The sequence below is a fragment of the Cyprinus carpio genome, chromosome B9 (genome assembly GCF_018340385.1).
Source record: "Cyprinus carpio isolate SPL01 chromosome B9, ASM1834038v1, whole genome shotgun sequence".
NCBI lineage: Eukaryota > Metazoa > Chordata > Actinopteri > Cypriniformes > Cyprinidae > Cyprinus > Cyprinus carpio.
In genome coordinates this window covers 31,953,796-32,017,190 of record NC_056605.1, presented here as the reverse complement: position 1 = coordinate 32,017,190, position 63,395 = coordinate 31,953,796, and the positions used below count along the sequence as shown (strand labels likewise).

The following is a 63,395-nucleotide window of genomic DNA, read 5'->3' as shown; positions in this document are numbered from 1 at the left end:
AAAGGTCAGCAAGTTACCAAGAAGAGTCGTTTGTAAAACTGCAGTCCGTCGAGGCCCTCTTCAATCTGCAAGTTTTACCCTGCTCGCCTGAAGCCATGACTACGGAGATAGGAGAAGGTGCTGTTCCTCTGCAATCAAAGGGTTGAGAACCTCGAAAAAGAAAACACGTCTCTCTCAAGGAGAAATGCAAGAGTTGTTTGGATAGCTAAACAGAAACTTGGGATAAGCTAAATAGAAAGGAAATTCGGTTTCCTGGAAGAAATCTCACTCAGGAAGTAAAGGGAGGCGAGAAACAAACTCTGGGCCCGGACTCGTTGAAAAGTCAAGATGGAACGGAAAGACTAAGCCTGGGTTTAAATATTGGCCAGTTGCTTTCATTAACGGGAGAGAAAATTTCTGTGTAGATAATATAGTATACCTCTTACACTGTGTGATTTTTCAAAAACCAGCTTCTAAATTTATTTCTTTTTTTATATATCCTTATTTATTCTTTTTATTATTATTATTATTATTATTATTAGTAATCCTTTTTGACTTAGTTATTTATGTTTTACAATTTTTATTTTTTTTTCCTGGGTCCCGACCAGGGTGTGGTGGACCTTCCCAAGCTTTATTGGGAATTCAAGCTTTATGCTCTGCATATCTTCTAAGAAAGTCACTTCTTTTGTTGTATCTGTTTGTAAGAGTTTTCTATTTTACTCAGAGTGAGTTCCAGTACTATTTTTTAGTCATCCCATTTTCTCTTGTTTTTCTTTGAATGTTCGGGGGCTACTGTGACTTAAACAAACGAAAAGCTTTATATTTTTGTTTTGTAATCCCATAAAAAAGGATTGTTTCTTTTTTGCAAGAGACACACTCCTTGGGTGGGGGGGAATGATGAAAAGTTTCTGGTGTACCCAGTGGGGACTCTATGTCTTTCTGGTTCGTCAGGGGTGGGGTCGCTTTTCTTACTCGATAATGGATTTCAGGAGGAAAAACATTATAGAAACGCTTTTTCTTCAGGGATAGGAAGATGGATATTCTCATGTTGTTCTCTTGAATAACAATTTCTTTATAATGGCTAACTTAATATGGGTTTCAAACCAGGGGGCGATTTGTGAAAAAAAACAGAGGGGGGGGATGCTTTTTGAAATTGTAAATGATTTAAAATGTCCACGGTTATTCAAACAAAAAATTACATAGAGAAAGCGAGCAAAGAACACAACGGAGCTTTTTGAAACCTCCAAATCAGTTTAAACCATTGCGGTCGCCAAAATGATTCACTGTTTCGAAGCGCTCCAATCGGATAGTGTATCGCGAAAGCATTTTGATTCAGATCGAGACTTAAAAAGCGCGTATCGCGAATCATTTTATTCAGATCGGGACTTCAAAGCGCGTATCGCGAATCATTTTTATTCAGATCGAGGACCGTCAGAGGGTTTTGCATTATGTTTTTGTAATCCCCCACCGGGGTGGTAAAAGTTATTCAGCAGAGGCAGGGATGCATAGACCAGAGGGGGGAAATTCCCCCCCACTCCCTGGGTTCAACAATTCTTCAACCAATAAAACTCTTCTTGATGGTATAATTCTTTAATGTAAATAATTTTGAAACTTCCAATATTCCTCTAGCCTTTAATCTTAATTGGACGCGATTTCAAGAAGCACCAAGACTTTGGTGCTGATAGATTTCCATCTAGATCTGTGTCTACACAGTATTAAACCCTTAATAGTAATAGTAATGAAATAATTAGAGTCTCTAATCTGAATTCGATGCACATAGATATTTAAACCCAAATAGCCCCATGTAACACTTTGGTTTAAAATCTGATCTTTCTCAAAATCTCGTATAGACCTGTGGCTAATACCAGACTCTTTAATTTCATATTTTGACATCAGGCAAAATTTATCCACCCTCACCTCAACAGATCATGCAGCAATTAGTATTACTTTTTCTATGATGATGAATCTGAAGCTTACTATCTGACTCGTATTGTCAGCAGATTAAGTTAAATTGTTCTTTTTTACTATCTGACTCGTATTGTCAGCAGATTAGGGAAACTGCAGAGAGATGTGGAAGTCTCGGCTAATATCTCCGCCACCCATCTAAATGGCAGCTATTTAAATACGAATGTAGAAAAATTCTCTGTAAAAAATGGAAAAAATAGTAACATCTGTTAAAAATAAGGAAGTGTTACAGATTTAATTAGAAAAGATGAAGTGACATTTTAAAGACATCCCAACCTGGGAGAAAGATGACAAAGCAATCTCTTTATACTTTACAAAGCAGTTAACAGTTGTGTCTCCTAGCTTCCAGCACTTCTCCCTGGTTTTCGTGTGGGTCGAGGTATTCACCAGGGATGCTCCCATCTCTCCTTTTTCCTTTTTCTATTAGCCAACCGAGCTGTTAAGTTTGGCTTATAAAGCACCTCCAATATTGAAGGTAATAAATATTGAAGGGAATACATTGATAATTAGTCAGTTAGCTGACGACACTTGGCTTTTTCTAATAATGATTCACAAGTTTCTGTTTTGCCTTCAATTAATTTATTATTTTCTCCAAAGCTTCAGGATTAGTAGTAAATATCCCCAAAAAAGTGACATTTTATATCAGGGATCCTCAAATCTGGCCCACAAGATCCCCTTACCCTGCAGAGTTTAGCTCTAAACCCTAATCAGACACACATGAGCAAGCTAATCACCATCGTCAGGATCATTAAAAAAAATCACAGGTAGGTGAGTTTGATCAGGGCTGGAGCTAAACTCAGCGCATTGGCCCTCCAGGGTCAAGATTTGAGGAACCCTGTTTTATATTGTACACGATTCCAATAAAAATTCTGTTGATGGTATTATAGTAACGCATGTAAAAAATATCTAGGGGGTTGATATCTGCAGATCTGATTCAGACCGTCTCCAATCACAATTTTCAGCCAAGGTTAGATAACATTAAAAAGATTTTTATGTTGCTGGCTGCAGAGAGATTTGACAATTTATGGGAGAGTCCTGCTGACTAATGCTGAGGGCATTTCACGCCTAGTTTACTCCTGCTTTTTTTTCCCTTTATGTTGATCAAAAAATGGTTAAAATGATTAACTCTCTGCTATTCCGCTTCATTTGGAAAAATAAAGGCAGAATATGTTCAAAGGAAATCTATAATAAGAAACTATAAGGAGGGTGGTCTTAATGCTTTAGATTTTAATATCATTAACCAGACTTCAAAATTAACTGGATCAAGAATTGTTTATCTAAATAATGATTAAAAAAGCTTCCACCAACCCACCCCGCCTCAGTTCACCCTGGGGGGCCCCCCCCCCCCACCCCCCCAGCCCCCCGCCACCGTTTGGATCCCCCCGCCAATCTATTCTTCAAACGTTGTGGTGGTCTTAAATTTTTATTGTCCTGTAACTTTAAGTGTAGTAAATTACCTATTAAACCTGTCAAATTTTTCATAAACAAGCCCTAGAATCCTGGAAGATTGCTTTTAAACATAATTTCTCCCCGCATACGTGTATTCACCTTTGGAACAATGAAAATATATTGTCTGGTAAGAAGTCTTTTTTTTTTTTAAATTGAATGGGTGAATCAAAATATCTTTTTTTGTTTCTGATTGTTTGTTCAGTGCTGATGGGGACCTTCTTTCCTTTCCTGACTTTGTGTCTTTGAAAGGTGCAACACTCTCACTAAGAGATTTTAATAAGGTGACTAAAAGTATCACTGTCAGTTTAAAAACTTTGTTTAAAGCACATTCAATGTTATGGCTGTGTAAACAACTATTTTCCCTACACTTGTGTTTTTAATGGTGTTTTATGTAGTAGATAATAAATGCAATAACTTTTTTATTAGAAATGGCTCTTCTTTCTTCAACTCCAGGATGCCCCTCTAAAGCACAAGCTAAATGGAGGATCTGGTTATCCGTGTAGTGGACTGCCAATTTGGTAAGCAGATTATGAAGTCTGTATTGCATTTGACCCGTTTTTTTGTAACGAGCACCTAAAGGACCTTGTATTATGAAATTAACTGAATGCGCAAATCTGAACTGTAAAATAAAGAGCGACACATTTCCGCTGTTGTTGTGTGTGCGCTTTGTTTTTTTTTTAATTTTATTTATTTATTTATTGTATTTTTTTATTAGAATTCAAATAACAACCATACAAACATCACAATAATTCCGAATTTACAAACATACAGGCATCCCGTTCGTAAACAAATATTACACATAAAAAAAAAAAAAAAAACAGACGTTTTACAACCAATTTAAGAGACTCAAAATATAATCAGTTTCAATTTGGAAAAAAGTTAAAACATGGTCTTTTGATTTGGAAAATTTAGCTTTATGAATATGGAATTTACCTAGTAAAATAAAAGAGATTTACAATATTACATAAACTTCTATTACTACAATCAAAATAGGTAATAATCTGTTTCCCTTCAAGCGTTATTGTATGTTTCGTTTTAAATGCCACATAACTTTCAAAACATTTTTCCAAAATGTAATACAAAATGAACAACCATAAAAGAGATGAGATAAAGAGTTCTTGTTTAGTCTTACAAAAACTACAAAAATCATCAACAGGTTTGAATTTTGAAATAAACAAATTTGTGGGATATATATTGTGACGTATATTTTCAAAAATGTAAAGTTCCCTAACTTTATTGTGTGATACAAAATCTAAAAGGAACAAGCCACGCCTCTCATGCCAATTAATCTCAGAAAAATGAGAATTCCAGAAAAAATTTTCCAACGAGGTGTGATTTTCTTTAAACTTAAAAAGCATTTTTTGATATGCTTATTAGTACAATTGCTACTCAGAATATCCATACCGGTTATATAAAGAGAAGTATTTTAAACCAGAAACTTCGTTTTGTTTTTTATAACTTTTCATTAGTTCTAATATGCCATTAGGTATAGACTTGAAAACAGAGTTATATTCTTTGAATGTTATTGAAATGCCTTTCTCTCTGAGAAAAGATTGTGTGTGGCGTGCTTTTGTGAAGGATGCAGCCTGCAGTTTGTGGACGTCTTTCTCTTCCCTTTTATTGTACTTGTGCAGCTCACTGAAAAGGGAAATAAGATAAATGATTTTGTACATTGTATGATGCATAGTAATGTAATGTCAGGGTTTGTATTTGGCTTATGTACTGTTTGTTGTGTTTCCTGTTTTTGTTTGTGTGTTTGTAGTTCTTACGGTGTCTACTTGAATGTAAACTTATTAAACTATCAACAATCCGAACTCTGAATTAAAAAACTTATGGACCTTTTCTCACAGACTATTAATCCCAAGTAAAAATATAGCTGCAAGCAGCGATGGTCTCAACAAACTATTAAGTAAAATTAAAGAACTCCATTTCAAAATTGCTCATAGATACTACCCTTGTAGTTTATTTTTTGAGCAGATTTTCTGATCATTTTTGTAATTCTGATGAAGAATCTATTCTACATCTGTTTTATCATTGCCCATTCTCAGAGTCTTTTTGGGTCTGAAGTTACCATGTTAAATTTTTTTTCCCTTGCTGTAACAAAATGATAGAAATAAGAGAATCTATTATTTTTGTGTCAGATTTTGCAATCTGGAACATATTGTTTTAATTGCTTTGTCTTCTGGGTAAATTTCACCTTTCATAAAGCCAGATCCATTCATTTGCAAACCTAACTTTAGAATGTTTTCATCTGATATAAAGTCCCTTTTGACTTGCTTTAAGAATATGTCAAATCCTTTGAACTCAAAGGCTTCAAAAACTTTTAACATTAGAGTCTATTGTAAGCCATCTTTAAAAGATCTTTTCTTTCCTTTGATTTTTTTTGTATTGTTTTTTTTTTCCTTTGATATATCTTGTAAATATGTGTAGCTTATCTAACTTCATGTGATGATGTCCATTTGCCCCGTTACTTCAAATCTATTGTTATTCTTTCAACTGCAAAAAAAAAAAAAAAAAAAAAAAAGGTTTCACTTCCGGAAACTAGCAGACGTGCAGCGCTCAAGTTTATCCCAGCACAAAGCAGCGCACGTGACTCTGAAACGTGCAGCGCTCAAGTTTATTCAGTGAAATCATAGCCTAATCTAATATATTGCAATTCTTGTCTTTCTGTCCCCAAATTTAAGACCTCTTATAATTAAGACTTTCTGTATCAATGTAGAGTTTACATGGCCTTAAAGTTAAATGATGTAACTGAAGACTTTTTAAGGACCCACGGAAACCCTAAGAAATAGTTCAGTTCAGTGGCAAACATTTCTGTCATGCATTTGGCAAAAAGCTTTTGTTAACGATGCATTTAAACCTTTTGAAAGTTAGGGAAAGTGCCACTCTGCGTCCTTGTTGTTTTGTGTGTAGTGATTGTGATGACGATTTAAATAACAGATTTCCAAACACTACAAACAGTGTCCCCTTGAACTTGGTAAAAATATCATCTGTTTACCATCTTGACTGGAAAAAGCGCTGTTTTCCCCATGGTCAGTTTTTTTTATTTATTATTGCTAATGGTAGTGAATGTTTATATTAGAGTGCAGGTCCTACTACACTGAAATTAATATGAGGAGCGTCTGGAAAACATAGCGACCTCTCCTGGTTGAAGACAGTATTAACATCATAAACTGAAAGCAGTCTCTTTATGTGACTTACATTTCAAATATTTTAACATTGATCATCCGCGTCTAAAATGATCCAGCGGGCCGTACTAAAAAGACATCGCGGGTTGTATACGGCAGTTTTCAGTTTCTTATAAGCAAAGATAGAAATTGCATTAGTGCCCCCTTTTGTCGGCTGTCAGCGTCACTTTATCTGACACCTTTTCTTTGATGATGGATCAGCAAGCCGACGGTCGGTGGAATGGACTCCCTCTCCAGAACCTCCAGATGACCAGTCCACCCCTGCATGTAGCGCGTCACACTACAGATTATTATATCATTACAGCACAACCGTTGTGAATTTTTATGGACAGCACTACCAATCTCAGATTCGGATCTACACGAATCACACGGGTCGTCCTTCAGAGGTCGGAAAAATACGGAAATAACGTCCCTGCAAATAGTCTGTCTTATGTTTAATCACACTATTCATTACACAGCTGAGCTTTATAGTGCTATTTTGATCTGTATTAATATGTACAGAGTAGTGGTGTGTGTGTGTGTGTGTTTCTTCATCACTCAAGGATATAAAAACCTGAGATCACCTACACTGTGAGATATTATCATACTGTAGTGTAAATTGTGGCAGATAGTACTTACACCCTCAATGTATTGCAGTGCTTTACAAAACAGTAGGTTAATAACATATTCTTTATATGATTCTATTGATTATAAACAGATGCTGTCTTCTAGTGTGCTTCCTGTGTGTCTACTCCTAAAGCCCCCCTACACCGGCTCTCCTAATCACACTGAAGCTGCTGATCAGTAAAGCTGTTCTTGAAGCTGCAGGAAGAGACTCACGCTTCTGAGTTTTGGGAACAATATGAGCTGCATGTGATTGATTCTCCAGAACATCTGATCAACGTGAGGACAACCACATATAATTTCAATTATATACATGTTAGGACGTTTTATTTCCATGTTTTTAAATATTTTCTTATGTTTTTCTTTTATATAAACACCTCTCTGAGCTAATATACAATGGAATAAAGTGTGAGAAGAAATGCAGATTTGTACTCGGGTCGGGTCCCGCCTCAAAAGCCACTGTTCTTACTCTCACACTTATCTGACTGGTTTTCTTTAGTAATTTTGTCTGCTAACGTCAAGCCTTTGCTACAAGACGAGCGGCGATTAGCACTTAGTGTAACAGAATCCATTAAAAGGTGTTGCTAATACAGAAACAGCTTTAACATGAACACAGAAGTCCACACATGAACAAGAAACAAAGTCACACATATGTTTTTACTTTCTGTATCTCTGTATCTTGATACAGCTATTGTGTTTTTTCTGGCTTTTCTGGGTGATTTGTTTTTCACTTCACAAATATTTTACAGTGTGGTCATATATGTAGAAGATTTTTATTAATAAAGATTTTTTATCAATCAAGTATAATTAAGGTGAATTTAGCCACATATGTCAATAGTTATTATTCCATTATATCCCTATGGTTTTAGTATAGGAAGAAAGATGCCTACGTGGCCAGGATGTACCACCAGATTGAGAAACATCTGGGGGAGACCAACAAAGGGCCTTTCTCTTTATCAAAACAAGTAGGGGGCCCCATCTCTCTAGGGAAGAATCAAATTGTAAGCATAGGGATTGTCGTGAAATATTTGGAACGCCCTGTATACTTTATATAATGAGATGCCACCTAGCATCCGGGAGATCTTCTCGCAGAGAACATCTCGGCTTCGTTTCTCTCTGAAATAAAGTCCTATCTTCTGGAAACAAAACCCCAGACTGAGTGTGATCCCTCAGATCCATGGCAGCAGACAACACGACACTTCATTTGGCGGCCCCGAACAGGGACTGGAAAGGAGGTGGTGGCCACCATAGAATAAGGTAAGCATTTTTGCTTATATAATTAGTGTCACACAGTGGTGGCCACCATAGAATAAGGTAAGCATTTTTGCTTATATAATTAGTGTGTGCTGTTTGAACGGTCAGTTCTGAGTGGTAAGGTCACTTAAAAATCCTGCTCTTCCAAATTTAGAATTAAATAAATAAATTAAAATGGGGGGTTTTGTTTTCCAGAAGAAAACTGTATACACATATTTGGTATAATGTTAGGAAGGCTCTGATAGGTGACCTAAATTAAGACTAAATGGTGTAGGCAGAAATTCATTGCATTGTAAGGGTCTGTGTTTTTATTGAAGACTGGTCTAAAGAAGGACAGCAATAAACGGGACACAAGATGTAGAATCGCGCGGAAAAAGTCCCTTTGGATACCGCTCTGTAGAGGTCGTTAGGGAGATACAGAAGGCAGCACGGAAAGGCATAAATTCCTGCATGGTACTGTTTTTTAACTGTAAACAGGAAGTGTATCAGTGAAAGAGTGAGTAGAACTGACAGGTAACTCTAGGGAAGAGTGTTATGTTTTGTGTGTGTGTGAAACTGTGTCCGGACGAATGTCTGTGTGAGTGATGAGAATGTTTGAACAAATAAATTCCATATTGGGTGGGTAAGAGTTGCGCACCATTCCTGGACCATCACTTCAATGTGATCTGGCAGAATTGGACGCAACTGGTACCGCACTCGAGAGGAATGAATGTATGATGTGCCTTGAAAAATAAAAGGACAATTAATGACTGATTATCCCTTAGATAAAGGGAAACAGAATGCAAGAATAAACACTCTGGCTGAATAAAGAGCGTAGAAAGTGTGACTGAGTTTAGGAAAACAGTATCAATTAAACTAGTTTGAATCAAGATTTTTTTATAGGCTTTTTGCATTTGGGATGTCTGTGTGAAAGAGAAGGAGAAATTTTGTGAGACCAGAGCAGTAGAAGTGAGAGCAAGGCATTAAGTTAAATAAGTATATTAAAAAATAATATAAGTGCCGACAAAACAATAAAGAGAAGTAAAGATAAATAAATGAATTATTTTTAGAAATTTTATACATATTGAGTGATAGTAAAATAGAGTTGAGATTATCAATTTATACAAAAAGTGTAAATGCATCAGACAGAATTAATAACTAAATACAAAGAGGCATGAATAAACACTAAGGAATAAAAAAAAAAATGGAAAAACTGCTTAAAAATAGATAAGATAAGTTGATAGATTAATAAATATATAGATAAATATAGAGAATTAAATAAAAAAAATATATATACAGAATTAAAAAGTATATATTGGATTGTAATATTATAAGAAAAGATATGAAAGCCACTCAGATATGGCAGGAAATAATAGAATTAAAATATCTATTGTGTAAAGAGCTAATAAACAAGATCTCAAACAAATGGCAGAAGAAGAAAACAAACATGTGACAAAATGGCAAAAGGAAGGGACATTCTATGTAGCATTGTGTGAGGAGATGGAAACTCTGATGATTAAATAAATAAAAAAAAAACTATAAAGCTAAAAGCATAAGTAAGAAAAAAGAGAAAAAAGAAGTAGAAAGGGAAAAAAGAAGAAATAAGTAATAGCCATGTTTAAGAAGGAATATGAGAATGTTGAAAAGTTTAAAAAGGCCAGGAAAATACTAAACAGGCAGACAAAGAGACAGAGAAGAAGGGAAAAGTATAACGTTTTTTGAGCCTCCCTATTTGCCCTCAGAGAGAGAGTTCCCAATCCTCAAGGGAACAATGGAAGTAACAGGAGAACTGGAGATGGAGGGGCATATAGAGATGGATGGTTAAAGAGGAACCAGCTGTGAAAACACAGAGGCAAGATAGAAAGAAAAGGGAAGAAAATTTGCAGATTGATTGTAACAGACAGGAACGTACAGCGTTAGAAAAAATGAAAGCAAACCAGGAAGATAAAACCAGGTTTGAGGAAGGATTAGAAAAAAATAAGGAGAAAAGATCCAATAAATAGAAATAGAAGCAGAAGTAATGACTATGGAAGAAATAGAAGAGAAAATGAAAGAATTAGGAAAAATATGCAAGAGGTAAATAAATTAGAAAGAGGGATAAGTAAGTTGTTCTATAGTAATGAGGATATACATAAAGCAGATGAGTTATCTGATAACAGAAAATGGGAAAAGGTCAGAGAAAAGGGGGACATTCAGACCACTGGCTGCACAACTCCCAATTTTAATCAAGGGTGGGCAGGGACAGTAAGTCCCCTGGGCTTCACAGGACCACGAGGGGGTTGGTCAATCGCCTCCCAGATATTCATGAGGGGGCTGGAAAGTGGATCAGGGTGTTTGAGGAAGGAACTATTGGGCAAACTTTTGGCTGTGAGAGACATTAAAGCTTTGCTGGGCTAAAATTGTAGGAGGACAAAGATGGAGGAAAAAAAAATTCTTCAAACAACTACTCTAAACAGAGCAGTGAACTCTCGTAATATGGAATGGGATTGTTTTTGATGCATTCCGACCAGCAGTGTGGCAGGCACTGCGTACAGAGTATCCCGATCAGACTGAATCCTAAATCATTGAGAGAGACAAGAGCTGGGAAACACACAGAATCCAACCACATATGTTCAGAGAAACAGCTGACAAGGTGAAAGCAAGAAACTGAAGGGGATCCAGAAAGAGACTCAGTAATGGCAACATTGTTTTAGCCCCCACTACAGCAATCCCTCCAAATGCACACCCGATCCCTGTGCCCATAATTATTGTTTATACTCAACAGCCAGGACAATGGGAGAAAGAAAGAAACCCATACAGCAAGGCCAGAGAGGAAGAGGCAAGCCTTATACTGGTCCTCCAGGTGTGTGCTGGGCAGATGGAACAGCCCGGACATAATAAAAATGAATATCCCACCTATCCACCTTAAAAGTACCCTCAGTGTGGAAGGGAGAGAGCTGGCGACAGCCTAACCAAGGTCCAGTACAGGGCCCAGTAAAACCCATGGGGAGGTCCCAATTCAGGCTATTAGGGGTGAGAATCCTAAAGGGGAGAGTCAGCTTCCAATTTGAATAACTAAAGCTGATCAAGAGCCTATTATGCAAATTAAAATAGAAGGAAAAACACACCCATGATTTTAAACACAGGTGTTTTTATACCTGTTTAAATTTAAAATATGTCTCACATCTCCTCTTGTCTGGAAAAATTTGCAAAGACAATAGGATTCTTGGGAAAAATGCAATTAATTCCAATAACAGCTCCAGTGTGTCTACAAACCAAAGATCAAAGCATAACAATGCCCATTCTGGTATCAAATCAGTCTCCTATCAATTTGTTAGGAAGAGATGCATTACACAAATTAGGACTACAAATTAGGTGTTCTACAGAAGGAATATATATTGCTGCAATAGGAAAAGAAACACAAATGGTAATTGCAGAGCCAAAAGATGATGTCTACTGGATAGGACAGATAGAACAAGATGTGTGTCAATAAATGGGGAAAATTATTGAAGCACAGATTCCCTGAAGCACAGCTACTAAAATCAGAATTTCAATGCACAATGATAACTGATTAACAGAGAGATGAGAAAATAGAACAAAAAATGGCAGAAAGAAACAAAAGGACAGCAAATTGTGTCTCCAAGAGCATCATAACAGGTAAATGGAGCAGCTATAAATACCAGATGGTGAATTTGTTAAAATTAATATTTTAAATAACTAATTCTGTCTGACATATTGCAGTATATGTAGGAAAAAATTGGGAAACTAAAATGTAGGACGAATGATGAAAAAGACTTATAAATAATAAATGAAATAATAGAACATTTGCCAGCTGAAGTTCCAAACCCGCACACATTACTGATGAATGTCCCTACTGATGCCAAATATTTTACCGTAACTGATCTTTATTCAGTTTAGTACAGTGTGCCGCTTGCAGAAGAGAGTAGGTATTTGTTTACATATACAGGTAAACAGTGTCATTAAGGGAAACATTACAGTGGATTTTGAAGATAAAAAAGCTTCAGGGTGTCAGGTAACCATATTAGCAACTGTAGTACTTATTGAACCTCAACCTAAATTGGATTATATAATTCGAATTAAACAACAAGCAGGCCCCTATGAACAATAAATGTGTAACAGAAGGGAAGCTAAAAAAGACTGACAAGAGATCTGGCGTACACATGAAGGAAACATTGTTACACCTACTTAACTGATGAATATTCTTGTTGCAGATGCGCATGGTTTTGACCATTGCGCCAAGGGGGGAAGTGATAAGGAAAATTATAAGGAAAATTAAACATAATGAAACAGAAAGAAGTGATAAGAAAAATTAAACAGAACTATCAAGGCCAAAGTAAACAAAATATGTGAAATTACTAAATTTAATTGGATTAATGCTTTACCTCTTGCACTAATAAGCTATCGCATGCAAACTAACACCGCATGAAGCTTAACACCGCGCATGAAAGATGCTTACGGGTCGACCCATGCATGTGCCATATTGCAAAGGTCCTTGCAAAGGACTGCCTCTAGAGCAATTATAAATGAAACTTCGATATAATATGAAGAAATTAACTGCTATGCATAAAGCTATCTATTTACAGGAAAAAAAGAAAAGAGCCCAGAGAGGAATCAGAGTCCAGTTGTTCCAGGTGACCAAGTATATCTGAGGGTATTCCGGAGAGAGTGGAATGAGCCAAGGAGAGAAGGAACCTACAAAGATCATCTAAGCTACTCCAACAGCAGTCCAAGTGAAGAGAAGCACAACCTGGTATCATCTTAACCACTGTACTAGAGTTCCCACGGGAAAGGCAGAAAGAAAGAAAAACAGACAACCAGACGATGCAGGAGAAAGTAACGGGAACAAAAACCAGAAACACAGGATGAAGTGCAAACTGACGAGAGCACAAAAAAAGATTCACAAGGAGCTCCTTTCCTCCTGTCAGACAAACAGGAGAGGAAAGAGAATAAGTCTGACAACATATCTGAAGACCATCCTATGCCTAATGCATCTAATAATGCAAACCCAAACTCAACCAATGGAAAGCAACCTGACTTCCCTTCAATTGACTTTTCAACCTTTGAACAAAAGTGATAATGATATCAACACAACAGAACCAAAGATAATCAATCGAATCGTAGAAACACTGATTATGATGTTCAAGGTGATAAAGACATTAATCATATTGATGCATTATGGGATACATCCCAAAATAATAAATGGGTATAAATGGGCAGTCCTTTACTGCTAGAGAAACAGGAAAAGAAAATTGCTTGCTGTGCTCCAAATTTTTCCGTTAAACAAAGTAACAGCCATACCAAATCCATATGACCTACTGAGAATGTGCCAAATTTGGGAGAAACTTTTGTCATTTAACAGATTTTTACCAGACCATATTGTTTTGCTGAATGTCTAGGATTTTTAGGGAAATCCTTAATTAACAGATTAGTTTTTTAGACCACTCTGGGGATCTTGGTGTCAGTACTTGCAGATGTCAGCCAAAATATAAAAATTGAAAAACGGAAAGTAGAGATTCCAAATGGTATAGCATAGATTATAAACAGGAATATGAGTGTTTCCATAAACCAAAAGGAACACAAGATGTGGGCAAATTTAAAGGAAATGTGCTATTATTTGGTACATAGATAAGAAAAATCTTGGAAAATCAGGAATTCCTTCTAGAGCTCCAGAACTGTTAGCACTCAGAACAACTAACGGAAGTAAAATAACGCCCGAAGAATGTGAAAATCAAACTATTGCATTACCTTCAATAGAAATTTATTGAGACCAATCATTAATAATAGCAGATTTCTTTTGGATCTGTGGAGGTGAGATATTACTGCCTTCTTTACCAGTAGGATGGAAAGGTATATGTGTAGAGTACGATTACTTCAAGAAGTTAACATGGCACAATGGGGAACAGAACCAAGCACAAGTAAGGAAGACAACAGAATTAAAAGAGGTTACGAGCCAGACCCCAATGTATATTTAGACTCAATTGGACAACCGAGAGGAATTCCTAATGATTCAAGGCAAGAGATGAAATAAAAACAGGTTTTGAGTCAATATTTGTTTGGATCACACCAAACAAAAATGCAGAGTGGATTAATAACATTTATTATAATCAACAAAGATTCATTAAGTAATACTGATGATGAGTTAACCTTGTTAGGAGACCAAGTACACGCAACAAGTAGAATGACATGGCAAAACAGACAGGCTCTTAACTGGCTTTTGGCAGACAAGGGAGGAGTTTGTGTTATGTTCGGAGACCAATGTTGTACTTTTATACCAAATAATACTGCCCCTGGGGGAGCTTTTAGTGAAGTTATGACTAAAATTAAAAAATTAAGAGCTGAAGTTACAGCAAAATGCCGGAAGAGACAAACAAATTTGGGATTGGATTGATTTGAAATTTGGAGCATAGGGAGCATGGTTTGCTAAACTGGGAATGTTTTTTGGGAGTTGCTATACTAATAGGAGGATTATTATTTTGTTGTGTATTTACCTATATTAAGAACATTAATCGTCAACGCTACGGCTAGCAAATGGAAGTGATAAAAGTCCCAAATAATCAACAAATGATCACAGAAAGGAGCCTGAAGGAATATTATGAAGGATGGCTAAACAAACTAAACTTAAATTAACAAACTTTTGATGATAGTTCTAGTGACTCTAACGAGGACAACTGAAGAGGTCTAAAGATGAACCATACCCTGGGTGTAAGTGCTAGACTTACTTCTGCCCAGGGTGGCCCCTCTTCGATGCATAAGGTATCTGGGCTGAAGATCAATTATTATTATCTTGTGATATTCAATGTGTTATGTTTTTGTATGTATTTTTTAGGTCTTTTATACACAACTGTGACAACCACAGGCAAGTGCTGAACCAACTACACGCTCACGCTTATAACATTGTTTTCTATTAATGAAGGGTTTAGGGAGACTGGATCTTTTACTCCCTCCTAGTCAAGTGTCGAAGGAGATGTTTGGTCCTGTTGCTCCCCAGAGTGAAATTGCATAATCTAATCATTGGTGATAATACAGTGTGACTTATTTAGTCACTAGGTAGTGTTAACTAATAAGACTGGATTATGGAGTAGCACTCTGAATAAAAAATAATCAAATATGAGACTTACTAAGTCTCAAAGGGGGGAAATGTAGAAGATTTTTATTAATAAGATTTTTTTATCAATCAAGTATAATCAAGGTGAATTTAGCCACATATGTCAATAGTTATTATTCCATTATAATCCTATGGTTTTAGTATAGGAAGAAAGATGCCTACGTGGCCAGGATGTCCCCTAGGAATGAGAAACATCTGGGGAGACCAACAAAAGAGCCTTTCTCTTTATCTAAACAAGTAGGGGGCCCCATCTCTCTAGGGAAGAATCAAATTGTAAGCATAGGGAAAATTGTGAAATATTTGGAACGCCCTGTATACTGTATATAATGAGATGCCACCTAGCATTCGGGAGATCTTCTCGCAGAGAACATCTCGGCTTCGTTTCTCTCTGAAATAAAGTCTATCTTCTGGAAAACAAAACCCCAAGACTGAGTGTGATCCCTCAGATCCATGGCAGCAGACACGACACTACATATATAATCATACCCCAGTTCCTCCAGTTTACAGTGAGGATCCTCCAGTCCAGCACAGAGACTCCTTCACTCCCGAATCTCTTAGATTATTCACAGACAGATTCAGTTCTCTCAGATGTGAGGGGTTTGATCTCAGAGCTGAAGTCAGAGCAGAACAACCTTCATCTGTGACGTCACAATATCTCAACCTGTAGAGAACAATGACACACTCTTCACTCTTCACTTCACAATGTTTGATGCAAAGTTAACTGTGTAAAATATTAAAATATGTTGTGAAAATAATGATGAAACAAACTGATGTATGTGCACAATTGTGAAATTGATATTTATGAAGATAAATCGCAGCCCACATCTCACAAGGTAAATATTTCATTTAAAAAAATCAATGTAATACAAACATTTTTGAGAAAAAGAAATTTGTACATTTACATAATCGGTAAGTAAAAAAACATTATGTAGCTGTGTGTACACACCATGAGTTCAACCTTTCATTTGGTGAACAGTAGAGGACATTAGTGTATTTAATTCATTCACTGGACCCACCATACACAAGCTTCAAATACACTTAACATATATAACATATATAGTATAGTAATAATAGCAGTGTAGATGCAGGGTTTTTTCCTACATTGAAAATTTTTTGGCGGCCGCCAAAACGATTTTTCCTGTCCCGCCAAAGCCTTATTTGATGTGTAATTGGGTTTTGTGAGTGAAGCAGGCTACAGACGGAGTGACGGAGAGAACGAGCACAGCGCCCCTCCCCCGCGCGCGCACTCTCCGTCTTCAGTTCTGTCTTTACTCTCTCTCCCTCGCATCAAAAATCAACTGATCCTAAGGTCGGAAGACCGAATCCATGTTTCACGTGCTGCATTCGGAGAATATTTTTCCTGAATTACCGCTGAGTGTGAATTGCAGTCAAAAAAAAAAAGTTGCCTTATCTTCTCTCTTACAACTTGTGACAAGTATTCCGCACATGCAGCTGACATAACGTTAAATAAACGCAAAAACAAATCTATCCAGTTATGAAGTGTTTTGTGTGTGTGTGTGTGTGTGTGTTTGTGTGTGTGTGTGTGTTGACAAATCTTTCGCGATGTCCTAACAGCCAGCATTCCCACACAACACTTCCGCTAAAGTCCGATTCACGACCTAATGACTCCTTTGAGTCGATTCATTATAATAAATGGTTAAAGCAGTTGGTCTGCCCGTCAGTGTCTGAATCAGTGTATTACAAATCAATACTTCTTAGAAGAACATACACCTCTGAAATGAGAAAGTAAGTGTGCTTACCCCATTTAGCAAGAGTGTTTAGTAAAATTTAGCCTCAATAATCCACAGTATGTATAGGCCTATGACAATGTGTAGCAAATTACCTATAAAATCATTTAGTTTAAAGTTAGACTGGAGTGAGATAATCTAGATCAAAGCACTAGATTACGTTTTTAGCTAGCTGCTAATTGTATTAAATTTTATATTGTGAAAATTACACTATTACACCTTTTAATGCTACGTTTTTAATGCTACTTTTTAATTGATATGATTATACTAAAATAATTATCAGGTCTATCAAAAAAGGATTTTATCTTTCAAAACTATGAAAGCCAGTCGTGGAAAAATCACAGCTTTTTTTGCAAAGAGGGCAAGAAAGGATGACAGTGAGAGTGACAGGTAATATCTGTGTCTGATAATTGCATTTGTAAATCATTTGCATTTGTAAATAGATAAATTGTGATACCTTTGATATTTCAAATATACTTTGGTATCGATGATGTTTACATGTAAAATAAGTTGTAATCGCTTTCTTTTACTATTTAGCCTGACAGTGATCGTTTTTTTCATGAATAAATAGGACAAAAAAAAAAATCACAAAACTGTTTCTTTGTATTTATTTTAAATTTAAAATGTATTGTCAATATTGGGCTTGCGGATCATGTGGGTACTAGGGTACACTTTTGCTGTGTGTGGATGACCATTTCGGTCAGCCACCACCAAAGACCAATTTTGACCCAGGAAAAAACCCTGAGATGCTGTGTGATATTATAAATCCTGTACACCAGGTAATATTTGGATTTCTCCGGTTCTCTCTAATAGTTTAAATTTTATAATGCATTAGCTTTTTGTCGATCCACTGGTTCACATTTAAAAAATATGTAGCAAAAATAGCAGACAGGCTTATTGAAAAAGCAAATTCGTTCTCTGTAGCAGGTTTGACTTCCAGAACTAGCAGACAGTTGCCCTGTGACCACAGCTCAAAGCAGCGCACGTGACTTTGAAACGTGCAGCGCTCAAGTTTATTCAGTGAAATCATAGCCTAAGCTATATTGCAATTCTTGTCTTTTCTGTCCCCAAATTCAATACCTCTTATAATTAAGACTTTCTGTATCATTTTACATGGCCTTCAATTTAAATGATTTAACTGAAGACTTTTTAAGGACCAACGGAAACCCTTAGAACATAGTTCTTCATTTGCATTTGGCAAAAAAAATCTTTTGTTGACGATGTGTTGGGAGTGTTTGGAAATCTGTTATTTAAATCATGGCGTCCCTGTTGTTTGTGTGTAGTGATGTGATGATGATTTAAATAACAGATTTCCAAACACTACAAACAGTGTCCCCTTGAACTTGGTACAAAGATCATCTGTTTACCATCTTGACTGGAAAATGCTGTTTTCATGGTCAGTTTTTTATTTATTATTTGCTAATGGTAGTGAATGTTTATGTTAGAGTGCAGGTCCTACTACACTGAAATTAATATGAGGAGCGTCTGGAAACTAGCGACCTCTCCTGGTTGAAGACAGTATTAACATCATAAACTGAAAGCAGTCTTTATGTGACTTACATTTCAAATATTTTAAAACTGATCATCCGATCCAGCGGGCCGTACTAAAAGACATCGCGGGGTATTATACGGCAGTTTCAGTTTCTTATAAGCAAAGAAAGATTGCATTAATGCCCCCTTTTGTCGGCTGTCAACGTCACTTTATCTGACACTTTTTCTTTGATGATGAATCAGCAGCCGACGGTCGTTGGATGAACTTCTCCCAGAACCTCCAGATGACCAGTCCCACCCCTGCATGTAGCGCGTCACATTACAGCCTATTATTATATAATTACAGCACAACCGTTGTGAATTTTATGACAGCACTACCAATCTCAGATTTGGATCTACGCGAATTACATGATCATCCCTCAGAGGGCGGAAAACTACGGAAATACGTCCCTGCAAATAGTCTGTCTTATGTTTAATCACACTATTCATTACACAGCTGAGCTTTATAGTGCTATTTTGATCTGTATTAATATGTACAGAGTAGTGGTGTGTGTGTGTGTGTGTGTTCATCACTCAAGGATATAAAAACCTGAGATCACCTACACTGTGAGATATTATTCATACTTAGTGTAAATTGTGGCAGATAGTACTTACACCTCAATGTATTGCAGTGCTTTACAAAACATTAGGTAATAACATATTCTTTATATGATTCTATTGATTATAAACAGATGCTGTCTTCTAGTGTCCTTCCTTGTGTCTATTCCTAAAAGCCCCCTACACCTGCTCCTAATCACACTGAAGCTGCTGATCAGTAAAGCTGTTCTTGAAGCTGCAGGAAGAGACTCACGCTTCTGAGTTTGGGGAACAATATGAGCTGCATGTGATTGATTCACCAGAACATCTGATCAACGTGAGGACACCACATATAATTTTCAATTATATACATGTTAGACGTTTTATTTCCATGTTTTGAATATTTTCTTATGTTTTCTTTAATATAAACACCTCTCTGAGCTAATATACAATGGAATAAAATGAGAATAAATGCAGATTTGTACTCGGGTCGGTCGCCTCAAAAGCCACTGTTCTTACTCTCTCACTTATCTGACTGGTTTCTTTAGTAATTTTGTCTGCTAACAGTCAAGACTTTACTAACAAGACGAGCTATTAGCACTTAGTGTAACAGAATCCATTTAAAGGTGTTTGCTAATGCAGAAACAGCTTTAACATGACACACAGATGTCCACACATGAACAAGAAACAAAGACACACAATGTTTTTACTTTCTGTATCTCTGGATCTTGATACAGCTACTGTGTTTTTTGGCTTTTTGGGTGATTTGTTTTTCACTTCACAAATATTTTACAGTGTGTCATATATGATCTTACCACAGTTTCTCCAGTTTACAGTGAGGATCCTCCAGTACAGCACAGAGACGCTTCACTCCCGAGTCTCCTAGATTATTATTCCAAGACAGATCCAGATCTCTCAGGTGTGAGGGGTTTGATCTCAGAGCTGAAGTCAGAGCAGAACAACCTTCATCTGTGATGCCACAATCATACAACCTGTAGAGAACAATGACACACTCTTCACTCTCTCAGATCAGATCAGTTTAGCTGTGAATCCATTAGTAAAGAGAAAGTACAAATCTTTAAAATGACATTTTTAAACTGAGCTCTCGTGAGTGTTAGTACATGTTAGACATTTTATTTCCATGTTTTGAATACTTTATTTTTTGAACTACACATAACTGTGTGTGAAGAATCCCGTTGCTACTCGAACCTGTTCAATCCGTCGATAAAACAATATAAAGACAGCCAGATGTGTAATAACTCTGGGCAGTTGTTTGTTCACATGTTTGTTTACTGTTCAAGCCGATCTACTGCGCATGTATGGAACACGTTCGGTAGTATAAATACAAGTAGTCCGTGTCTGCGCTGTCTGTGTACGCGTCCGGATTGCTCACATGGAAAGTTTAACACAGGCTTACACTCCAACAGTCTTTTGGAAACAGGGTTTCTTTAACCACACACAAAACAGCACTTCAGCTTGACTGAACAAAGTGTTCATAGAATGCAGTTCTTACAGGAGTTTGAATAAATGAATCTGCTCCTGCCCTGATTGTAAAACAGAACCTGATTGGCTACAGTGAGAAACATGCTACGATTGGTCAGCGAAGTGTGGCTGTTATCTGATTGGCTTGAGCAGACGGTGGGTGGAGTCACAAATGAATGCAAAGAAAAGTTGTGTTTGTAGAATAAAAAAATATTTGTGAATATGGTTTTTATTTGCAAATCTTATTTTATTTTTTTGTGGATCTCATTCTTTTTATTTGTCAATATGTTTAATTTTTGTTAATCTCTTTATATTTTCTTTGTGGATCATAATTTTTTATTTGTAATTATGCAACAATTCTATCTCCATGCGCCTAGCCCTAATATCAGTTATTAAAATAATCAATATTCCTCCTTCGCTAATATTTATGTATACAGTAGGTGGACATCCAAAACGTTACTTCTACCGCCGCTCGTACCGCCGCCGCGGCATCTGCAAAGTGCATTTGCAGCTTTTGACCACTGAGTGGCGCTTTAATCACAAGTTTTCAAACAAGCGCATCAAAGCACATTTTCGCAAATAGAAGTCAGTTTTTGCCTCGCTGATGTGTTACAATTTGACGGCTGCAGTCAGGGAAAATGAAAGAAAAACACTAATAGTTAAAATATTTAATATTCAGATATGAAAGTTTGGTAATTATGAAGTTATGTGCATTTCTTAGAACGAATTCAAGCAGGATAAATGTCAAGCCTGTGCCTGAGCCTGTGCTTATATTTTCTCTAAGCTACACAGTATTACACCATATTTTAGATTTGACACATTTAATAGGTGTGCAGTATTATTTATATAATATGAATTATGTGTTATATTATTCAAAATAAATTGTGGTTTACTTTGCATCAGAGCATTAAAAGTGGTAGCCTATTTTAGTGAGCTAGGCTACATGGATTAATATGCAAAATGTAAATATTCTCATATATTAGGCCTATATTTTAATTTATATTTTAAAATTCCTTTAATAAAACAACATGCATTTTTGTTATTCGTTACCTGTCCTCTATTTTGACAGACAACTTATTGGGAAAATATATTTGTCTGTACACTGATTAAGAAATTGTTGCGCGTTTTATAAATGATTTTCTTTATTTTAGTAAAACGTGAGGGACTGTATAATTTCGTTCCCATTATTTAGGCCTAATTAAAACAAGAAACGAATAAATTAAACCTGCACGATTTAGCTAAATCATTGAAATTCTAAAGAATGGAGGGATTAATAAAACGTCCTCCACGATTAAACTCAAGTTCTCTCATTATAATCACCAAAGTGCAAATGATGTAAAAAAGAGCTTCATTAATAGACAACTTCAGTGATTTTAAAGGGAGCCGCCGTTACTTGCTTCCATAGAATTTAAGTAAAAAAAAAAAAAAAAAATTGCAGCCGCATTTAAATGCAGGTGTGTAAATTTGTCTGCGTGCAAGATTTGCGCGGCGCGAGTCATGCTGTTTTATCTTCATTACAAATCTTGTTTGGTTTTATTTTGGATAATTGCATGTAAAAAATAATTTACGTTGTAATGCATATGCAAAAATGTGAATAATTATTCATATTTAAGTGTTTGTGCGAAAATTATTAATGTGCATGCAGGACAGGGAGGCGCCCTCTAGATCACTTGAATTTTTTCCTGATAATGAATTAACTTAAAATTGCGGTGTGTCTCACATACATGAGAAATATATCTACAGAAAGCTTGAAATGTCTTTTAAATGAATCAGTTCAAAACGAAAGCATTATGTAATCTGTGAAGGTTTGTATTTCTCTTTAAAGGCGCGTCATGTGGAGAGAGTCAGCACTGTGAATTTCATCTTGCAGCCGACAAGAAAGAAACATTTGTTTATTAATAAATAATTAAAATGTCTCCTTTTTCACAATTATCAGGCTACTTCTGCCTGTGCTTTGGGGCAAACTTAATGCATGTGCTTGAGCGCGGAATATATTAAGCCTCATTATGGATTATAGTTGTAAATGTAATATAATTCTGCGATTAGTTGAATAATGACAAATGAACGACTAGTAACTAGAAAAATCTTACATGGGAGGCAGACCCTATTAAACAGCCTCTAGACACCTCTGTTAAAGTTTTTAAAGCATTTTATACGCGTTTGCATAAATTCTGCTTTCAGAACGGTCTGTGGATGGAGAGATGCCTTAACACTGATTTTTCCTCTGAAACACAAAAACGAAAATTGAAATAAAAATTTGATATATATATATTTTTTTTTTTTTTTTGAGACTGGCCAACCCTTCTCTGCAGATATCGTTGCTTCTGGTTTGTGCATTGTAAATAGGCTACAAAAAAAAAAAAAAAATAAATAAATAAATAAATAATAATAATGTCTCCAAAAACTCCAAAATGTTTTTTTGTCATGTGGAGCGGACTGGCCATCGGGAGCACCGGGACATTTCCCGGTGGCCTGATGGTCATTCTGGCCTTCCGGCAGCCGCTGTGCAGTCGATCAGGCTGACGTGCAATAGGCTGGTATGCAACTGCGAATTAATTGACGGATTTATGAATCTACGAATCAGGCGATTGCGGAGTGAAAATGACACCACCACATGACCCAACATCAGCGAAGCACTGCCTAATTGGCTATATCCAGAGGCAGGCTTCATCTTAGAAAACCGTGCAAAAAATGGAGCGTAAAAGCAAAGGAGGAGCAGAGCGGGAACGTATAAAAAAGAGAAAAGCCCTGGCCACAGACGCATTAAGTTGATGCAAAATCCCAGCCATGTTCACCAGTAAGGGAGCAGGTCGGTCAGCATTACATTTACATTATATTTACTAGGGGTGGGACGGTTCACTGAAAAAAAAATCGAACTGTTCGGTTCTCCACACACGGTTCGGCACGCGCTGGAAACGCTGTTCAAATTAAATCTGACAAAGCATCTGTAATATGGTTTACTATAAATAACACGTAAAACAAAGAGGGTTCAGTTAATATATGTTTCTGTTGGATGAACATTCTGGCTTCCCAGACATTACAACAACAGCGATGAAAAAAAAAAACCCCGTGGCCAAACCATTCACTCTTGTTCAATACGAATACGAACACTGGATCAGTGCATTTTTTTAAAATGACAGTCTTTATATTAATCGAACAGCAACAACAAAGAAATCACTCACTGCTCTTGATTCAAAAGCTTTTGTAACTTTAATAAAGATTTATCTTTAATTTGTAGTCCAAAATGCAATGCTGTTTTACATTTGATTACTTTATTCAATTTATGTACCTAAAAACTATGCTATACCTACCTAAAAAAAACCTGAAAGTCAGTTTATTTTATTTGTGGCTTTACTCTATTGTATTTATTTGTGCTGTTGGCTTGTAGTTAGAATATTCTTAATAATATGATAAAATATATATTTTTTGAAAGTATCGTTTTTTCCATAAACATAGCACATACAACGGTAGCGAAACAGTGACTCTAAAACTGTGAAACAAACCAAACGGTGAAAAAGTTGAACTGTTCCACCCCTTATATTTACGTAATCATTTGGCAGACGGACGCTTTCATCCAAAGAGACTTACAATAGATACAAACTATGTATTACAAAAATGACAAATATATATAATGATAGAAGTTTTAAAATAGCATCTTTATGACAAACTAGCACACTGTTTTACATATGGGGACACAGTATTTTTTTAGTGCCAAATTTGACCAGAAATTTTGATTTTCCATTTCTAGTCTACAATATGTAGCCTAGTCTACAATGTTTATTTATTTATTTTGAAGGTGACGAAGGAAGCAACAGTAGCACTAGTGCTCCAAGTGCTCCTGCTGTTAAACAAAAGAGGGTGGACAGTTCAGCTTTTGAGTCAGAGCAGGAACCTTCCGGTAAAATTTAAGCTATAAGCAAAACTAAACATGCCGGCTATACTCTTAGAACAATATGTGCTTTTATGATTTATAAGATCATCAGTAGTAGGACTGTGATCATGGGGACATACAATTGATGGCTGCACAATTAATATAGATTATTGAAAGTGCTTATTTCATATAGCAGATAAACTAGATGTGCAGAGTGAGAGAGAGAGGGATTCAGGGAAAGATGGTGGTGGATTCCTAGTGAGTTTTTGAGGGTTTATTTATCCATTCATATTATGTATGGTAGTCTACCTGTTACATCAACAAACAGGGTTAGCCTACAAGTTTAGCAGTCTGGTGGACACATGAATTGGGTGATGGTGACTGCACCAACAGAGGTGGCCTGAGGTGGAGTCAAATTCCCGGCCTGATTTACTGTCCCAGTCCGCCACTGGTCATGTCTGTAACGCATGTGTATTCCCAAATCTAAAAAAGCCTATAAAACATCATAGACTGATCATACTGATGTCTGGACTCTGTTTGGGATTTAGAAAAACATAAAGAGATGGTTCAATATATTGGTTATGAAAAGGCTAGATTCTGTGAGAATTTATATTTCATAGTCTAAAAAAAATATTGTTTAGACGAAACAAAATAAAATTCGGCAACAGAAAATGAAATTTTTTTTTTTTTTTTTTTTGAGTTAAGACAACTTCCTCTGAAGTTATAATAACTAATAAACTATATTGCGCTATACATTAGTCAACATTTGAAGTGGATCAAAACCTTTCTTCAAAGTTGCCCTAAAACCAAAATGACGAGTCCTATCTAAACCTGTTCTGCAAGTCTGATACCCTCATAAGACACTGTCCATATGAAAGACCAAGAGATTCACACATTTATATCAACCCCCACAAGCTATACAGAGCTACCCCCAGCCCCCTCCAGCTGAACTGAGCTCGGTCTGTTTTGGGGCTGTGAGGAACGGTGTGTTGTCATGTTACTGTGCTGAAACATGCCTGCACTCACAGCAGCCCTACTCTTTGTATTCATTATTTTCCCGCAGCCCATATTATTGTTTTCACAAGACCATAATAATAACAAATTATCAATTGATAATTAATCATTATTTTACGAAAATCATTGTTATTTGTGAACGTAGCATTTGCGGAAGGCTTTAAGACCAAGCGGAGTCCTCCATCAGCTGCTCCCGCTTCACAGCGCGCGAGACTCGCGCTAACTGCACCCAGCTTCAAAGTCCGCAAGTTTTGATTTAACTAAATCAGTTTGAGCGAATACAACTTACTGATCATAACCCCAACATTTAGCAAGACAGAAAAACATTCAGTCTACCTGGAGGAAGACGTATTTCAATGTAAGTTAATGCTGTTAAATAGAGAGTTAAATAGAGAGAGAGAGAGAGAGAGAGAGAGAGAGAGACAGAGAGAGAGAGAGAGAGAATGAAAAAAAAAAAAAAAAAAAACCTGTTGGCTATTCCTAAACTTGGACCTCATTATATTGAAGTACAAATCCAAACACCAGAAGCAAACTCTCAGTGTTCTTTCATTGAAAAAGTATGCATTTTGTTTATTCACAGGCTATATGGTTGAAATAATATTTTAGTTCAAAACTTTAAATGCCATTGTTTTAAAAAAAAATGCTTTATTTGCTAACGTTTCGTAGACCTTCAGTTGTTATGCTTTAAAATCCCATAACATTTGTAATTTCACAGTATTTTCACCTCCTAAATCACTAACCTTTAAAGTCACAATGCTATAGTGGTAAAATTTACTCAGGCCAATGGCACTTTTAATTACATTATGTTTTTTTGTTTTAATAATTTAGAATAATTGTAGCTTACATAAATAATAGAAACAAAACAAACATTAAAAATATTTGGATCGTCCCTTATTTTTTCCATTATTTTCTTAAAGAATAAACAATTATTTTCGAATAAACAAACATGATAACATATTACTAATTCATAGAAATAATTTAAGCAGTTAAAACCTTTTTTAAAAAAACTTGAACTTCAATACTATTAAACTGACGTGAAAATCTCAAGGAGTTTATAAGTTAAAAAGGGTAAAAACACACAATGCAAAATAAACAAAATAAACTAACTTTAACAAAAAAAATAAAAATAACAAAAAAAATAAATCTATTTTTTAATTAAAAAAACAATTACAAAATAAAACATAATGCAACCTTTAGATCAAACATTTTTAAATAGTCCACAGCTGAGCAACGCGCAAGACAGGTTGAGCGTGCAAAGTGAATGTGCTGCACAAAGTCATTTTCAAATAAAAAAAAAAAAAAAAAAAACCCTGGATAGCCTAGATTAGGCCCAGACTATGTTCCTAAGTATATAATAATTATAATTACCCCACAGTAACAAATTTTAACCGATTAATCGCCTCTTTTCGTTTGCTGCATGTTATTTTATTCATTTATTTATTTTTCAGGCAGTTTGTGAGAGGAAAAAAAATATATAAGTCATGTATAAGTTGCATTTTATTACATTCAGAAATAATAACGGCTGGCCTAATAATGTTATAATGTGCCAACAGGATATTTTTAGTTCTCTTCACTTTACAACAAATCCTTTAATTTTAACAAATTTATCAGAACAGAACAATAATTACAAATATATAATTCTAATGGATAAATAAAGTTGCAGTATATAATAATATAGGCTTAGCTATAAAACTAGGGCTGGGCGCGAAAAATCGATTTTATCGATTAACTCGAATGTGTAGTTTACATCGGTTTGTTTGAATGAAAATCGGTTTTCTTTTTAACATCCACCGACGCTCCACTCAGGGCCCCCGTAGTTCCGATTGGGCTCAAACCCTCCCCCAGCGCGTTTGTCATAGAGACATGCTGCCGAGCAGAGTATGTTTTCTCCGGAGCGCGGAGTAGAGCGATGTGATTTTGACTGGAGCGAGGAGCGGAGTTTTTAAAAGTCGGAGCGTCGTGGTTTTCACTCGCTCCAGCACCGCTCCATCACGAGTACAATTCATGCCAACAGCCCGTAATATAACTGCATATTTAGCAAAAATTCACGTTAAACATATTTAGCTATAGCTTGATACAGATGGATCTCTCAAATCAGAAGATTATAATGACGCCAATAACCGAGCGGGAAGTTATAGGCTAGTTCACAAGTAGTTTGTCTGTTCCTTTTACTGGATATTTTCAGCTTAAAGCATGATTTAAATAGATACAGCAAATTCACACACAATCGCTTTCGCAATAATGCATTCAAACAAATGTAATCTTACAGTACTTCATCTGTGTCTGATTTTGAATGATTTTGAAATCTGTAAGAAATGCATCGATCTGTAGATAAAATAACTGACGAAAATGAACTGCTATTTTCATCACAAACAAAATGTCCACAGCAGAAAGCAGCAATTATACCTTTTAATGCTGACAATGTTATTAGTTTGGCATGTGGTAGGAAAAAAAAGTTTGCACACAATAGCCTAATCCCCTTTGAAACTCTACTGTTATTTTACTTTTTATTTTAATATAGGCTACATTATGAACATAACATTTCAAAAACACCGGAGCGGTGTTTCTGGTATCAGTGACCCATAATTGGAGCAGGAGCGGGAATTATTAAATGCTCGGAGCACGGAGGGAAATAGTTGCCACTCCACTCCACTCACATACTCTGCTGCCGAGTGAGAGAGATGTTTTGCCCTACAAAATTAACAAGACCGCGGCAGCACAAGCACAGCATATCCGCCAAAAAGCAACCTGCAGCAATGCTCGTTGTGCGGCTCACCAACAACAACTCTCGCGTCCGGCGTAGTGTCTGCTCTATTTACAAATAATTTATATAAGAAAAAAAAATGACTCACTGTAGTTGCCAGTTTTAATCTTAACAGCTCTTAACGCCGAGTGGATGGTTAGATGCATGATGGGCTGGTATTAAATAAAAAAAAATAATAATAATAAAGGTCTTACCAGCATTAAGGTAATAACATTACTGCTTTTTTTTTTTTTAAATCATCTTCTTAGTTATAAATTTGACTGGTAAATAATAAATAAAGAATTATATTAAAACTTGTTTTGATCAATTTCTTTGTCATTTGAATATTGTAGGGGGGCAAAAAAATCGATTTAAATCGTAAATCGGATTTTTGGTGAAAAAATCTGGGATTTTTTTTTTTTAGGCCATATCGCCCAGCCCTTACTATAAACAAACAAACAAACAAAAAAAAAAAAGGAATAATAATATAAAGCGAACCATAAGGTAAGGTTGGGCTCTCATTCGGGAGAAATCCAAACGTTTCCATATTCGTGATGTTGCCTATTTCAAGCTTAACTATTATTCATTAGGAAAAATAGGCTTTGTAGTTCACGCGTTTCAGTATCGACGAAAAAAAAAAAAAAAAAAAATCATAATTAACAAAAATATGCCAAAGTGGACCACTGCTCGCGCCGAATGGCACGGTGAACGACTACTGTTTCCAATGAATGTGCGCAAGGCATCAGCGCGATCAAACAGCTGAAACAGAAAAATACAAAATTTTTGGTCACACAGTAAAGGCATAATTCAAAAATGCAAAGTGTTAGCAGTTTGAAAAATCAAGAATAATAACAGAATTAATAATAATTATTGCTAAATGCTGGGACCGTTCTCATTTCTATCTGCAAATGGAACCTGAAGGATTTTTTTTAAACCAAGAATGAACCGAAATGAAAACATTTAGCTTTTTATCTGTATATATAGGCCTTATATTTAATGACTGTTTAATAACAATAGCAAGCATAAGATCCTTGGTGTAAAGGTCTTCTTTTAATTTTTGATGAGTAGACTGTAGCCTAAGACTATCCTACATTTTGAAATTAACCTCACTGTACATTTTTTAATGGTTTTTAAAGATGGTAAAATGTTATATCATAATGTTATTGTTGTTTTACCTCCTTTTATCTCATTTTACAATTACATTCAGTTCGCAATCCGTCCCTTTGCGCCACCTGGCGGTAGTTTCGCGAATGAATTTAACACGCGACTGACTTGCACGCGCGGCGGGTAGTACCCATTTGGTTGTCTACCATCTGTATATGACATCAAAAATATTTTCATATCTCAGAAGTTGCTTGTGCAAGAAGAGTATTTGCTGAATCAAGCTGCAAAAGGAGTGTTTTCTGCTTCCTCCTGATCACTTCTGAAGCAGAACAGCAGCGGAGAGCAATGAGGAGACGAGGAGAGAGATGACATGACATCAGCCAATCAAAACAGTGCGCATTTATCATAAACCCAGCGTTTCTGACACAAATATTCATCTTTTCAACATCAGTCACTGTTTGTGCAAAAACACCTCAACATTCTGAAATCAAGATACATTTACTTCAGAAGCAAAATCACTTAAGATAGAAAGTCTTGTTTTCTGAAGAAAAAACTAAACATTCTGCCAATGGCAAGAAAAATAATAGTTTTCCCTTTGAATTATTAATATTATTTTTCTTACCTCATTGGCAGCTATTTTTTTCTTATTCTGAGTAAAAACTAACAAACTTTTGATACATTTTTCAGAAAACAACCTTTAAAATCTTTCATTTTGCTTCTCAAGTAAATTGATCTTGATTCAGGAATGTTTAGATATTTGTTCTAGAAAACAAGACAAAAATACTAATAAAATCATTGTTTGCAGTGAAGTAAACTGAGCACTTCTGAAGTTCTGTGTGTTTGTTATTCAGAACAAATTCAAGCAGCAGAGTAAATCTCAAGACTGTGTGCATGTGCTTATGTTTTACTGTACGCTACACAGCACTGCATCATATTTAGACCGTATTTCACTGTATTCTTGCCATAAAATCAAGAAAAAGCTGGTTTTCCTTCACATCAGAGCATTAAAAGTGTCACCTGTTCAGTGCATGGATTTATATACTGAATGAATCGAGGTGAAACATCAATCAAGGTGTTTCAGAACTGCAGAATTCACACAAATCTCTGCATTAATTCAAGAAATCAACAGATAAATGAGTAAATGAGAAGAAGCAGGTTTGTTGTGGATCTGAACCCGTGTCTCTGACATTGTTGAGCAGCGCTCGAGCACTAAACTACTGATGAACTTTTCCTGAAACACACAGAAGAATCTTTTCCAGCAGTGTGTTCACGAGAGAGCAGCTCTTCATTCCTCTCCTTCACAATCATAAAGATCATCAGTGGTGTCCTGCACATCATTGTTGTGAGCTGACTGTGAGATCTGATGCTCTAGAGCTGGATCTGTGTTTATTATAGTCTTCAGATCCTGATCTGATATTATAGACCTAGTTTTATTTCTGTGTTTGGACACTAATGTTGTGAATCAGAGCTTGTTCTGTAGTCATTCACAGAAATGCGTCACATCTGAGTTTGCAAAAGTCATTTTAATAAAAGGCTGACATGTAAATGGATATTTAACACAGATCTCATTAAATGACAAACTCTCAGCTTGTTTTGTGTGAATAATTCATGTACGTGTGTGACCTGCTGAAATGTAAGTTTTAATCTTTTTTTTGTGACATTAATGTGTTCACAATGCTGACAAAGTAAATATGTGTTAGAAAAACTAGACGTATATCACTCATAATATTCCCATTCACAGGAACACACCTTTTCTATGGTTTGATTTATTTCATGGCATAATGCAGATCTCTTTAAATGTATAATAATCTAAAATACTGGCTAGTGTTGTACAGTAAAGAGTAAGCACACTTCAAGCACAAGTGAAAGTGTCTGAACGTCAGCTTTACTGATCAATGTGTGGAGCGTCTCTTTGCTGCAGCTGCTGTTGATTTAATGAACGAGTTTCTCATGTGACGGGGTTGTTTTTACCCGCGGGGCGCTAACAGACGCTTTACTCTAATATCTACTGTATTAAAAACACCTGTCGTGACTCCTTTAAGATTCTGGCCTGTTATTCAGGAGAAAATCTCTCATTCAGGAACATTTATTTTAAAGGAGTCAGATTCATTATTAAATATGATAGTTTAGTTCATGATGAAACACTCACAGAGCTTTTCTGCAGTTGATCACAGCTGGTATCAGTCTTCTTCTCCCCAATGGGGTTCAGCTCATCCAATGGAGGTTCAGTTCATCCAGCGTCTCCTCTGACATCTGAATCATGTAGGAGATTGTTGAGCAGTGAGCAGGAGAGAGTTTCTCTGAGTGTTTGTCTGATTTCACAAACTCCTGAATCTCTCTGAACAGAGTCTGATCTTTCACTTCCAGCAGACAGAGGAACAGATTGATGGTAATGTAAGCTCAAAAATGAGGATGTTTAAAATAATCATCAACATCATCATTTTTGATCTTCATTTTAATGTACTGTGTGGTTCTGCTGATGCTCTCTTAGCTGTTCTCTGTGTGTGTCAGTAGATCCTGTAAGAGTCTCTGATTGGACTCCAGTGAGACGCCCAGCAGGAACCGCAGGAACAGATCCAGACGTCCATTCTCACTCTCAAGAGCTCTATCTACTGCTGATGTTAGTACATCATACAGAGAGTCTTCATCAGATCTGTATAATCTTAATTCACGCAGTGGCTCCATGTTCTTTGTTAAATAGCAGTAAAAGCAGATAGAAAGCAGCGAGAAACTCCTGAAAGCTCAGATGAATGAAGCTGTAGACTTCCTCTGATGAATCACAGATTCCTCCTTAAAGATCTCAGTGCAAATCCCAGAATACACTGAGGCGTCAGTGACGTCCATTCTGCTCTCAATCAGGTCCTCCTCATAGAACATCACATTGCCCTTCATCAGCTGTTTGAAAGCCACTTCAGCAAGTTTCACAATCACTTCTCTGTTGGACGGCAGGAGTTTCTCTGGCTCTCTCTCTTCATACTTCTGCTTCCTCATGTTGATCTGAATCAGCAGGAAGTGGATGTACATTTCAGTCAGAGTTTGAGGGACTTCTGCTCTCAGATCTTCTTCCAGGAGCTTCTGAACCACAGTGGCTGAAATCCAGCAGAATACGGGGATGTGACACATGATGTGGAGGCTTCTTGATCTTCTGATGTGTGAGATGATTCTGCTGGCTTGATGCTCATCACTGATTCTCTTCCTGAAATATTCCTCCTTCTGAGGCTCAGTGAATCCCTGAATTTCTGTCAGACGGTGGATGTACTTGGAGGGGATCTGATTGGCTGCTGCTGGTCTGGAGGTGATCCAGATTCGAGCAGAGGGAAGCAGCTCTCCTTTCATGAGCTTTGACATCAACATAGCCACTGATGACGTCTCAGTCACATCACAAACTTTCTGAGCGTCTGAAAACATCAGTGTGAATCTGCTTTCATCCAGACCATCAAAGATGAACACAACTTTTACACTCCTCATAAATCTTTGAGTCCAGATCTTGAAGTTCGGGATGAAAATCCAGCAGAAGTCTGTGAAGACTGTACTGATGATCTCGGATCAAGTTCAGCTCTCGAAATGGAAGCACAAACATGAAATCTACATCCTGATTGGCTTTTCCCTCGGCCCAGTCCAGAATGAACTTCTGCACAGAGACGGTTTTTCCGATTCCAGCGATGCCTTTAGTAAGAACAGTCTTGATCTGCTCTTTCCCCTCAGATCCTGCTTCAGCTGAGGCTTTAAAGATGTCATTGCAGTAGATTGGAGTGTCTTGTGAGTGTTGTGTTCTGGCTGTTTTCTCCATCTGTAAAACCTCATGTTCTTCATTCACTCCTTCTCTCTCTCCCTCTATGATGTAGAGCTGTGTGTAGATGCTGTTCAGGAGCCTCTCCTTCTCCTGGAGTTTCAGTCCCTCACATAATATCTCATACTTGTTCTTCATGCTGGTTTTGTGCTGCTCTTTGACTCTCTGTAGTTCATCATTCACTGCTTGATCATGTTTATTCAGAGATGCTGTAACGCTCGTGTTGTTTCAGACAGAAGACAGAGGAGACTCCTCCAGAGATGCTTCGCTCTCCATCTGCTCTGCTGAAATATCACAAGAACAACTGATTAAAAATATCTCAAAATAAAGGATGTGTAAATTAACATCTAAAACTGATAAGAGATTTCAGTCTTGTATTTTCAGTATAATTTCAGTTTGTTGATCTGTTTTAACTCTGTGTAAAAAATAAAATCATAACTCATCTCTCTGTCAGGACTCGACAGTGTGAGCTTTTTCCTCTCATCTGCAGCAAACACTAGATGTGTGGTGAACAGTGAAGTGTGTTCAGTGAACAGTGAGAATCTGCAGCATCAGTCAGATGTGACGCCAAAACACATTTACATCATGATCATCTGATCCGGACGCTTCTCAACATGTGTGAATGGTGTGCCAGCAGAAGACAGTTGTCTCCCACTAATAAACCAAACTCTTAGCAATGCTGTGAGGTTTTCTGACCCGCACTCTCGGTCATAACAGGGGTCAAGCATCCAAACAAATAGTTCAAATTACATTTATCTTGAGGAAAAACCCAGTTGTCTATACGAAAGAAAGCTCAAGGCTTTCAGATCTCTACATAGGCATATAAACATAGTATTTTACAGTCACGTCCAGTACACTGAATCTGATATTTGTCTATTACAAACTGAAGTACTGCCTAGTGACAAGAACACTAACCGCAGCTCTACAAGACTATTATAAAGCAGCCAAACAACTCTATACTGATTCTGAGCTGCACTTCCTGGGTAAGTGTGGTTATTAACTGTTCTCATGATAAAAACACTAGAACTACTGCTACTACTGTCTAGTCTATGTACATGCTTCAGGTGGTAAATATCACTATATGCCATAAACTGTAGGGCTAATACACTATCTCCTCTATGAACTTCATATTTGTATATATGTAGATCTATTGTTGTACATCAAATTTCATGTCTTTATTCATCAGTGCAGTCTGTCTCTTTAATGCTTGAAATCATAAACGTGTTTCACTTCAAAGTGGTCTTCTATGACGGTATTCTTTAAAAATGAAAATCATGTTTTTTGCATTTGGTTCTGACGTACAAAGGCACAAAAACATTTGTTCATTATTTTGTGTTTTTTTCCTCCACTTGTTTCAGTTTTTCTGCCTCAATAATGTGCTAATAATTAATAAGATATCTCACATAAGACATGTTTACATATAATCCACAAGAGAAGATAATCGAAGTTATACAAATGACCTCATTTCAAAAGTTTACATCCCCTCGACTCACTCAATACTGTGTTGTTAGCTGAATGATCCACAGCTGTGTGTTAGTGATAGTTGTTCATGAGTCTCTTGTTGTCCTGAAAACAGTTCAAAACTGTCTGCTGTTCTTCAGAGAAATCCTTCAGCTTCCACTAATTCTTTGGTTTTCCAGCATTCCTGTGTATTTGAACCCTTTCCAGCAGTGACCTGTATGATTTTGAGATCCATCTTTTCACACTGAAGACAACTGAGGACGGTTTTTATCGTGGAGTCATACACCACCCTCTACAAACCTTCTGTAATAGTTGTGTTTGAGTCCCTCAGTTGTCTTCAGTGTGAAAAGGCTCTCCCTCCACTCACCATCATAGACAGCACTGTAACAACAGTGGGAGTCATTCAGGTTCCTGGACACCACTCTCTCTCAGCACCTTTGGATTTGTTTTTGGTTGTGCCCTTTCTCTCCTGTGGATAATTAAAAGAACTATTTTGATATCTCCTTTGTGCGCTTTGATTTACACACCAACACGTGTTATATATATATATATATATATATAATATATATATATATATATATATATATAATAATTTTTTTATTTAATTGTGTAGTCTTATTTGTGTTTTCATGTCTCCATTTCAAAGTGTTAAGAAGACTGTTAGTACAGTTTTTGGTACCAGAAAAGACTTGCTGTTAAAGGGTTTTGGGTTTTACACAAATGCTGACTAGTTGTTCTGTTACCAGACAAAATATATATTTTCTGACAGGATCTGATATTTCTGGTGTGGAGGCATAATTTAACAATTCAATGAAATATTTCATTATTGTTTTTGCAGAAGGATATAAATAATTATAGGATAATAAAGTGAGACACCCCAGATTAATAGTGTAAAATCTAACTAATATTTATCACCATGCTTCCCCAGATGACTGATTAGGCCTACATTAACAATTGGAAACAAGTTTTCTGAAATGTTTAGCAGTGCAAATGAGGCATTAGTTTTGCATAAATTTGGTGTATATAAGTGGAGAAAAAAAATTATGGCCTTTAAAGATATGAAGTGAAATTGAAATATACAGACGCAAATATAGTGTAACAAAATAAACACGTTTTCTTTCCAGTAGTTTAAAACAACACTTTATGAAAAGCCAAATAGCTCCAAATCTCGAACCTGTCCAATGCGTGAATAAACAATGATTTAGCCTGCAGTGTCTTACCTTAATTATAATTATTGAATTCCATTATTTGGCCGTGCTAAACTGATGCTTTCTTGCTCATATGTTTCCTATGCTCATAAATGACTAAGCATTTTTCTTTCTCTAATTCATTACTGTCCCTTCTCAATAACTCTTGCAAGATCTGGCAACACTTTCATTTTTCTGGCAATTTCCACAACCATCGTTGGCACATTGCAATTTTTTTTATTGATATTTATGGTTTTGTTTTTCTTGTTGTCGCACCAAATCTGTCCATATTTAGTCAGGGCCGCTGGTATAATCTAATACACAAGATGGCGCCAAACATGCATTACAATTATTCACAGGCCAAAAATAAATAAAATAAAATAAATTATAATAATAATAAAATAAGCACAACTCATTCATCTTTACAAATACCTGCTGCACTGTCGCGTGCTGTGAACAAACCCTGGACAAGAATCAATGGCCTAAACTACACCAATACAAATATCAGCATCTTTTTAAATCGAAAGTGAGAGGAAAAGCTGTTCTTGCCTGTCCTGACGCAGGATCCTGAGCAGCGGTCTCGGTCTATGTAGTGTAATGTTTATTCTGTTTTAACTATAGGCTGCACAGTGTAAGCATTTGTGTTAATTCAGTGCCTATCAGTCTCTCTCCCGGTGTACATCTGCTCTCGTCTGAAGATGCACTGAGAGCAATTTCTTCTGCCCAGCGCGTGCACGAGCATGACGCGCATGTTTGTGATGCCCTTCATTTTTAATTTAATTTTATTTATTTTTATGTAGTTGCATCCTTGTGTGGGTATATACAGCACAGTCACACAGAATTTTCCCTTTTATGTTCAACAGATTCATAAGACTTTATGGTGAGTAAATGACAGAAGTCTTGCTGTTTTAATTCACTACTACTCAGTTACACTAGATGATGCTATTAGACCATATATAGCATTACTTGATCTTTACCCTCCCAGGCTCTAGAATGTGTAGAAGCTTTTATCACAGATATTTCACTTTCTTCTCTGACTACAAAATTACAATCAACCTACAGGTACATCACTGGATTAGTTCCATTAACACTATTATTTGACTGTTATCTGACATTATTGTCATTGTATAGATGAGCAGCATAAAAGTGTGCTGATCCAACAGAAAGAAAGAAAGAAAGGGCTACTTATTGTACATAAAATAACACCCAGTCCAATTTCAGCCTTCAAAACTATTTAATATTAATATTATCAGTTTAAGAATACTGAACTACTGTATAGCTTAAAATGCAATTGGGTCAAATTCTAAAATTTTGCAACTAGACAAATATTAAAAAAAAAATAAAAAATTTGAATACTGTATGTTGTAAATCTTCTTAAACAAGAAGATCAAAAGGCAAGACATTTTTATGTAAACAAGCTCAAAATTAAATGAAGATTGATAGATTATCTGTGTCCACCGTGGACTGCAGTCTATGAATTTCACTATTTAATCATACTTTGTGAATGAATTTTGAGTCTCTCAGCCTTACACTGATATCTTAAATAGATGCATTTTCTCTGCTAACCTACAAGTCTGAACCTGTGACAAGTTAGCCTACAAAATATTTTTTTTATTTTATTGTTTATCTAATCAGATGAATACAGAAAAACTGAAGGAAAATCCTACTCACCTGTATGAAATTGCAGTCGACTTATATCCAGACTCAGAGAATTTCAGACACTAATAGCATGGAAAAAATTAATAAAAGTAAAAGTGTATATGAAATAAGAAATCTTTTCAAATAAAAGCACTTTATTCTTAGGGAAAGTTCACTTAAAACTTTTGAAGCATGTTATTTTCGGGCCTATGTTATGATACCTTTCATTATTAAAGAATAAAGTCAAATCGTCCTGCAATTAAAAAAAATTGCATGCTGATATATTTTTTATTATAGAATAAAACATTTTAATATCTTGAGCTTGTGTTCACCACAGACCGTATTTCAACCACTTAACCAAAAACCCATTGACTTCATGGCAATTGAACTGGAAGTGCTGGCCTACAATAAAACGTCATCCCTGCACCAATCTATAATAAGATAGCTGTGAAAGAATAAGATCCCACCCTCCAAAACACATGAATGCATGAGTCTGCAAAGCATCAGGAGAGATGGTGTCAAATAACTTCATGTCTCATAGCACACAACATTACAATAATCCTGAATGTAAATAACTTAGTACAGCTCTGACTTGTTCCACCTGGCTGTTGCAGATTTTTATTATTTAGATCACCTGTTTATTCTTTGCTATCAGGATGTAAAGAGAGTTTCAACCAGTATAACAAAAAAGCGTTTGCGAAAAACATTGCCTACTGTTATGTACAGACACAGAACGAAATGACCAGAAATGAGGTCAATTAAGCAGGTTAGTTTATTAGATGTTTTGGCAGGAAAACAATCGATAAAAAGGTAAATGACAAATTTTGAGATCTAAGATGGTGAGAATAAATGTTTATGGATAAATTTGAGTCTTTGTCTTAAAGATCTGGTTAAGCGTGCACACAAAAAAGCTGAGATGGGGGATACTTAGAAGACAGCTTGGATTACTTGCAGGATTGAATATAACTGAGATGGATGGAGAACAACTTGGATGAGATAACTGGAGTATTGCACAAACACTATTGGAAGCGAGCTGAACTGGATGATGACATCACTGAATCATCAATGAACTGACTTTAGCTGGGAAAATTATTCTTTGTTATTGTCCTCTTGCATTATTGACAAATTATTTTCCTGTTTAACATGATTGACAGTATTGTATAAAGCACTATACAAATAAAGGTGACTTGATTGTGATCAGTAGTCTGGTGAGTGTGACGGTCTGATTAGTGAGAGAGAGCCTGGTGGGATCGTGACACCTTCCCTGTCTTTATTTTATATTTTTATTGCGATTTACTTGTTGTGAATTGATCATGGTAGTTGATTCATCTCTGTTCTGTGATACCATTTGAAGGAAGCAGCAACCGCAACCTGTCACACACAACATTAAAGAGCATAAAAAAATAATAATAATAAAATAAAAAAATAAAAAAACACTGAACTGCATGATAAATTTTACATGCATTTCACGTTTGGTCAAAACTGGCATAAAAACAGTCAAAATGTAAGCAATGTTTTCTCTACCTTGTTTACCAGTTTCTTATCTACACAGTGACATTAACATTAAATTAGTATTTATTATTTTATTTTTTTATATAAAAAAGCATTTTCTGTGTCTGTGTGTTGAAACAAATTTAAAATCTCTCCTTTGGAGTGTTCATGGACATTTAGCCCTATTTATTTTAAGCAGAGAGATGGGTACTATGCATTTCTTCTCTTAGACTTTATGTGTTGAAAAGTTATTTTACAGCTAAAACGATTTTATTTTCATTATTTGTGTTCAGGACGTGTTCTATTCATAATTTAAAATTTAAGTATATTGTTTCATCTTTTGACACTGGGCAATTACAGTGCCTAATTTAAGAAATTGCCTAATTTTACAATTGCCTAATTTTATTAGGCAAAAGGATTTCTTCTCATGATTTGTTATTTTTATTTTGAGAAATGCTGTTATTTTAATGCAATTAATTTGATCATTTTTAAGTTACATTTTAATAAATATATTTATTTTTACTCAGAGAATGAGGCAGAGTTTCTTCTTTTCCCCCCAAAAAATAATAATTCCACCACTATTATAAAAAAAAAAAATAACAACACCTACATATACATTATCAATCAACAAAATGTGAATCAATAACATAATTCTTACAGTTAGGACCCCTTGTCTCCTGTTTCATCTGCCTTCTATCCAGTTCCGTCGCTCTTCTATCCAGTTCCATCGCTCTTCTGTCCAGTTCCATCGCTCTCTCACTTGACTGTATGATGAGACATTACATTAAACTTTGTTTCTCATGGATTCTTTTACATTTACATCCATTCATTCATTTAGAAAATCATGCTTTTATCCACTGTATGTGACTTACAGTGAACGCTAATCATTGTCATCCTGTCATATAGCTTTTGAAATACATCTCCATTTGTATAAATCATGCAACGCCAAGGCACTCAAGGATAAGTAAAATATAAAAAGTCTTTATTTCCTCATGACTATAATGTTAAAAAATCTATTACCACATACCAACAGTTAAGAAGCCTTCATCAGGGTTTTTTTTTTTTTTTTTTTGCCTTATCTTCAAATAAAAATTTTGGTTTCTCACACTTTCCGTCAGATTCTTAAAATAGTTTTGTGAAAAAAGTTTTGCCTTCATGCAGTGCCATTGCATCAGTTTTTTAAGTAATTTGTCAGTGATTTCTTACATTTTTTAACATACAGCATCTGCTAAATGAAAAAATGTAAATTAATATAGCAAAGCAACAACTGAATGAATGTGAATTACTTATTAAGTTTAAAAGGTACAATAGTTTTGTCAAATGTTTAAATTAAAAAAAATATATGACTTACACTTCCTCCCCCCATTTTCTTCTGGATGTTTTTTGGCCCAATCTGTAAATGTACAGCCAAATTACCAAGGACACTAGTAGTACTTTTACTGCTTATAAGATGATTTACGACTTTGACCTTTGACCTTTTGACAGGTTGAACTTCCGGTAACCTTATGATGGACGGGTTGAACTTTCCGAATGAGTTCATGGGTTAACCTATGACCCCTCCCCACGCATCGATCATGTGGTTTTGACAGAAGCTTTTACCCTATAGAGCTAGTTAGTCCTAAATCATAGTTTTTTGACGGGTAGTTTTAAGGTATATGAAACCCTCCCCACGCATCGATCATTAGGTTTTGACAGAAGCTATTTGCCGGTTGTTTGAACTTTGTCCCAGTTATATGGGTTATGCGTGCGTGTGTGGTTATATGGCTTGTCCCACTCCCATTACATTCATGAGCAGTATATAAATGGGATCAGTTATTTCATATATGTGGCATTCAGTTATTTCACATTTATATATAAAACATTCTATAATTTATATAATATACATAATCTAAAACGATTAAAGGCTGAAAAAACATTTTAGTTATTTCATATATGTGTCATTCAGTTATTTCACATTTATATATATATAAAACATTCTATAATTTATATAATATACATAATCTAAAACAATTAAAGGTTGAAAAAACATTTTAGTTATTTCATATATAAAACATCCTATCCTTTATATAATATTTATAATATAAATTATCACGCTAAAGTTGAAAACACACCGTTCTTTATATTCTATCCTTTATATAATATACATAATCTAAAGCGATTTAACTAAGGTTGAAAAACATTCTGTTCTTTTAAAAGGTTATAAATGAAACGGTTATAAAAATATACTGAAACCAATCCGCCTACCTTATTTTTAGACAGAAGCTTCAGCTTTGTGAGAAACGGGCTCGCAGCTCCATCTGTCGGACTCTCTCTGAATGAACCTGTCTCAGAATATACGGACCCTCCGCGCCGTCAGACAGACAGAGAGAGTGCGCGTGCCCGCAAGCGCGAGTTCTCAGCGTCCACCCCCCCCCCCCACCTCCTTTTTTTTTTTTTTTGTGCCTCATTACAACAGGGCTAAAGTTGAAAAACATGCCGTTCTTTATATTCTATCCTTTATATAATATACATAATCTAAAACAATTTAACTAAGGTTGAAAAACATTCTGTTCTTTAAGAGAATTATAAAAAAGCTTACTGAAACCAATCGGATTACCTTATTTTAGACAGAAGCTTCAGCTTTGTGAGAAACGGACTCACAGCTCCAGCTGTCGGACTCTCTCTGAATGACCCTGTCTCAGAATATACGGACCCTCCGCGCCGTCAGACAGACAGAGAGAGCGCGCGTGCCCGCAAGCCCGAGTTCTCAGCGTCCATCCCCCCCTCCTTTTTCACGGCTCAGTACAACAGAGCTAAAGTTGAAAACACGCCGTTCTTTATATTCTATCCTTTATATAATATACATAATCTAAAGCAATTTAACTAAGGTTGAAAAACATTCTGTTCTTTTAAAAAAGCTTATAAATGAAACGGTTATAAAAATATACTGAAACCGACTGTTTCAGATAAACAAAATCCATTCTACATTTTAGAGAGCAGAAAGGAGTTGTTTTTTTCCCCTTTTTCCTGACCCTCGATGTCCCCAGTGTCTGTGTTTGCACGCCACACTTCACTCTCGTCGGAATTTACTACAAAATCATAATATCTTTAAATACGTTGTTAATTAAAACCATCGTATCTCATGCGGGAGTGGCATGTTTTCGACAGTTTTCTGACGGTTCCATCTATGAATTACGGTTGGTCGGCCCATAGCATCTCTCGTGCCCACGAATTTATGGCGACACGCGCGACCCTGCTCAGTTTTCCACCTATTGAACAGATCCATTCATAGAACAAGGATGACACCTAGCGGTCACTCAACACCGATTTCTTTCACACGGACACCTTTATAAATCCAATTTGACGTGTTTCAAAGCATCACTTGAATCAAAAACTTTCTCGGACGAGTCTCCAAGACAATTGCTTTCCGGACGACTCTCCAAGACGATGGATAAAAGTGAGTATTTTATCATTTCATGTTATCCGATGGTGGTGATATTTAAATACTATTAATTGTTCAAAGTATGTTATGCTATTTTTACAGTCTACGATGTTATAGCGTCTTTAAACCATATTACATTTCATTCCTGTAATTTTCTTCATGTTATGCTGTTTTATTTTATCCGCTGATAGAGATATTTTAACACTATATTCATAAAGTATGTGTTATTTGACTTAATATCGACGCATCTATTGTCCCAATCACTGCCAGACTGTTTGTATGAAAAAAAAACACTTTTATTTTGAAAATATGACGACATCCTGTTGAAAATACATTTATTTTGAAAAGACGAGGATATCCCGTCGACATGCGCTTAGCTTTCCGTGCTTCAATTCAGTTCGGTATGTATAGGATTTCAGAAAAAACAATTCTGCCTCCGTTAAATCGACGTTTTGCCACCGCGTTATCCGTTTGTCATCTATGAACACGACATCGCGGGCTGTAAGCGCTCCCGGTTAGGAATGCACGGTTCTAGCTTATCAGCATTTTCCCGGTTGCTAACTGGTCTTAGTGAAACGGATATGATGGTGAAATGACCCCCCTCTGCTGAATTGACTCCCTCTGTGAGTCTGGGGTGAAATGACACGCTGTTATAGTGAAAATTGCGCCATCTGCTGGCGGTTTAATGTTATGACACGCTGTTATAGTGAAAATTGCGCCATCTGCTGGCGGTTTAATGTTATGACACGCTGTTATAGTGAAAATTGCGCCATCTGCTGGAGGTTTAATGTTATGACACGCTGTTATAGTGAAAATTGCGCCATCTGCTTACGGTTTAATGTTATGACATCATGATTTCTTTGTCACAGTCTGTCTCTGTGTGTGTGTGTGTGTGTGTGTGTGTGTCTGTGTGTGTGTATATGTGTGCTCCATTAAACTAGCAAATAAAAACCCTCTCCATGTGTTTTAAATCATAACAGGTTTTTATTTTTTATCTCAGGTTCAAATATTGAGCAGCAAGCCTTTGACTGTATTAATACACGTATGTATTAACTATTCTTTTTATAAATTAAAATGAACGTATTTTAATTTTGTCTTTTTATAATTTATAAAAATTTTTTTTTTTTTTTTCCCGCAGTGGCCGCGATTGATCCAGACAGCGCAGCCGATGGTAAAACAAGATCCATCTCCAACATTTTTTTATGAGAAATCAAAATTTTAGATTTCTTTTATGCTTATGAGAAATCAAATTTTTTTTTAGATTTCATACAATTTATCACCCAACCCGGCTTCCAGACAGTTATCGATCTCACGCAAGATGGCGACGAAGATCCCACCGTCGACGTAACAGACAAACCTCACATCCTACCCGATCCCACTCCGACGCACGTCGAGAATCCATTAGGATCCGGCGGCGAACCACTTCCTGGACCAGACGGCGAACCACCAAGAAAGACTTATCGTTTTACCCCGGCGATCAGTCCTGGACCAGACGGAGAACCACCAAGAAAGACTTATCGTTTTACCCCGGCGATCAGTCCTGGACCAGACGGAGAACCACCAAGAAAGACTTATCGTTTTACCCCGGCGATCAGTCCTGAGAGCTCTCCAGAGAGGAAAATTCTCTGTCTGACACCGTCGAACAGCCCGGCGACCAGTCCTGAGACCGAGCTGTTTTATGGTAAGACTATCTACATTATTTGCATTTAAACTCCGACGGAGTCAAACCATTAAGATTTTATTTTACACCCAGCAGACTCGAGTAGAAGCCATAAGGATGACGTGACTACCTGGGGCATGTCTCAAATCGATGCCTGGGACCAGAGTTCTTGGACGAGCGAGCGTGACGAGGTGTCTACCACCAACGCGGGTCAAACACCATATCCTTCTCCCTCACCGTCGTCGGAAGAAGTAGAAGTGGAAGAAGTTCCGGCGCGTCAGCCGGTTGATGAACCATTCGATGATCTGCCTCCGACTCATAGGCCCATCAATTCGATAGAATCATTTGGTCAAGAGTTTCGCGACGCGCAGGTTGACATAAACAACAAATACGTCGAACTCCGTGGCGTACAAGATGATATTAACGACAAATTGATTGCGTTGCACAGCGAGTCTCGTGACAGACAAATCGAAATCCATAGCAGATTAGAAGCGTTGCACGGCGAGCTCCGTGCCTATCACCTCGAGACACACAGTCGATTCGATGCGCAGGATCGCTTTATTCACGATCTGGCCGATGAAATATTCCGTCGCGTCAATGCTATGAGATCAACGATTGATCAGCAGTTTGATAGAAATGATCGTATGGTGAGTCAATACCAACGGGAATTGGTGCTCATTTTGCATCACCTTATTCTCACCATCATAGATGAGACCACAGAGTCAAATTGAATATAGATGTATTCCGAGTATATATCACACGTCTGCTATGATTTTTTAATATTTTATGTATGCTTTTTATACTTTGTTTACATATAATCCGATTTTGTAACAAGTCATATATGCTTTTTATATTCTGATTTTGTAATAGTTCATTTATGATTTTTTTATACTATATGAAATTTGTAATAGTTCGTGTATGCTGTTTTATACTATATGAAATTTGTAATAGTTCATGTATGCTTGTTTTAACTCTATGATTTTGTAATAGTACGTGTTTTGGTCTGAAATCTAAAAAATGGACGGGTCAGACGGCTTATGTCAATCAGACCAATCCTCCACAGAACTGACGCCGGACGAGATCGAAATGCTAAGTATACTGCCGGACTCTTTAGAACAGTATTTGTTTAATCTAGAATCCCCCGCTATTTTGGATCTTTTTGAATTAGCCGTAAATCCGAATATGAATTTGTTTGATCCTCTGCTAAGCCTAGACAACGACCCCGTTGTACAACACGGCGGTGTTTTAAACAGCCCACCGGCGGCATGTACCGAGGCTGATCCTGACAACACAGAGCACCCCTCCGGTAATGATACTTCGCAACCGTCCGCATCAGGTAATGTCGACCCTACTACACAGACTCGATTAAGTCGTACAGAACTTGATAGGTTGATTCGCGAGGGTGGGGACGTTAACGGATATCATGTTTTACCACGACCTCGTTTCAATAGCCTGACATTGAGAAGGACTACGAATCTGAGAGAGATTAACTCTACAGATTTGGCCTCTTACCACATCCGCTTACACGACATGCTTACTGGAATTGTGAATTTCGCTAGGGAATTTGACCAAAATTCTCCGATGATCAATATCACATTGACGGCCCCCAGTTTACAGACGCCCGTTAGTGGGATTTTAACCCATGGTAATAATTACGACGTGGGTGGGTTTATGGATCAAATTGAAAAAGTTTTACAGAGCAACGACCAGTTACTGTCTGACCAAACCGTAGAATTTGAAGCTTCCCTAGCCATGAACAGACAAGGCGGCGGTCGTCGGAAACTCACGGACTTGGCTGTTGATGAGGTGATCAAAAGGAAAAAGACAAGTTTATTTTGCCCAGCCAATATTTCAAATAATTTGTGCTTCTCCATCTGTCTCGCCCGTTTTCTTAACCCCCAACACCCCGAGAGTGAGTTAGAAAAACTGGCTACCGTCATCCAAAACACCGTCGGCTTCTCAATCCAAGACCGAATCGGTCTCGGTGACATAGCCTCGTTTGAACGAGCGCTAGGCATTAAAATCGTCGTATTTCACAGATCTAACGCCACGGTCTTAGAAACCTACAAAAATTCCGACGAACCCCATCCAAAAACGGTCTTCCTGTATCTCCACGACGACCACTACTACATGATAACGAGTTTGGAGGCGTTCATCGGTTCAACATATGTCTGTCCATTTTGCTACAAATCTTACACCAACCGCAGAGACCATCGATGTAAGCACGCCTGCAACATCTGTTTCGATGCGGAATGTTACAGGTTCCCTACAAGAATCATACATTGCCACAATATCAAACACTACAAAAAATCGACTTATTGTTTCGAAATGCATAAAAAAAACCCACCTCCCGGTCAGGAATACCCCGCCTGTGATATGATCAAATACTGCAAACTATGTAACAGACGTTACAACGTTAAACCGGGCAACAAGAAAACCAAACACATATGCGCCCCAGACAAATGTGTGCATTGTCGAGAGCGTCTGATGGACGATGGGGAACATCAATGCTTCATACAACCTCTAGAGCCTAAGGAACCGTGTGAAAAATACATCTTTTACGATTTTGAAACGCGTTACGAAAATGGCCGTCACGTGGCTAATTTTGTCTGTGCCCAGACATTCAAAGGTCAGAAATTTACCGCCTACGGTACGGACTGCATCGCTAAGCTATGTAGAACCTGCGCTCAAGATCAAAACCAGACCTTGTGATGTAACCACACGGACCAGGAAAGATTGCTCTCGGGCTGTTGGGTCAGTATCGAGCTTTTAAAAGCCATCGAGAAGGGCTATGTGATAGCCAAGATAGACGAGGTTTGGCATTTTCCACAACGGTCAGACACGTTGTTTGCCGAATACGTAAAAACCTTCTTGCGTTTAAAACAACAAGCGTCGGGCTACCCTTCGAACGTCGTCACGGATGCGGAGAAAGAGGCTTACATTCGTGACTATTTTGAAAAAGAGGGTATTCAACTCGACCCGGAAAAAAATCAAGTACAACGCCGCCCAAAGGGCGATCACTAAATTAATTCTGAATAGTTTGTGGGGACGCTTCTCTTTAAGACCGAACTTACCTCAAACGATTCTGGTGAGCGAGCCCGAAGATTTCACCAGAATCGTTTTTGGCAACACCGACACGTTGGCCTATTTCTCATTCGTCTCAGACGACGTAGCTCTAGTCCAGCATAAACCCGACAAAGACGATGTCTGCAAGGCGCGCGACGTGAATGTTTTTGTAGGCGCTTTCACTACTGCACACGCCCGACTGGAATTGTACGAATTGATGGACAGACTAGGCGACCGACTGCTATACTCTGACACAGACAGCGTCGTATTCGTGTCTAGGGACGGCGACTGGGAGCCACCTCTGGGTGATCATTTAGGGGAGCTGGCGAGCGAATTAGACCTCGATGACCATATAACGACCTTCTGTGCCAGCGGTCCCAAATCGTACGCTTTCGAGACGGTCAAAGGTAAAGTTTCCATGAAAGCTAAGGGGATAACTCTGAATGCTAAAAATTCCAAAGCTATCTGTCTCGAATCCCTGATTGGTCTGGTTGACAGCTATGTGACGTCTCATGATAGATCCAAATACATCCTGGCTCGGACGGAAAACATTGTGAGAGATAAAAAGACTCTCACATTACAAAACAAATCAGTCGTTAAAAGGTTTAAGGTCGTCTACGATAAACGTCGGCTTTTAAGCGATTATACCACGCTTCCTTACGGCTACTGATCAGATGACGATGCACAGAGGGTCTCAGGATGCGTCCGATTTTGATTTCAGACTTCAACACCCTTTCAGCTGCATTGTATCTGGACCGTCCAATTCCGGAAAGTCTTATTTTGTAAAACTTTTGTTGGAAAAATGTTTGAATATCATTTCAAAGAAAATTGAAAACATTGTTTGGTTGTATGATTGCTGGCAAACTTTGTACGATGATTTACTTCAATTGTATGACATTAAATTTATACAAGGAATACCCCAGAGTCTGAATGATGATGATTTACTACTTGTTACCACCGCTAACCTTCTCGTGGTCGACGATCTCATGGACCAAGCTAGCGCTAACGTCGAACTGCAGCGCGTGTTCACTCAATACTGCCACCATCGTAATCTCAGTTCTATTTACATAGTGCAAAATTTATTTTCGCAGGGAAAGTCGAGCCGAACCATCAGCTTAAACGCCAATTATATGATCCTGTTTAAAAATCCTCGGGACGTCCATCAAGTGGCGATGCTAGGTCGTCAAATGTACCCCGGAAACACAAAATACTTTATGGAGTGTTATCACGACGTGGTCGACCGAACTTTCGGCTATCTAATGATAGACTATAAAGCAAAAAACTCCGGAGCAGTACCGTCTCAGAACAGGATTGCTTTCAGACCGTCAAGTGGTTTATATCCCGAAAAAAAGAAGAGCGTGATAACCATGTCCGCCAGACTTTGTAAGCATCTTCTGGTGTTAAAACTGCTACTTAAAGCCACTCCTAAACAACGACGCCTTATTTTACAATCGGCGTCCGACGAATTCATTTTAGCGCTCTGCGAAGTGGCTCTAAACATCCTCTATGGTGTCATTCCGGTCAGCAGGCAACAGTACCAAAAACTGAAAAAGAGAAAAGCGGAAATTAAATTTGTAGCCGATAAAAAAATCGGGATAGCGGTCAAGAAACGAGTCTTCAACCAGAAGGGAGGGTTCCTGTTACCGCTCCTAAGCGTCGCCATGCCGTTTCTCACGAGCTTGATAGCGAATCGTTAGGATGGAGTATGCCGAAAAGATGTATTTAGTCCCTCACCATCAACTGGATAAGCTCAAGAGTGAAAATGCTCGCGAGAACATTCAACAGACCGTGGAGAGCGATTTGGACGCCGCCATAAGAAATATTTTACGGTGCACCGATTTGAATCCTTATGAAAAAGTCAAACTTTACAGCCATACCCTGAGCAGGTTTTTGATCATCGTTAAACAAGGGGATCGTGAGAGTGGTGTTTTAACGCTTTCGTTACCCGATCTTGATCTCGGTCATAAAGACGAATCGCAGACTGCCGCTAACGTTGAAGACGGTAAAGCCGAGGAGGCTGTCGTCGCCGAAGTTCTGAAGAACGTGCCATCGAGAAGCGTGAAAAACAGCAGATACATATTAGACAAGATGTCTAAAGCTAAAGGAATAAGCTCGTGGAACGAATCCGGGGAGTTTGTGTTCAGGGGTAAAGCCGTACAAGGTTCGCACATGGTCGATTTGTTAAAAAATGTTACGGCCCCGCAAAACGATAGGGATGACCGGAGACCTCCAGGATGGTCAGAGTTTCTACGCGCCTTTGGCGAATTAAACATCCCTTTTTCTACGGTGCTGAATCAACAGGTCAGACGCACGATTGCCTCTCTAAAGAGTAAACCAGTAGACCTCGCATCACCTCCTGATAGACCTTATAAAAAAAAAAAGACCCTGAGATATTCACCTCGCATGGCTCCGCAGTTCGGAGACTCGCCGTTTAAATCGCCTGCTATCGTCCGAGGGCAATGGCTGGAAATGTAACGACTCCTTAGATTTTGTGTGAGCTTTAATTTGTATCTTATGATTAAATAAATAAAAGACGATAAGAAATATAATGGTTTAAGCTTTTTATTTATACGTCAAACATGTCTGCACGCAATGAACGCATGATAACATTTTATCATTACAAACATGCGGTCTCAATCTCTTCACAAAGAGGGACACCATTTTATCCTTTTTTAATATAATCATCGGTGTATAGTTTCATCACGTGGTTATAGTCGCGACCTCTGGCTAAATGATATAGAAAAACACACAGTGCTGTCCGCAGGTATCCGATGAATAATCCTGGACGCGTCTGTCGGAATATAATACGTCGACGTCGTTGACGTCTAGAAAGTTATTGATGCTGAATGGAAAGCGGGGGCTGTCGGGCGGATTGCCGAAGCTGTCGAAAAAACAAGCGGTCCCCTCTCGGGCTAAATAAATGGCGATCCAATGCTCACCCAGCAATCGAGCAGGGTGGGTATTAACGACGCAGAACGACGGTAAGAGCCTCACCGTTTTTTTGGGTAGCTGATCGCTCGGTAGAACCCCGAGAAAATGAGTCCCGCATGCTATTTTATCCACGATAGCTGTGAGCTGTAGCGTGTTTCATCTCTCAGTAGTGATCAATCAGTACCTGTCTGCGGTTACACACTTCAATGAGGCTGTCGAATACGGTGTAAATTATTAAATTAACAGTGTTCGGAAGCGCTTGTCTGAAACGAGCTTCGACTCTGATGTTCCCGGACTTGATGAGGGAAATGTGCTGACCGCAGTCCTCGTCCGGCGTCAGGTTAAATGCGTAGAGCGTGTATCCGTTCAGGAAATCATTCCTGCCGATACAGAGCGGTCGATCTTTAAGGTGTCTCCCGGTCGCCATCGCCAGCTGATAATATTCGCGCACAGCCAAACCGGCATCGAAATTAGGTTGTAGAGGCTTGGCGGGAAATTGTTGACCGTCCACGTAGACTGCTAGGAATTCCAGATTGTAATGTTTGAACGCGAATGGATTTTTCTCGTAGGTACCGGTAAATGCGTCGTTATCGACCATACCGATAACGATAGACTTTGGCAGCGTTCCTAAAAACAGATTTTCTTGATTGGAAATGCGAGAGCCGGTGGGTATGGAGAACGATTTTAGACAGACCCTATCGATGGGGTACTTGGCCGTGGTCGGGAGCAGCGTCTGGGCGTGTGAGCCAGTCTCACCGGGGGCGATACGGAAACTTTTTTGACAAATAGGGACGCCGCCGCTATATGTAATTTGTAAGCCACATCGTCGGACCTCATCAGACAGAATTCATCCTTTGCCCGTATAAACCGTAATTTTAAATCCAAGCCATTAATTAAAAGTTTCTCTTGAAAGAATATATCGCTTTGTATGGGGGCAAGCAGTTCCACCTCACTGCTTCGGCTGGTGTAGAGCGATCTCTTCGTAAACCCCTCGTTACGGCCTGCGGGGTCATGTACATCCATGTGACCGGCTGTGTCTTTGTGAAACAGCCCGGCAGTGAAAATAGTTTCCAACGTATCTTTACCGTAGTTGAGCAGACTTTCGATGATGCAGCGATACAGATGAGTTCCGGAGCTCTGAGATATCAGGCGGTCGCCGAGGGTTACGTCGACCTGTGAAAACATGGTAGCCGCCGGGTAATTTATCGGCCCCACCTTTGACGGGTGAGCAATAACTGCTCCATCAGGCCCCGTGATTTTCACCCGTAGATAGAGCATCGTGTTATTGAGATCCAAATAATGGTCGCCGTTGCCGGCGATAAAAAACTCCAATGGTGCAGAGTCCGATATGGCCGATAATGGGGCTACTTCTATATAGCCGTTTTTCTCAATAACGGTCTGCGTCAGCGGGACCGTAAATAGGTCCAACTGGGACTTGATGCACTCCCCCGACATGCGGTGCAATAACGCCATGTTAGAAAATGGTTTTTGCGACTCTCTTGATCGACGCCTTTTGACTAACAGACATCTTACGCTTTCTGCGTACGACTGAGCGTTTCTTTGGTCCAAGTGTTGTTTTCTTCTTTCCCCAATGACCACGCCTCCTCACACCTGGTGGTTTAGACATCCTCTTACACGCCATGACCATCAGACCGGATCCGTCTTGAGCTTTATCGTTATGAGATCGCGTCAATATGTTTGAGATGACGTCGGATACTATATTTTTAGCGGCCGATTTTAGATGGGGTTTCGCGATGCTAAATCCTCTTTTTAACATAGGTATAGCCATCCTGAACAGGCCTCTGAAAAGACCCCCTAAGCCTGCTCCGTACATAACCCCTCCCCCGGCATAGCCCGGCAAATCCCCGCCGGCCTGATTTCGGTAGTAGCTGACATAGTCGGCGGTCTCTCCGGGTCTATAATAAACCATTTTTTGGTTTAAAGTGTAGTTTTACGATGACTTTCCCGTAAGAAAATGGTACTCGGCGGTTTTGATCGTCCTTCAACTCTATGGTGATGTCGGTGATGTGATCCTTGCTGATCGATGCGTAATGCGGGGTGTCGTATCTAGCAATGACCGAGTCGTTGCTTTTACCCGATATATGTACGCATCTCAAAAGAGGGACGTAAGAATCACCGACCGCTTGATATTGGATAATGTCCGTGTAGACGTACATCGTGTAGAACCCTGCGTTGATATCGCATTGGTGAGGCGCGTACATGACGGCGTTTACGGTAAAATCTGTTTTTTTTATGATAGTTTATACCTCCGAGAGGTTTTAGCGTCGTTCCTAAAATAGTGGCTAGTCTCCCACGAAAACTCACCGAAATGTTGGGTTTCGCGGTCAGAATCACCTTGTTTTTTAATTCGTCGTGACTCAATACGGCCGCTGGTGCGGTAAGTTGATTTATAGCACGCAGGATTGCACGAATGTTTGCATAGTACCCACCGCTTATGTGTAATTTCGTAATTACAGAAAAACCGATATACGAGTCTTTGGAGGTCTTGCTATCCGGGGGTTCCGGGGCCGTATGTAGGATGAAATGACCGTCTTCGTCATCAAAGTTGTACCAACTTCTAGGATATTCGATTTCGGCGAGTCCGACTTCCCATTGTCCTTTCAAGTCTATAGCTTTTGCTAACCTGGTCGTATAGGAGGATATGCGATTTTCAGGATAAACCGACGACGATGCATTGCACGGCAACGTGACGTAGAACCCGTGATCGTCCATGGCGGTCCTTCGCTGGTATGATCTCATCCGTTAAACGTCGGGGTGTTTTAAGTCCAGCAGAGTTTTTTTTATCTACGTAACTATTAAATTTTGAAGGCCACCCTAGCCATTTCACTAAAACAAGCGTAGATTTCCCTTGTTTTTTCTGACCTAAAATCTTTTCCACCTTAAAAGATTTGTTTTTACTCACAATTATTTTTTGCAGCTCTTTTTCGTAAAAAACCCCCTCAATGACATCCCCGTCATAATCGGTGAGTCTGTAGACCGGGGGTTGACGCGGAATACACGAGGATACGGTGAAAAATTCCTCCGTGTAGTTCTGCTCATAACCTTTGGCGAATGGGCCTCTCACTTTAGAAATCCTGACGACGTCGCCGACTTTGAAATTAAATACGGGTCTTTCTGTCTTCTTTATATCGCCGTACAAGTTTTGAAACACTTGATCCTCGTTTACTTTGACGACGTCCACGGGTCTCATTCTGATACTTCGATGATAACTGGTGTTGTACCCCTGCATGATGTCTTGTAAAACATCTATGTATCGACGGGAATTTGTAGCCGTTAAAAATCTCCACATACGACTTTTTAACGTTCTGTTAAATCGTTCCACGACGATGGCTTTCAAATCGGTAGCGAAATGATTAATGTTGTGCTTTTTCATCACATCTTGAAATTGTTTGTTAAAAAATTCCTTTCCCTGATCCGTCTGCAATTTCTGCGGCACACGACCCTCTTCGAGGATAGACTCGAACGCTCTAGTGACCTCGAGACCGCTCTTATTCTTCAACACACGAGCCCAGGCGTACTTGCTAAATACGTCTATGCACGTCAGCAGATATTTATGACCGTCATTATCCTTAGCGTAGGCGATCATGTCGACGAGATCGGCCTGGAACTGAGTATCGACCCCGTACACGACCACTCTGTTTCGTTTGTATTTTATAGGCGCTGTTTTGTGTAATGTGTAAGCATCCTCACCAGCCAACCATTCTGAAACCTGTTTATCGCTTAGAGGGACCCCGCTGTCTTTCAAGATGGCGTCTTTTAATCGTTTACCACCTAAAGAGCCCGGGTTGGAGGGCGTATAATAAGCCTCTTTCATGAGCCCCGACATGGTGCCGTCGCAACCGTTGGAAAAGAATGACGCGTACAAGCGGTTTGAATCAATCTTTTATTAAAAAAAAACGTTACAGGATATAATACAAGTAAAATGGATATAATAAAAGATAGAAATACTATAAATAATACAAGTAAAATGGATATAATAAAAGATAGAAATACTATAAAAAATACAAGTAAAATGGATATAATAAAAGATAGAAATACTATAAGTAAAATGGATTTAATAAAAGATAGGAAACATGGGTATAATAGAAGATAGAAATACTATAAGTAAAATGGATATAATAAAAGATAGTAAACATGGATATAATAGAAGATAGAAATACTATAAGTAAAATGGATATAATAGAGGATAGAAAACATACATACATACTATAAGTAAAAATGGATATAATAGAGGATAGAAAACATACATACTATAAGTAAAAATGGATATAATACAAAACATACATACTATAATAAAAAAACATGTATACAGAGACTAAGTAAAATGGTTATAACAGCGATGTTACAGGATACAAAATGGATTAATAATGCCGTCAGTGGTAATCTAACCAGAAAAGAAAATCGCGGCAGGCCATCATGTTTTTGTCTAGGATGTAATCGACGTACATTACGACAATTTTGTCTACGTTTTTAATCACTTCGACGGTTTTGACAACGTCGTCCTGATCATCGGAGTCATATTCTTTTGATTTCTTAATTAGCTCGGTACAGACATCGACCACGTACGTACAAGTACACAGCAGATCGGTGATCCCGAGCGGGGATTGCGATTCACAGAGCATATCTAGAACCTGTTTTATCATTACGATGGTTGGATCGTTACCGTCAACACATTTGTCCGTCATATAGTCCCATGAGCTAGCCAGTCCTCTTATATAAGCCATATTTTTCTTGAGATTTGCCTCGCGCGCAGTATTGTGACACGGAGTATCGGGGTGGGACGCGTCCATAATAATCTTGCTCATGAGATCGGTCATCTGGTCTCTGTAATGCTCTTTAAACAATAATTCCATACAGCACTTTAGGCTACAGGCTACACCCATGTTGGAGATGGTTTGGTCACTGGCCATTCGCGTTGGGGAGATTTTCCCAGAGATCAACGACGTCGCAGACTATTTCCTTGCAGGGTTTGTCCAGAAGTCTCGCCCTGATTTCTTCCACCTTGGCGACGATGAATGGTTCATCTTTTAATACGCGCAGAATAGTCCTGACTGTTCCTTGAATACGATGGGGTTGAGATTTTAACCCACACCGCTCCAGGAGGGTAGTGATGATGGAATGAAAAGAGGCTTTAAACAGCTTGACTGAAAGTTCGTCAAAGTGTGTGTCGAAGTAGTAGTTGGGAGGGTCAAACAGACAGGAATGTTGCAGCTGACTAGGATGGTTATTTGCACAGCCCTCGCACTCGTCCTTCTGCTTGTCGTTGATGAGATGTTGCAGCAAAACCACGGTCGCGGCTTTTATGATTTTGAATCCGACGTCGCTGAAACATCCGTCTGTGGCGTCGAAGCCAGAATTAGAATGAGGAAGGGTTCGGTCGAATGTAGATGAGTCGTGCGATTGCCGATCGTTATGGAGCCCTAAACTTTTGTCCACTCCGTGGGGGGAGGCGCGCCCGATCATCGGATCTGAGTCTAAGCTACGTTTGATAGCCAGACCAGAGTCGTTTTGGAGGTCCGAGGGTTCAGGGGTGACGATGTTGTCGTTTTCAAAGCACGATTGCAACTCTATGCGGCGTCTGACCGTTTTAGCCGAGACCCAGTCATTGTGGAGGCCCGATGGACCGCAGGCATCAGTCGGAGTATGTAGGGTTGCGTCGTCGTCGGGAGGGTCAAGAATGCTGCCAAAAGAGATACCGCAGCTGCATACGTGGTCTTCAGCCATGGTTTATAAATGCTGCTTGGGAGGGTTGGGTCGCCGTATTTTATGAGTGCTGTGGAAAAGGGGGTGGGGGCGTTGGAGGGTTTCAGCCTTGATTTATACGCGACGCTTGGCAAGGTCCAAACGTCGTGCTTTAGGATGGCTGTAGTGAATGGGCGGGGACGGCAGAGAGTATGTGCTGCTCCGCGGACATCTCTCAGGGTGGAACAGCTGCACTTTAATTTTGTTGTATCCGTCATGCATGTCGCACCATTTGAACATTTTGTTGATGATTGAAAAATCCCTATTCAGTAGATCCAGATCGCACCACTTGAACAAAAATTGCATTTCATACAGATCGTGATGCTCGTTAGGCAGGATGTGCCCCAACCGAGTGTTGTTGAGCTTTGTCTTGTCTTAACAACAGAATATGTAAACAGAATCACTCAGCCTCTTTTGAGTATGGTCACCCACCACACGGTACCGGACATTCGGGGTCGCCCCGTCCCACTCCCCCACGTACAAAGGCTCCTCGCCGCCGTCATTCAGATCGTTCCAGACACTTTGTAAAATAGAGACCAGTCTTTTTCAGGAAAATACCAGACACTCGTCTTCCCCAGCCTGAAACTCACCGAGGCCGTCAGTGGTGTAGAGCGTAACAACTTGAGTTGGTTTGTGAAATTTGTATCCGAATACGCGGTTACTACGCATCATAAATTCACCTTTAGTCCATTCCGAAATTTCATGGAGAAAACTTGTCAAACGGATGTGTCCGAAAGGTTTTCTCGGCGCCATAGTCAGGCTATCCGGCATCCTGTTGCTCACCCCCGCATCTGACGATTGAGGGGAGGATAAACCATCCATGCTCATGTAGCTCATGTTTCCCTTTCTGGTAGTGGATGTAGAACACACCGATCCCATTTATATACTGCTCATGAATGTAATGGGCATATAACCACAACACACACACCACACACACACTCACATAACACACACAGTTCAAACAACCGGCAACTGGGACAAAGTTCAAACAACCTAACTGGGACAAAGTTCAAACAACCTAACTGGGACAAAGTTCAAACAACCTAACTGGGACAAAGTTCAAACAACCTAACTGGGACAAAGTTCAAACAACCGGCAAATAGCTTCTGTCAAAACCACATGATCGATGCGTGGGGAGGGTTCGTATATATACCCGTCAAAAACCATGATTTAAAACTAACTATTACCTTCTGTCAAAACCCAATGATCGATGCCTGGGGATTTCGTATACTAAAAACTACCCTCTAAAAACCATGATTTAAAACTAGTAAAAAGCTTCTGTCAAAACCACATGATCGATGCCTGGGGAGGGGTCATAGGTTAACCCATGAACTCATTCGGGAAAGTTCAACCCACCCATCATAAGTGCACCGGAAGTTCAACCTGTCAAAAGGTCAAAGGTCAAAGTCGTAAATCATCTTGATTAGAAAATCACTATTATGACATTTTAAAAAATACTGTTGTTCAAAGTTCAGCACTGTTTTGTATTTAAGTATGAAGAGTATGAAGTGTTTAATTTTCTGCTAAATGTGAGTTGAGCTGTCCTCATTTTAATGCATTAACTGTCTATAACAGTAATGTCAAAGCGTGAGTGATTTATGGAGCTACTTACTTGATCATATTTTGAGCTCATTTAAAATTCTGAACAACAACAACAACAACAACAACAAAAAACTTTATCTTTTGATTATTTATAAACTTTTATTAAAGAAATGTGTCAAATGTCACTCATCATGCTAAACGTAAGAGCCCTTGAGCAGATCTGATAAGACCAAATTAATGAATGATTACTAATAATAATAATGATGATGATGATGATGATAAAAAAAAGAAATGAATGTGTTATTTTCCTTTTCTTTAAGTAGGCTAAGTGTGCATTAAATGATTCAAAGGTTATCAGAATTAAAAGTTAAATCTGTCACTGCAGCTTTTTGAAGTGCAAATTTTGTTCGGAAGGATGAAATAATAGTAGGCTACATTTTCGTCAGTTATTTTATCGGTTATTAAATCAGATACAGAGAAGCACAGTAAAATCACATTTATTTGAATGCATTTGTGAGAGTGTGATTATGAGTAAATTAGTCCTGTCTGTCTGTGCAGTGTCTCTCTACTAATAGTGAAGCTGTGGATTTTGATTACTTCAAAACACAAAGACATTTTCACTTTAACTTTTCTGTCTCTAAGCATTTTTATCAAATCACAGGACAGTGCTGACAATATTGTTTGTTTGTGTGTGTGAGTGATCCGTTATGTGTCTGTACGTGTGTGTGTGTGTGCAGTACAATCCTTGTAGGCAGAACTAGTTTAGAACGGCTATAGTTACAGCATTAATTGTGTTAGTGATTGAGCGGTAATGGAGCACTCTGAAAGCGAGCCAAAACCAGAATTCTCAGACTTTCAGAAAATCCCTGCTTCAGTCAAAATCATGCTGTTTTGCTCTCAATGCACTTCGATACACTGCTTTGGGTGGAAAAAGCTCAAACAGAATCCATTTAAAGGTGTTGCTAATGCAGAAACAGATTTAACATGAACACAGAAGTCCACACATGAACAAGAAACAAAGACACACAATGTTTTACTTTATGTATCTCTGTATCTTGATTGACAGGTGTCTCCAATCAGTAGTAAGTATTACATTCACAAACAATACCTATTTTTTACATTTTGTCTGATTTAATATCTGTTTCTGAAACCGCTCCTTATCCACCATATAGTGCACTATATCGGGTGTCAGCCATTTTGTAGTACTGTCCGAATTCTGAGTGAACTACTTCATTCATTCTATTTCGTTCACTACTTTTTTACCCACAATTCATTCTGATTTAGAGTGTACAACCGATGTACACTCACTGAAGCAGTATTTCCCACAATCCAAATGCGGAGCAGCGGCGAGCTGGAAGAGAGAGCGGGGAAGCGAGAGAGCGAGTTTGAACGAGAGATGCTGTTTACATCTTTAGTATTTGCTTTAACGTTTATTTCATACATTATTTATATTAAAATATATTACGTAGGCAATAACTCAGTTTAATATTTACTAATTTACTGAGGTGGCATCGCTGTAACTTACAAAAAATGATGATAATTTGGTGGATAATTTAAATGTTTGTTAATCACAGTAGGTAGTGTATTCATTCTGATTATCATTAACGGTCGCCTGAGGACGCTCTACGATCATCTTATCTGAGCTCAAAACACTAGGGGTGTGCCGGTTTCAGAATTTGGTGATGACGGTTATGACGTGAGTCAAATGTGACGGTTTATAACATAACCGTCGGGGGGGGGGGGGGGGGGGGGGGGGTGGTACTATTTTGAATAAACGAGCAGACACTGATTAGCTACTTGCTCTACGTTTATTTAAAATTAACAGCAAGACAACTAGCAGTGAATGTGCTTTTCATTAAATGAATCACACACAGTGAACAAATCCTTAACAAAAAAAAAAAAAAACTTTGCAATGAACGTGCTTTGTTTTAAATAAATCACACACAGTAAACAAAAACCTTTTAAAAAAGTAGGCTACTTAAATTCTATAAGAGCATAAAAATGAATGAGTAGCCTAGGCCTAAATTACAAATGATAAAAATCTACATACCTTTATCAAAGAAAAAAGTCGAACAACGACTGTTGTAATAATACCTTAATTAAACTAACTAAATAAAGGAAACAAAAAAAAAGTGCAATGACATTTTAATTTCCTAATCTTTTCGACTTCCAAGTTCCGTGACAGGAACACCAACATGTTCACTTTACTCGGTTTTAGTGACGATCTGACAGGGGTAGCTATGTTCCCCGCAGTGCTAAAAACTCGCTCTGATGCTGTGCTTGTAGCACAAATACACATGTATTTACGTGCCAATTTTGCTAAGAGTGGATAGCGTGTTTCATTGTCTCGCCACCATGCTAGTGGATCTGCCGTAGAGTCAATTGGTTGTTCTTGGAGATAGGGGGTTAAACCCGTGTCAGCGCGCGCTCTGATCGGTAAAGGGGCAGAGATTTCAGACCTCCGTTTTATTAAGGAGATCTCCAAGATTTCTCTTCTTGGGAGGGGGTGGTGCACAGACCTCTCCCAAATCATCTCCAGCAGCCTCCGAAGCACCACTAACTCCGCCTCCGTTTCCCTCGTCAGCTGATACAATTTCCCCCCGGAGTGCATCTTTTGTCTCCTCCAATCCATCCCCCCCATTGCCTCTGTATCGTGGGTCAAGGAAAGATGACTTTTTTTATGGATCCGGCACCTCAGTCCTATGTCACTATGGGAAATTAATCGCCTAAATTAAAAAAATGTAATATTTGTGTAGTGTTAAATGTTGTTATCGATAGAGATACGCAGATGGGGGTATTATTTCATCCGCAACCACATCACAAAACTCATCATCCGCGCCAACGTTTTTTGAGCAATATTTTCAAAGCCGCACCCGCCCGCCATCCGCTGATTGTTTTGCGGTCTATGGACGATGCAATGCTTTGCTGATGCGAGCCGCAAAAAAAAAAAAAGGCCCTTGTCTGTTCTAGAAAGGATGCAGCAAAAATATTTAATGCTAGAGTATGAGGCATAGGCCTGCGCTGAGTTTCATTTACAATGAGATGCGCTCTAGTTCACAGTGGCAGTGCAAGTGAACGCGGCGCGCTGGTGCTTCCATGTCATGGTTATCATTGTCTGCTATATTTGCTTTTATTTATTAAAATACATGCAATTGGTTGATGAAACATTTATTAAAAATAAAGATAAAATTTGTACAAAACGAAATTTGTTTTTAAGAAAGGTTTTCTACAAAGCAAAATTTAATGAAGTGGTAAATATCATGTCTGACGATTTACAAAACTTCATTAAGTGGTAAAAACCATGTCTCCCGATATATTGCGCATTTTATGATCATATCTAAAAAATGAAAATAATTTTTGATAAAAAATGTTTGTAAAAAATATTTTAATGTCACGGTTTTGGCGGTTATAGAGTTCTAATGACGGTGTTCAACTATAACCTCCCCAACCAAAGAAAAATAAAAAACCACAAACCCCTACTCAAAACACTGATCAGGAGAGTTTCAGGATACTAAAAATAATAAATACATAAAAAATATGAACGTGTTAATGTGTGTTTATTTTTGTTCTCAGTATTTTAAATAGTATGATTATGAACATAAAAGCATTACAAAAACAAATTAATAATATACCATCAATGAAAGCACAAAGCTGACGCGGAGGTATGTATAATTACAATAAAGTAATTTTGAGTGTTATTAATATTATTTACATGTAATATAAAAGTACATGTGACGAAGAGTTTTTTTCAACAGCTTTAAGTCTCAAGCGCGGTGTATACGTCACCGTCTGAATCACTTCACAAATATTTTTACAGTGTGTCATATTATGATCTTACCACAGTATCTCCAGATTACAGTGAGGATCCTCCAGTACAGCACAGAGACGCTTCACTCCCGAGTCTCCTAGATTATTATTCCAAGACAGATCCAGTTCTCTCCGGTGTGAGGGGTTTGATCTCAGAGCTGAAGCCAGAGCAGTACAACCTTCATCTGTGATGCTACAATAACTAAACCTGTAGAGAACAATGACACAGTCTTCACTCTCTAAGATCAGATCAGTTTAGCTGTGAATCCATCAGTAAAGAGAAAGAACAAATCAATGTGTGATGAATCATTGAACTGAGATTTAAAATGTCAAAGAACAAAAACATGATCATAAATCATTTAAAGCCATCATTCAAAAAGAAATAAAAATTCTTTATTACACTGTCAGGATTTTTAACCAAATACAGGCGTGTGATCAGCTAGAGACAAAAAAGAAGAAAAAACTGACCACGCCCACAAGCCACGCCCCCAGCACTCATTATTAAATATATATTTGTATATTTATAAACTTTATTTGATAACATAATTTATAAACTGAAACTGTACAATTAAACGTAATATAATTATGGTAGGTTATCAAAAAATAAAAGATCGCATCCATCATTCATTTTATCAATGTTTATCTGTTTTGTGAAAGATCTGCAGCATATCAGATATCTGTCTATAAGCAGCGCATGTAGGCTATATTGCTACGAATTCTTGTGCATTAATTATCAGATAAAACAAATATTAAAATTAGCCATGTATTAGTTGTATCATTTTACAACCCGTTTGTTTTTTTCATTTAAAAAATGTTTGATGCAAAGTTAACTGTGTAAAATAATAAAATATGTTGTGAAAATAATGATGAAACAAACTAATGTATATGCACAATTGAGAAATGATACTTATGAAGATAAATCGATCTCAAAGGTAAATATTTCATTAAAAAAGAAATCAATTAAAAAAATCAATGTAATACAAACATTTTCAAGATATAGGTAATTAATTGTACAGATACAGTTATAAATGATCAAATAAAGTTAATAAAACACACATGCTTTATCAGAAATCTCTGAGTGTCTCGTTTAGTCAGAAACCTTATGATCTTATAGATAACAGTCAGAACAAAATCAGCCTTAAATTTAAATGATTTAACTGAAGACTTTTTAAGGACCCGCGGAAACCCTAAGAACATAGTTCAGTTCAGTGCAAACATTTCTGTCATGCATTTGGAAAAAATCTTTTGTTGACGATGCATTTTATCTTTGAAACTTGAGGAAAGTGCAACTCTGGCGTCCCTGTTGTTTGTGTGTAGTGATGTGATGATGATTTAAATAACAGATTTACAAACACTACAAACAGTGTCCCCTTGAACTTGGTACAAAGATCATCTGTTTACCATCTTGACTGGAAAATGCTGTTTTTCATGGTCAGTTTTTTTATTCATTATTTGCTAATGTTAGTGAATGTTTACATTAGAGTGCACGTCCTACTACACTGAAATTAATATGAGGAGCGGCTGGAAACTAGCGACCTCTCGGTTGAAGACTCTTAACATAAACTGAAAGCAGTCTTTATGAAGACAGTATTAACATCATAATCCCGAGTCTAAAACGATCCAGCGGGGCCGTACTAAAAGACATCGCGGGTTGTATACAGCAGTTTTAGTTTCTTATAAGCAAAGATAGATTGCATTAGTGCCCCTTTTGTCGGCTGTCAACGTCCCTTTATCTGACACTTTTTCTTTGATGATGAATCAGCAGCCGACGGCCGTTGGATGTACTTCTCCAGAACCTCCAGATGACCAGTCCACCCCTGCATGTAGCGCGTCACACTACAGATTATTATATAATTACAGCACAACCCGTTGTGAATTTTATGATAGCACTAACAATCTCAGATTCTCACCATCATTATTAAAAAGTCACGGGGTCGAGTAAACACGTTCAGTGCGGATTCTGCTCGCGTTTGGTGCTTTGAATGACTTGAATGCTTTAACTGTCCTGCAGATGACGCCGCAAGCTCGTGCAGCGCTCTCAGGACCATTCCGTCCGTGATGTTTCCTTTCACAGTTTATTTAGGTAA

The 63,395-nt window shown here is 37.9% G+C and overlaps 3 protein-coding genes and 1 long non-coding RNA gene across 5 annotated transcripts; 1 reads left to right on the top strand and 3 right to left on the bottom strand.

Annotated features, from left to right (window-relative positions):
* Positions 1-16,008: 16,008 nt before the first annotated feature.
* On the bottom strand, positions 16,009-36,204 carry LOC122138359 (ribonuclease inhibitor-like). Its single transcript, XM_042730451.1, has 4 exons — positions 36,137-36,204; positions 31,701-31,742; positions 20,153-20,329; positions 16,009-16,183 (listed from the first exon to the last, which is right to left on the bottom strand). Exons 1-4 carry the CDS (start codon positions 36,202-36,204, stop codon positions 16,024-16,026), a joined length of 447 nt encoding a protein of 148 aa, XP_042586385.1. The 3' UTR covers positions 16,009-16,023.
* A 2,177-nt stretch (positions 36,205-38,381) lies between these two features.
* LOC122138555 lies at positions 38,382-41,860 on the bottom strand. The gene is made up of 4 exons (XR_006155668.1): positions 41,715-41,860; positions 40,470-40,511; positions 39,777-39,882; positions 38,382-38,998 (listed from the first exon to the last, which is right to left on the bottom strand). It is a non-coding gene; the product is annotated as an uncharacterized LOC122138555 (long non-coding RNA).
* A 351-nt stretch (positions 41,861-42,211) lies between these two features.
* Positions 42,212-44,943, top strand: LOC122138549. Of its 2 annotated transcripts, none has more exons than XM_042731939.1 (5): positions 42,212-42,554; positions 43,540-43,581; positions 43,678-43,710; positions 43,801-44,220; positions 44,296-44,943. In XM_042731939.1, exons 1-5 carry the CDS (start codon positions 42,545-42,547, stop codon positions 44,928-44,930), a joined length of 1,140 nt encoding a protein of 379 aa, XP_042587873.1. In that variant the 5' UTR covers positions 42,212-42,544; the 3' UTR covers positions 44,931-44,943. The 2 variants fall into 2 exon arrangements, with proteins under 2 accessions (XP_042587873.1, XP_042587872.1); XM_042731938.1 differs by having other exon boundaries at positions 44,293-44,943.
* Positions 44,944-52,867: 7,924 nt separating this feature from the next.
* On the bottom strand, positions 52,868-54,043 carry LOC109072540. The gene has a single exon (XM_019088780.2). The coding sequence runs from the start codon at positions 54,041-54,043 to the stop codon at positions 52,868-52,870; it is 1,176 nt and encodes a 391-aa protein (XP_018944325.2).
* Positions 54,044-63,395: the final 9,352 nt, after the last annotated feature.

Coding starts and splice junctions, on each gene's coding strand:
- LOC122138359 (XM_042730451.1), bottom strand. CDS start 36,204: ATGGTTGTGGAAATTGCCAGAAAAATGAAAGTGTTGCCAGATCTTGCA. Junction 31,743..36,136: donor AGAGTTATTGAGAAGGGACA/GTAATGAATTAG, acceptor CCCATTGGGGAG/AAGAAGACTGATACCAGCTG. Junction 20,330..31,700: donor ATCAACTGCAGAAAAGCTCT/GTGAGTGTTTCA, acceptor TGTTCTCTACAG/GTTGTATGATTGTGGCATCA.
- LOC122138549 (XM_042731938.1), top strand. Junction 43,582..43,677: donor CTTTGACTGTATTAATACAC/GTATGTATTAAC, acceptor TTTTTCCCGCAG/TGGCCGCGATTGATCCAGAC. Junction 43,711..43,800: donor TCCAGACAGCGCAGCCGATG/GTAAAACAAGAT, acceptor ATTTTTTTTTAG/ATTTCATACAATTTATCACC.
- LOC109072540 (XM_019088780.2), bottom strand. CDS start 54,043: ATGTCGGGGCTCATGAAAGAGGCTTATTATACGCCCTCCAACCCGGGC.